General features: G+C 43.3%; 2 protein-coding genes across 3 annotated transcripts; both read right to left on the bottom strand.

Moving 5' to 3' along the window:
• Window positions 1-12861: 12861 nt before the first annotated feature.
• Window positions 12862-19913, bottom strand: LOC101522782 (3 beta-hydroxysteroid dehydrogenase/Delta 5-->4-isomerase-like). The gene is made up of 3 exons (XM_004581860.2): window positions 19741-19913; window positions 16204-16368; window positions 12862-14045 (listed from the first exon to the last, which is right to left on the bottom strand). Exons 1-3 carry the CDS (start codon window positions 19883-19885, stop codon window positions 13234-13236), a joined length of 1122 nt encoding a protein of 373 aa, XP_004581917.2. The 5' UTR covers window positions 19886-19913; the 3' UTR covers window positions 12862-13233.
• A 26370-nt stretch (window positions 19914-46283) lies between these two features.
• Window positions 46284-57655, bottom strand: HAO2 (hydroxyacid oxidase 2). Of its 2 annotated transcripts, XM_004581862.4 has the most exons (7): window positions 57525-57655; window positions 55129-55280; window positions 53286-53569; window positions 51828-52037; window positions 47771-47929; window positions 47390-47459; window positions 46284-46339 (listed from the first exon to the last, which is right to left on the bottom strand). In XM_004581862.4, exons 1-7 carry the CDS (start codon window positions 57653-57655, stop codon window positions 46284-46286), a joined length of 1062 nt encoding a protein of 353 aa, XP_004581919.2. The 2 variants fall into 2 exon arrangements, with proteins under 2 accessions (XP_004581919.2, XP_036350470.2); XM_036494577.2 differs by lacking the exon at window positions 51828-52037.
• Between the last annotated feature and the right edge of the window lie 2084 nt (window positions 57656-59739).

Genomic DNA, 59739 nt, shown 5'->3' with positions numbered 1-59739 from the left:
TGCTTTTTGTCCTTGTTTTACTGTTGATATTTTTACTCTAATGCATCTTCGTGATGAGAATGATTATCTTCCAACATTTTGAAGGCCAGTGTAGTGGTGACAAATTCCCCCACATTTTGTTTGTCAAGGAAATATTTTATTTCTTCTTCTTTTCTGAAGAATAGGTTTGTTGAGTAATACATTCCCAGTCTGTTTTTTTTTTTTTTCTTTTTCTCTTTCTGGACTACAAGCATACCATCCCATTCACTCCTGGTCTGTCATTTTCCATTGAAAAATCTACTGATAGTCTAGCACCTGACTTGACACTTTCCTTTTGCAATTTAGCATTTTCTGTTTGATAGCTTACAGAGAGTGTATTTTCTTGGCTTACTATCTAAGGGGTACTTTGAGCTGTCTCAAACTGGGGTCCATCTTTTCTCAAGAATTGTATTTTTAATTTTTCTTTTTGCATTTTGTTAAACACATATTCCCTGACCTTTCCCTTTTCCTCTCTGTCTGTTACACCAATAATGTGAATCTTTGCTTGCTAGTGCTGTTCTTCCAGGTCTCCAACATGTGTTCAGGTTCCCAAGGAATTGCACCATAATCCTCTGCTGCTTTCCCAGGCCATAAGCAGGGAGCTGGATGGGAAGTGGAGCACATGAAACACAAACCAGTGCCTGTCTGTTGATATGCTGCGTAAATGGTAATAATGGCCAGAACTGGACTAGTGATGCCAGAATCCTAGAACTCCCACCAGGTCTCCTACACAGGTGGCAGGGACTCAAGTGGTTGGAATTATTTTCTACTGCTTTTTCAGACACATTAACCAGGAACTGGATTGGAAATGGAGCAACTGGAACTTGAGCCAGCACTCTGATACACAATGCTGTCATTGAAGATGACGGCCACTGTGCCATGATTCCAGCACACAAGGTGAAGCATCTTCTTGCACTCCCCCATACTTCTCTGCTTGCTGTGTTATAAACATGTGGGACGTGAACATTTACAGGAGTTGTTCAGACTGGACTATGGTGTTTAGGTTTTCAGAGGGGAGCAGGAACGGAGTGTTCCAGTCCTCACCCTTTCCCAGCTGCCAATCACCTGCCTTTGGACTTTTGTGTCTGCAAAGCTACTTACGAGGCTTAGAGTGCTTTTCCCTCTTGCCCTCAGGGTGAGTGCCTCAACGACATCCTTCATTTGTTAAGATTCAATGGTGACACAGGACAACATTCAAATACACTTAAGGATCATAGTTGACGTTTTCGTATGAGTCTAGTATTGGACAACCTATCATTATTTTTAAAAAGCAAAGTATTTTTTTTTTTTTTAACAAAGACAGATTTACAGAGAGACGGAGAGATAGTGGGAAAGATCTTCCATCCTCTGGCTCACTCCCCAAGTGGCCACAATGGCCTGAGCTGAGCTGATCAAAGCCAGGAGCCAGGAGCTTCTTCTGAGTCTCCCATGTGGGTGCAGGATCCCAGAACTTTGGGCTGCCCTAGACTGCTTTCCCAGGCCACAAGTAGGGAACTGAAACAGAAGTGGAGCAGTTGGGACATGAACCAGCACCCATATGGGACCCAGCATATGCAAGGTGAGGATTAACAAAGCAGAATCAGGGCTCAGCAAGGCGGCCTAATGGTTAAAGTCCTCACCTGGAACGCGTCGGGATCCCATATGGGTGCTCGTTCTAATACCGGCAGCCCTGCTTCCCATCCAGCTCCCTGCTTGTGGCCTGGGAAAGCAGTCAAGGACGGCTCAAAGCCTTGAGACCCTGCCTCTGCGTGGGGGACCTGAAGGAAATTTGTGGCTCCTGGCTTCGAATCAGCTCAGCTATGACTGTTGCAGTCACTTGGGGAGTGAATCATGGGACAGAAGAGCTTTCTCTCTGTCTCTCTCTGCTTCTTTCTGTCTATCTGACTTTGCAATAAAAATAAACAAATATTTTTTAAAAATAAAAAGGCAGAATCAGGGGGAATGAAGTGTATTTTTGTTTCCATGTCATTTTATTGAGGAAGTTAAATGCAGAAATTTCTTAATCATACTGAAGCAGTCTGACCTTTGGGCATTCTGCTTTTTTTTTGATTTCCCAGAAAATGAGATAAACACCTTGGTCTTAGGTTGGTAGCTTGGAATCTCAGCTTGGTGGTGCCTTCTTGTTTTGGTCTTCCACTGCTAGAGCAGGTATTCATCCTTATCTGTGAACTGACCCTGAGATTGCTGAGGACAAGCCAGATAACACAGGCCTTGAGGGGAGATGTTGGTTTCACCTTAGTCACTTCACGTTGAATGCCACAGATAACCGCTCTGGTCTCTGGTGGCCACCATATCTTTTGCAATCAATTCTCTGTGAACTACGTCATCGTTTGGCCTATGTTCAGTGACTTTCTCCTGTCATTGAAAGTGAGGCATGTGACAAGGCCCCTGATGAGAAGGCTGATGGGGGAAAGGAATGATGAGGAGCTAGAAGGAGAGGGAGAGGCTCTGTGATGAAACAGATGAGGGGAAGAACAAGGAGAATGAGAGAGAGACTGGCCTTTGGAGGTGTGAGATAGGAGAGCTCTATGCTTTTTGGGTGAGTGGTTAGTCAGTTCTTATGGGAATTTACAACTAGTTCCTCTTTTCTTATGGGAACTTTTATTTGGCTTAGTTATATGATTTGAATGGTTCAAATTCTGGGTTATGAAACAGCAGTTGGGTAATACCAATTTGTCTAAGTGTGCTGTGTGCAGCTTCAAGGACACTGTCACTATAACTGGGGCCTGGGAGTTCGTGCTGTTTTTTCCCCATCCAGGTCCATTTTTTTCTTTTAAAAAAATTTTATTTTAAATATTGTTTACAGAGTTGAGAGGGATGCATGCCCATGTGGGCCTCTGGTTAGCATGGGGAAGGTCAGGTACACAGGAAGGTTGAGAGGGACACATGTTTCAGTTTTCTTTTTCTCTTGTGTCCACAGGGGAGGAGAGGGAGGGTTTACCTCTTGCTGTCAAAACACGTCAATGCCTGGGGATGGGAAATGGTATCTGTATCTGGGGGAAAGAGGGAGATATGGGGAGAAGCCACACCCAGCCTCCCAAATGTCTCTGTTCCCAGGGATGGAATACAACCACCACCACCAGCCCAGGTCCCTGATGTGGCCTGGTCTGAGGGTCCTGCTCAAGAGGTTTTGATAGTTCAGCAGTTCTGAATTACTGCCGATCTTGCCACTCAAAGCACAATGAAATCTCTCCAGAATCCACTGGTTGACATAGTCTACCTTGGAGTCTCCATTTGCCCAGATACTCACTGAAAACACTTGGCTGGGGCAGTTCATTGATTTCTTCTGCCCTCCGTCCTCTGTTATAGTACCAGGTGACCTCTGCGGGCTCCAATGAACTGCCATATTTGCACTGCACAGTCAGACCATGGAATCTTCAATTCTCTCCATGGTTGGGGTTCTGAGTCCAGCAATTCCATTGGGGAGATCCCCAAAGAAACTTCATCTGAGGTGATTCCAGACCTGATTCTTGTGTGTGCTTGCCAATACAGGGTCCAGCACAGTCCGTCACCCTGGTCAGTTTATGCATATGCTGGTGGTTTCAATTGCTTGGTCAGTTCTGTCTCCAGCCCTGTTTTCTACACAAACCAATGGGTATTGCAGCCCAGACTATTTCTGTCCACCACACACTTGGCCCTCACACAAACTAGTAGGAGCTGCAACCCAGTCAGAGAGACCTGTAATAACCCCCACCAGGCCCATCTCCTGCCCTGGCTCCTGTGCTTGCCAGTATGTACAGTAGACTGGACCAGTCTGTCCCATATCCATTAAGCTCTCATACATATCAATGGGTATTGAAGCTTAGTTTAACTCAATCAACCCCACTATCCAGCTCATACATGTGCTGGTGGGTGCCATTCTTTGTTTAGCCATACCTGCCCCAGTCCTGGTTCTCATGCTCACCAGTGGGAGTGGCAACCCAAGAGAAAGGTGCCCACTGTTTCCCTACTGGGCCCATTCCCACTCCCGGATCTTGCACTATCTAGGTGGTTTTGCAGTTTAACTTGACAGATTTTTGCCCCCATGCTATTATCTGCCAGTTGAAGCTGTAGCGAAGGCCAACCAACCCACACCTACTCTGGCTTATGCATGCTTCTGTAGGAACAGTCAACCCAGGCTGCCTTTCCCCGATCCAGCTCACATGAGGCCAACAGGTGTTGTAGCCCCGCCCAGCCTGGTCTGCCCCCAATCCCAGCTCTCACATTCACCAGTGAAAGTGGTGGTCTGGCAGGGTAGTCCTCCACAGCCCCACTATTGTGTTCACCCCCTCTGACCCTGGGTGTCGCATGTGTTGGTTGGGTGATGTGGCCCAGTCCGGCATGGCCTACCTCACCTGGGCATTTGTCAGTGGGTGCTGTAGCCTGGTCTGACCCGGCCCACCCCTAATTCCAGTTCATGCCAGTAGGGGCTACAGCTTAACACAGCCAGCCATCCCCTAGTCTTGGCCCTCATGTGAACTGGCTTGTGTTGTGGCCCAACCTGGCCTGATACACACTATTCTGGTGCTTGGATTCACCAGTGGGTGATATGAACTGGTCCAGCGAGGTTTGCCCCCTCACATGCACCAAATGTATGATGGTGGATATCATAACCTGGCTGGTCTGGGTTGCTCCCTATTGTAGTTCTTGCACTCATCTGCAGGGACTATGTTGTGACAGAGGAGCTTCCGAAGCTCCTCCATCAGAACCTCTCCCAATACCCACCCTTCAGTGGGTCCATGTGCCAGCCCTTCTTAATCCACTTCCTGTCCTAGCTGGAACAGTGACTTTCCTGACCGGCCTTCACCCATTCCGGTTTTTACTGTTAGATGTTACAGCCCAGCCAAGGCTGGTCCATGTCCAGACACAGCTCACACATGCCTCAGCAGGGGCAGATACCTAGTGCAATCCATCCTACCCATCTTATCCTGGTTCTCATGAGCACCAGTGGGTGCTAGGGTCTAGCTCAGTCTGTGGCACCCCAGACCCAGTCCACACCTGTGCTGAGGGATGCTGCAGCCATGTTTAGATCAGATAGAAGCCTCCATTCCAACCCTTGCACTCACCAGTGGGAACCATGACCTAGCCAGAGTGTCCCCTTTACTCCCCAACTAGGCCTGTTCCTAGCTACAGATCTCGCATGTGTCAGTGGTTGCTCTGACCCAGCTTGGCATAGTCCTTCCCCTGTCTTGACCTTTGCCTTTGGATGCTATAGCCTGGCTTGACCCGGCCTTCCCCCAGTCCCAACTCTCACCGGCAGGTGCTATAACCTGGCCCTGCTCAGTCTGCTCCCAACCCTGGCTCATGTAAACCAGTATGTGTGATAGCTTGGCATGGCATGACCTGCACTCCAGCCTGGTTTCTGCACTCACCATGGGTTGAGGTGTGCTCGGCCCTGTCCAATATGCCTTCCTCCGAAACCAACCAACAGTTGGAGCTACCTTGCCCAGTCTGCCTGACCCCCAGGCCCAGACCATGTGCTCACCAATGGGAGCTATGACCCAGTACGGGAGTTTCCCAAGTTCTCCCACTTGGCCAACTCCCAGACCCAGATCTCATGCATGCCAGTGGGTGCTAAGTCCTTGCCCGCCTTAGCCTGCCCCTCCATCTTGGCCTTGTATGGGCTGGTGAATGTTGTGGCCCAGCCTACCCACACCATAAAATAGGATACACATGTGGGTGCTGCAGTTTGGACCTGACCAGACTCAGTCCCTGTACCTGTGAGTGTTGACAGGTTCTATGGTCACAGCTAGCTCAGCCGATTACCACCTCAACTCTAGAGCTAGCCAGCAGGACTTGTATTTCCACAAGGTTTGACCCACATATTCACTACATAATCAACCCCTAGGCCTGGTTTTCTCACATGCTGGTTAGTGTCATGGCTCTGCCTAATGTGACCTGTTCCTTGTTCTGACATTCAGTCAGGTACTGGGATCTATTCCTGCTAGACAGGCTTCCAGTCCTAGCTTTTACACGAACTGGTGTGTGGTGGTCAGCCATGTTTCATGCTAACAAACCCAAATCAGGACTCCCATGTGGGCTGGTGCGTCAGTCTGACCCATACAGATTTTTTGGCCTCTCCCCTGCAAACTACCATGTCTCAGTATCCTCAGTTACCTGCAGGTACAGTGGCCCTGGAAGTACAGTGGCATGTCAGTGGTGGATGGGGAGTTAAGATCCCCAGCAGGAAACCTGACCTGGTGTGGATTCCCCCAGCTACAGCCACGTGGCTGGGAGATTCAGACGCCCGAGCCTCTGAGCTGACTTACCTGTACTCCATTTACCAGAGTGGTTTTGATAACCCTGAGATGTGTTGGTTTTGTTGCTCCCTGGTTGAAAAAAATCAGAGGTCTACAGGTTGACAAAGTTCACCTTAGTATATCCACACACCCATACACTTGCTGAACAAAGCTTGGCTGAGAGAATTGTCCAACCTGTTCTGTTTTCCATCCTCTGATGAGGCAGTTGAGTTCCTACTGGCCTAAATGAGCTGGCTGTCATGTCTTCATGTGAATCTGGGGTATGCTGCCCATCCCACAGGTATCAGTAACTGAGGAAGCCCTTTCCCAATACATGCACTCTAAGGTCTGACCATACATCCTATGACTTCCCTGTGGCTGGGGTCTGAGCTCAGAAGTATACTTGAACTGTCCTTCATGAAATCTTGTCTACAGTGACCTCAGACTTGACTCTTATGTGTGCCAGCCAGTGTAGGGTCAGGTTTGGTCTGTCATCTGTACTAGCCAAAGAACATACTGGTGGGTGCAGCTTGGTCAGATCCATATCTCACACAAACCAATGAGTGCCATGACCCAACCCAGCCAGCCTGTTACAAACCTGGTGCTCATGCTTACCAGCAGGTGTTACAGCCTAGTCAAAAAACCTCACCAGGTCCATCCCCAGCCCTGGTTTTTGCATGGACCAACCTCTGTTGTTGTCTAGTCTAGCCCAGCCCATATTCCATCTGGCTCAGTGCACATCCATGGGTGTTGTGGCTCAGCTCAACCTGACCCGCTTTGGTAGCAATACTGAGACTAGACTACATGACCTCTGTGAGTGATGAGTCAAGGAGTATCTAGTGTCTAGCCCAAGGCACTGTCAGTAGGATGGAAGAAAACCCATTCAAGAAGTATTTCCTGGCCTAACGCGATAGCGCAGTGGTTAAAGTCCTCGCCTTGCACACGCCAGGATCCCATAGGGGTGCCAGTTCTAATCCCGGCAGCTTCGCTTCCCATCTAGCTCCCTGCTTGTGCCCTGGGAAAGCAGTAGAGGATGGCCCAAAGCTTTGGGACCCTGCACCCATGTGGGAGACCCGGAAGAAGCTCCTGGCTCCTGACTTCAGATTGGCTCAGCTCCAGCCATTGCGGCTGCTTGGGGAGTGAATTATTGGATGGAAGATCTTCCTCTCCTCTCTTTCCTCCTCTCTGTATATCTGACTCTCCAATAAAAATAAATAAATCTTTAAAAAAAGGAAGTATTTCCAAGATAAACTGGATAGGACTGGATGGTAGTTTGGAGGTGAAGTGGGGATAACATCCAGACTTTTGGCCTCAGCAAGTGGGTGCATGAGCGTGTGATCACATAAGCAAGCACACACTGCTGAAGCCCTGCTTGTCCTTGCGTTTGTCTCAGTTGTCTCTGCATTCCATCTTACTATTACTTCATTGATCAGGCCTTTGTTTGTTGCTTACAGTCTTGAAATAGCCTTTCAATATCTTCAAATCTCTCTAGGTACTGCTGTAAAATTGTCTTCAGTGAAGAACAAAGCAAGAATCTTTACTGGTTTCTCAAGGTATTTTGAATTTTATAGGCTGCTGTAGAGACATACCCTTGTCCTTTATGAATCTAAACTTTAAGATAAGGCACCTTTGTTTTCAAGATTTATTTTATTTTTATTGTGCAAAGCCAGATACACAAAGAGGAATATCTTCCATCGGATGATTCACTCCCCAAGTAGCCGCAACAGTTGGCCTCAGCAACTGAGCCGATCTGAAGCCAGGAGCCAGGAATTTCCTCCAGGCCTCCTACACAGGTGCAGGGCCCCAAGGCTTTGGGCTGTCCTGCTTTCCCAGGAAACAAGCAGGGAGTTGGATGGGAAGCTGGGCTGCTGGGCCTAGAACCGTTGCCCATATGGTTCAAGGCAAGGACTTTAGCCAGTAGGCCACCACACCAGGCCCAAGATAGGGCATCTTTAATGCAAAGTAATTGTAATGTGATCTTTAGAAGGGGCGTGGATTTCTGTCCAAACAGAAGAGTGGCACTTGCCCAACCTTTGCAAATGGCAATGAAGCACTGTTTTAAAATAAAAGTGAAACACACACACACACACACACACACACACACACACACACCACACACACACAAATTTCTACTCTGAGGGAAAACATGTTAAGATTTTCCATCTGCTGGTTCACTGCCCAAATGGCCACACTGGCCAGAGCTGTGCCAGAAGCCAGGAATTTTGTCCAGGTTTTCCACTTGGATGGCATGGTCAAAAGTTGTTGAGGCCATTTTCTGGTACTTTCTAAGGCATTCTACTTCTCTGATTAGGGTGGGGAAGGTTGAGGTATACAGGAAGGTAGGTGGGATAAATTTTTTCATTCTTTTTTATTCTCTTGGTCTGCTGGAGTGATTGGGGGAACTGCTTATTCTTTCGAACTATTTACTACCCAGGAATGGGAGATAGCCATTTGATGATGCCTTAGGGACCCTGATCTGGAGAAGAATGTTCCAAGGTATTATGTGAATAGTTTTGATAGTTCTTATATGTCTTCAGTTTCATTTCATTAGGGTTGAGAAGATCTTTCCAAGGTCTGTTGGCTGACCAAGTGCATCTTAGCACATTCACAGCCCCATACACTTGCTGCAAAGCTTGGCCAGGAAAGGTGTCCAACCTGTTTTGCTTTCTATCCTCTGATGAGGCATTCAACATCCTCTGCTGACCTAAATGAGCTGGCTGTCATATCTCCCATGTGAATCTGGGTATGCTGACCACCCCACAGATGTCAGTAACTGAGGAAGCCCAGTCCCGATACAGACACTCTAAGGTTGAGTCATATATCTTGTATTTTTCCTGTGGCTAGGATTTGAATCCAGCCATCTAGTTGGGGAGTCTCCCAAGAAACCTTGCTTGAGGTGACCTCACATTTGATTCTCATGTGTGCCAACTAGTGCAGGATCAGGTTCAATCTGTCACCTACAGCAGCCAGTGCACGTACTGCTGAATGCAGCTGCCTGGTCAGTTTCACCCCAGTCCTATCTCTCATCTGAACCAATAGATGCTGTGGCCTAGCCCAGCCCAGCCTGCCACAGGCCTGGTCTTCACACACACCAGCAGGTGTTAGTCGGCTTAGCCAGGGAGACGTTCAGTAACCTCCACTAGGCCCACCTCCAAACCCAGCTTTTACATATACCAGCAAGCCCCGCAGCCTAAGCCAGTCAGTCCCATATCCCATCTAGCTCTCATATACACCTATGGGTGTTGTGGTTTTTTTTTAGCTCAGCCTGACTACCCTCCGAGACAGTATGAATGTATTCTAATGAGTGGTATTGCCTTGACCTGATCTGTCCCCAGCCTTGGTGCTCACATTCACCAGTGGAAACTGTCGCCCAGCAGGCAAGTGCTCACAATGACCCTACCAGGCCCATTTCCAGATCTTGTACCTCCAGGGGTTACTGTGGTCCAGCCTAACATGACTTTCATCCAGTCCTGGTACTTACCAGCTGATGCTGCAGCATAGTCCAGCTGGCCCACATCTTTTTTTGCTCTTTCTCTCTCTAATGCCAGTGGTTGTGTCAGCCTAGCCCAGCCTGGCCTGCCCCTGTACCTAGCCCAAATTCCAGATGATGGGTACTGTAGCCCTGCTTGGGCTGGCAAGTCCCCAGTTCAAGCTCTCACACTCACCAGTGTAAGCAACAGCCTGGCAGGAGAGTCTCTGCCCCTACCAGGCCTACTCCCAGACCTGGGTCTTGTACTTACTAGCAGGAGGTGCAGCCTAGTAGAGGAGTTCCTCAAGTTCCCCTACCAGGTCTTCTCCCAGCCCCAGACCTCATGCATGCTGATAGGTCCCTACTTGTCACCATCTGCCCATCGTTCTTATATATGCATGAACCTGTGGGTGCTGCAGGCTGGCCCAGACCAGCCTCTTTTAAGCCATGGTTTCTACAAGTGTCAGGTAAGATCCTATCGGGTAAGTTCTGTGGTTAAGCCTGGCTTGTCCTATCACTACCAGCAGCTCTTGTGCAAACCAGTGAATGCTACAGTCCCACAGAGGCAAGCCCACAGTTTCCCTCTAGAATCTGCTCCCAGATCTAGTTCTGTTGTGTTCTGGTGGGTACTGCAGCCCAGCCTGACAAGGCCTACCCACTAGCCTGACACTTGTGGGTGGGTGCTATGGCCTGGCACAGCCAGGCATGCCCCTCAGCCTCAGCTTTTGAACGTACCAGTGAGTGACAGGCAATGCCATTTATCCCATCCTAAGTCTACCTCCTGGTTGGGTGTCTTGGCCTGATCCAGACATGCCTTCCAGTTTCCCCTGTCTAAATCACTCTATCCCGGCTCCCTTGCCTATCTTCAGGTGCAGTGGCCTGGCCCATGGCAGACCCCAGAAGTCATTCTTCCTCTGTCAAACATGCCCTCAACTGCTCCCACTGAAACACGTCCACAGACTCCTTCCCAGGGGAATCTGCAGCCCTCCTGCCTGGGGACCAGAGTGGCATGTCCTAGCCTGGGGATCCCTGCGTTCCCCACATACCTTTTAAAAAGAAAAAAGGGGAGGCAACTATGCCCAGAATTCCTAACAGCTGTTAGCTGCATTTTCCCAGCAGTGTAACACTTGCCTGGGTACAAGGCAGCCTCGGCAGTTGCCTGCAGCAGGTGATCTCCTGGTTTCCCATAAGAACAGATAACACCTTGCTCTTGGTTTCTAGTATATAATTTAGCATGGGCAGCTCTATTTTACCTTCATCTGTTAGGCCTAAAACAGGAGCTCATGCTAGTCTATGACCTTCTATACATTTTAGTGGACACTGGGTATAAAAGCAGTGGCCGTAAGATAGTGGAGCATTCCCATCATGGTTGTGTTAAGGAATGCAGGACAGGCAAATTCAGGTCTGGAGGAAGGCTATTACTGTCACCACACCCTGATGTTAATCTTCTGCATTGCTTCTGGTGGCCACTATCCATTTCCCTAACAAAACTTCAACCTGCAATCAGTTTTCTAATCTGTATCTGGTCCTCATGAAATCTTCAACCTGTCTCCAGGGGCTTTCTCCTGTCAGGGAGAGTGAAGCATGTGACTAGACCCCTTGTAAACAGGATGATGAGAATGATGAGGCAATAGAAGGACAAAGGGAGAGGACGTGTGATGAAACTGTGGAAGAAGGAGAATGAGAGAGAGACTGGCATTTGGAGGTGTGGGATAGGAGACTTCGTTTTTGAGAGAGTGGCTGGTCAGTTCTTAAGGAAATGTATTGCTGTTTCCTCTTTTTTTTTTTAAAAGATTTTATTCATTTTATTACAGCCAGATATACACAGAGGAGGACAGACAGAGAGGAAGATCTTCCCTCCGATGATTCACTCCCCAAGTGAGCCGCAACGGGCCGATGCGCGCCGATCCGAAGCCAGGAACCAGGAACCTCTTCTGGGTCTCCCACGCGGGCGCAGTGTCCCAATGCATTGGGCCATCCTCAACTGCTTTCCCAGGCCACAAGCAGGGAGCTGGATGGGAAGTGGAGCTGCAGGGATTAGAACCGACGCCCATATGGGATCCCGGGGCTTTCAAGGCGAGGACTTAAGCCGCTAGGCCATGCCGCCGGGCCCTCCTCTTTTTTTAAAAAAATTAATTAGTTAATTAATTTTATTGGGAAGCAACTTTACAGAGAGAAGAAAGAAAGACCTTCCACCTACTGGTTCACTCCCTAAGTGGTCGCGGTGACCAGAGCTGAGCCAATCCAAAGTCAGGAGCCAGGAGTTTCTTCTGGATTTCCCACATGGGTGCAGGGTTCCAAGATTTTGAGTCATTCTCTATTGCTTTCCCAGGTCACAAGCAGAGACCTGGATGGGAAATAGAGCAGCTGGGACATGAACATGTGCCCATATGGCATTCTGGTACCTGCAAAGTGAAGATTTAGCCACTGAGCGATTGCTCTGGCTTTGTTCTCTTTTCTAAGGGGAACCTGTATTTGGCTTAGTTATGTGATTTGAATGATTCAAATTCCGGGTCATGAAACAGCAGTTTTGCAGCACTTGTTTGTCTATGTATGTTGTATGCACCTTCAAGGACAGAGTCACTGCAGCTGGAAACAGATATTTCTGATATCCCTGCCTCGTCCATGTCTATTTATACGGAGTACAAGCCCTCCCAGACACCATGACAAATGCATCTAGGGATTCATGTGGGTCAAAAAACCTTAAGCCCAAGACTGGTCCAATAGGAGGCACACCATTAATTTGGGGATAACGACATATTATCACCCTGGGCCCCCCAACTATGTTGTTTCACTGAAAACCCCAAAATGGCTCAGGGCCCAAGGCGAACATACAGGATTTCAAGGGAGTTCCCTGGTTAACCAGTCCAGTGACAAACTTGCTAACCTTTTCAAGAACAAGGGCTTTGCTGATGACATGGGAAAGGGTTTCCGGCGAGGATGGCATGAGGACATACATGCACATCACTCATGGAAGCCACATGCAAGCCTAGTGAGTGCTAGCTACCCTCTTCTGACCTGTCCACACTCTGCTCACTGCATTCTCTAACCAGTCTTCTGGCCTGGGGAAGACCACATGCACTTGGAGGAAGTGCATATTACAGCAATCACACATGTTCCACCTTAGGCATAAAAGCATTTATTATCCTTTTAATTGAGCTGCAGGTAGGGTGAGGCGTTTCACTTAAAAAGCAGTGCTTTGGCATGGAAGACTGGGACTCAACAGACAGGCAAAGCTCCAGAGTCTAAGAGGACCGCAGTGTCTGAGGACCAGCTTATGAGACGTAGAAAAGAGCTGAAGCAAATCACCTTGCATGCCTTTTGCTGTGTGATGGAACCAGACAGCTCTGACTGGGAATGACTGGGGAGGTTTGTGTTGGTTAGAGGAAGACAGCAGTTGGTCCTGGTGTGAAAGGCAAGCAGGAGTGCCTGACCCGTGTCCCTGCCACTTTCTGAATGTAGCCAACATGGGAGGGCTGTGCAGACATTGCCACACAACAGTGCATGCCCATCCCGGCCATCCTCACATCACTGTGTCTTTGTCTTCAGGGTCTGCCTGTGCTGCTCCACCAGGGAGCCAATCCACTCTGTGGTCTTCTGCTTGGCTTCCTCCCAACCGAAGAGTGGCTCATAGCCTAGATCTCGCCGAGCTTTCTGGTAAGAGAAGGTGAACACGCTATTGCACAGTGTCACCAAGTGGCGATTAAAGGGGGGTTGATACGTGTAAATTGGAGCCAGCAGGAAGCTCACTAACTCCAGCAGGAAGGCAAGCCAGTACTGCAGAGACAGAGGCAGGCTGGGTCTGGAATCGAGGCAGAGGCCCCACTTTCGGCTCAGCGTGTAATTGAGGTTGTCATAGCTCTGGTGAGGTGTGTCGTCTGCAATGTAGTAGAACTTTCCCTGGATGTTTGGAGCCTTTTGGGGGTCCCGCAGGACCCTTGAGGCCAGAATGTGAGCCCAGGCTACATTGCCTACATAGACTGGGTTGACTACAGAGAACTTACCACTACGTACTATGATCCCATTGTTTTTCAAGGAGTTATTTATAATAGAAATAGTGTTTTGGTTTCCTTCCCCATAGATGTACGTGGGCCTCAAAGCACAAGTGTACAAAGTGCCACCATTTTTGAGAGTGTCTCCATTGGCTGCTAGCACTGCCTTCTCAGCCAGCTTCTTGCTGAGTGGGTATGGAGCAGACCATGTGCTTTCGCGATGTTCTTCCTCATGGCCATTCCTGACGATTTCCTTGTATGAGTTGGGTCCAGCCACTTCCACTGAGCTGGTGTAGATGAAGAAGGGCACACTGGATCGAACACAGGCTTGCAGCAGCAGCTGGGTACCTGCCGCAGGGAACAAGTCACCGTTCTCAGGATACAAAGTTGGAGTGCTCTGACTTCCACAGTCACATTTACTCTCTGTCCCGCACCCCAGTGAGGGAAGTGAATATTAAAATTCTAAAAGGTGTCCTTCCCTTTCTCTTGCTGACATATATCCATTCTGCAGTCATAGGAACACCACAAACCTGAGAAACAGAGCTGGGACTCTTAGGCTTTTTATTTTTGTTTACCTGTATTCATGTGTGGAGAAATGTTGCATTGCTAGTTTACATGTTTGTAAATGAAGACATGAAAACCACCATTTGTCCTCTTTTTCTCCTCATGGATGCCACACGTCAAGATTTTGTGCAATCCTGACCCTGAGCCACCAAAGGACTCTACTTGGTTTTCATCACAACTGCACCCACACTATCATGCGCAGGTAACATGCACTCCTCTATATACTTCAACTAATTGTGTTTTCCTTATTGGCCATTAAGCAGTTGGGTCACCAGGATTTTTGGGGGGGAAAGAGGGGCAAGGGAGGTGGTGTCTGAACAAAGGGTTAGTGAATTAAGAGCAAATGAAGGTTCCAGAGTTTGTTTGTCACTGCAAATTCCTTCTGTAAGCCCACTCTTCATTTGGCTGTTACTACGTTTACTATTCTGGGACACTAAAGGTGACAAGTCTTCTTACATCTTAGGATCTAGAGCCCTGCACTAACCTCTCCTCTTGTGGCAGGCGGAGAACTGAATGGAAGCTGTCATCTCCTGCTTGTGATCCCTGTAACACGAGGATGCTGAGGATTTCTTGTGACTGTGCAGACTGAATCTCACAGCTGAGCTGGGGCAGCTGCCCTTGAGAGAAGACATCCCAGTCAACGCATCACTTCTCACATATACACATGTGTGTTCACATGTGTGAATGTCATCTGGCAACTCTTGCACCTACAAAGTGTGCTACAGACAGGTTTTTTTTTTTCCTTACAGACAGCCTGATTTTAAAATCTTTTTTGGTTGGTTGTTTTTACAAAGTAAGTCTAGTGGAAGAGAAAATCGCTGTTTGTTTACTTTCAAGAGGGAGGATGATCATCATTGTAATCTGGTAGTGCTAGTGGGTATAGCAAAAAGATACCTCCATCATTTTCCCTTCCTTTTCACATCCCTAAAATTTGAGAGCAGTGTATATCAGAGGCTAAACACTGACAACAGGTTCTTTTTGTATATTTTTAATGGGATGTGCTAAGTAGGTACAAGCAAGGGCCCGTTTCCTGCATGGTTCTGGAGCCCTAATGCACTTGGTTGTTTGAGAGCATGAGTCAGTGAGTAGAGTCAATTTGGAGGGCAAAGCAGGAAGGTTAGAAGGGCCAGGATTTGGATGATGTGAAACTCAAAAGTTGGTTTCCAGATATCTAAGGGGTGGTGTCACCAGCTAGGACTCTGGGTCTTGTGTCTAGAGTTCAGATGGATTGCAAAGCCATGCTTAGAGAAACTTCAAGCCTTTGAGGGTTGATGGTTTATTGCATATGTCCATGGGCATTTGGATAGAAACTGCTGCTCAGTTCCTAGTGATGAGATGGAGAGCTAGTATTATGGGCTTTTTTGTTGTTGTTGTTAAGAAAATGATTCCTGTGTCATGGCAGAAAATTTTGAAGATTAAAAAAATAATCAAAATGTTAAAAAAAAATGTTATGGGAACTCATATGCTGTATAGTTCTGCCCCGGTGACCCCATTATTTGAGATGCGAATATGGTTCTGGAAGTTATCATGAGTCCCTACTTTAGGACTTAAGTGTATCATTAAAGAAGCACCTGTAAAGTTTGTTCTGGATCAGATGTGACAAGTTGTGGTTTGATGTCGCATACTTTGAATTGGAGTTTAAATGGATGTTTTACTAGATCAACAACAGAAATCTTTCCTGAACCCAGAGTCACACAAGTGTGAGTTTATACTATAGCTCTCCTATTGACCACTTTTGATGCCTTGGACACATTATTTGTTATTTTCAGCTCTAGTTTCCTTGTCTGAATCACAGAGGACAGTAGCCTTGAACTCTTTCTAATGGGAGTAAGAAGTAAAAAGAGCACAGAGGTGCCCAGTGTGGAAGATCATCTGCCCTTTCTTTGCTGTTTCCCTTCTTCACCTTCTCACTGGATCCATCTCTTTTTCAGGTTGCTCTTACCTTTCAGATTGACATCCATGATGACGTCTCTGGGAATGACACCTCTGACATCAATGAGACTGGCAGCATGGATGACAACGGAGATGCCCTGGCAGGCTGTGTCGAGGCATTGCTCATCCAGAATGTCTCCTTCCAGCATGGTCAGCTTGATCTTGTTCTTGAGCTCTGTGTAAACACAAGGTAGGATGTGTGGAAGCTTTCTTGGGTGCCTGGGAAGCTTTCATGGGAAGGAGGCATTTCCTGAGGCCTTCAAGGACAGTTAGAGTGGAGGTATAGTGTGCTGGGGGCACACTCTTGGCAGGTCCAAGACAACAAAGACACTGAGATCTGATTGTGCAGCATTTCTGGGGAGGGAGTAAACATGTAGGGGCTGGCGTTGTGTTGCAGCAGGTTTGGCCATTTTCTGCAAAGCCTGCTTTCCATATGAATACTGGTTTGTGTCCCAGCTGCTTCCCTTCCAACATGGTTCCTGGCTATACACCTGAGAAGGCAGCCAGAAATGTCCCAATTATTTGAGCACTGTTTGTGTGTGTGGGAGATTCAGATGGAATTCCTGCCTCCTATCTTGGACCTCAACCAGTCCTGGCCATTGCAGTGTTTGGAGGGAGTGAATCAATGTATGGATGAGCCATCTCTTTGTCTCTCTGTCTCTCTGTCTCTGTGACTCTGTCTTTCAAATAAATAAGTTTGGTGGGATTTTTTAAAGTTTTTTAAAAAACCTGCAAAGATCTTTTTCCATTTCCGTTCATTCTGAAAAGGAATCTGAGAAACAAGCTTATGTTGCTAGAGCATAAACATTATTAAAGAAAATCATGGGACATTTCTCAAGTTGGGTAAAGAAGTGGGGTGGTTGTGCAAAGTTGGATATAAGAATAAAGAACGTAAATTTGATTTTGTGTGGAGCAGAAACATGTGTAGATTTGGAATAGGAGGAGAACTAGAGAGAGTTGTGTAGGATGCCAGCCTGAGTCTCAGAAGATCAAGCATACTAGTATGGAGTCAAAAGAAAGCAAGTTGATCCTGAGAACATGTAGAATGTCCCTGGCAATATAAGGAGGACTGTGGTATTGAGTTGCAGAGGAAATGAGAGACAGCCAACACTTTAGGCTTTCTTTGGAGAAGTCCTAGTACTCACTGGACTGAGAAGAGAAGATTCCAAGTCAATCCTGATATTTCTTGTTTGGACAGAGGAGAGTAAATCCATATCCAGGAATTTGGAAAGGGCTCAATGGTGCACTTAATGGAAAAAAAATCTACGTTTTATATATATATATATATATACACATATATATATATTTATTTATATAATTATAAATCTACATTATAATATTATAAAATCTACTTATATAATTATAAAATCTACATTATATATAATATATATATATATATAAAGCAGATAGTAATGCTGAAAGTGAGTCAGCTAGAGCCAGATTTAGAGTGACAATTCAGGAGCAATAATTCTTTGCTTAGATGCATACCCAAGCAGTTCCTCTCTTTGAACTTTGGTGAATCCTGTCTATTCCCAGCCCTTCCCACAGTCAAACACCTCCTGCAAGGTCCTGATGACAAGAGGGGAGGAAGAGGCTACTGAGAGGAGCTGGGGAACCACTGCAACTGAGATTTTCTCTGGTTGTCCCTCCCTCTGATCCCCTTTCCTTACTGTGCTGACGTCAGATGAAGGCTCAGAGGGATCACTGTGTCAGAGCAGAAGTGCAGAGTCCAGAGAGAAATGGGGACCTCCCTGCATCAGTTCTGGGACTCCTGCAAGCACAGGAGCCAACACGCTGGCTGTGTTGCTGAAAGAGCCTGAGTGCCTGCCTTCTCCCAGCACTCGGCACTTGGCAAGTGGTCTGTGAAGGCTGAGTCAGCAATTGCCTTGGGTATGAGCTGTGTTAGAGAGAGGCCCAAAGAGACTGTGAGTTCCAAAGCAGCAGGACTGCCTGGCTTGCAATCCATCTTGTGTCTGTGGGAACTTGGATAAGTGAATGGACCCCTCCGGAGCAGACTCTTCATCTATGCCAGGGGAAGGTACTTCTTCTCATGAAGTTCTTACGAGCAGCAAGTGAGTCGACAGATGAGAAGAAAGTAGTCCGGTGGCTGCACAGAATGAATAGCCATGATTTTCTGTTACTGCCTCGATTCTGGGGAGCCTGTTTATCCACTTCACTCCTGATTGCACCTGCTGGAAGCTGTTCCCTTGGCTGGCATGAGATGTGAGATTGCAAATATTGGTGACTCATGAGATGACAATAGTTAATATTGATCCATTGTTAATATTTGTTTATCAGTGATGCAACTGAAGCAGACAGGAGGAATCCCGACATGAGCAGAAGAGAAGAGAGTTAAAGAAATTGGAGTGGATAGTTCCTGAGTGCAATGCAGGGATTCTCATTAAATAGGTGTGCTCATGTGGGGCCCTTTGTCTTTGTGGGGACTTTGAGGGCCTCTTTGTCCAAATGGGTGGTAACCCCTGCTCTTGTCCCCCTCAGTTCTTGGAGGAGGAAGCTGTTGTGCAGGAAACTCTCCAGTCAGATTGTTTTTGTTTGTTTGTCTTGTGTTTGTGCCAGAGAAGCAATTTGGGAAAGAGATGGTGTTCTGTTCCAGCAACATCTGAGGCCCCGTTCTTGTGGGATGAGAAGCAGGGAAATGATCAGGAAGAGATGGACAGGAAATCCAGGGAGGACACTTCTGAGCTGTGCATTTCTCGCTGTGGATCTGACTGCTTTGTGTATTTGTGCCTGTTCTTTCTAGGTTACTTTCTAGGGGCTGGTGTTCTGGTTTAGTGGGTTAAGTCACTGACTGGAATACTGGCATCCTATAAAGATGCTGGTTGGAAACCCAGCTGATACACTACTGAGACAGTTCCCTCTAAAGTACTTGGGAAAGCAGTGGACAATGGTCCAAGTTCTTGTGCACTTGCATCCTCCTGGGAGACCTGAAAGAAGCTCCAGGCTTCTGACTTCTGCCCAACCTAGCCTTGGTCATTATGGCCATTTGGACAGTGAACCAATAAGTGAATGATTCTCTCTCTCTCCCTCTCTCTTGCTTTTCTCTCCATGACTGTTCCTTTCTAATAAATAAAATCAAATCTTTAAAAAAATTTTCCTGTTTCACAGATTTGTACATACACATTCTTATACACACACTCAATTCTACTTTCACTTAATATACTATAGAAGTCACAAAAACATAACACAACGAAGACCCAGCGAAATTTTCTGAGGTAGGAACCCAGTGTCAAGACCAGAAAGCTGTAAGTACTCCAGAGCATGAGAGCTGAGGACATGGCAGGGAAGTGAAGTGTGAATTTCTCCAACAGTGTGGACTAGAGGTGGAAGTGCTAGCCTGCACTCCCTCTCTCAGGCTCTAGATCCCGCCATGGTCCTGTCTCCTACACCCACTCCAGGGTCTTTCATACTATGCCTTCTGTGAGTTCCTTTAAGATGACTATGAACGCGAGATTAGCCTTGGTGTTGTTGCGACTTTCCTAAATTTCCTGACAATGGAGCCCAACATCCAAGCCTTGGGTTCACTTACTTGAAAATTCCTCCTTCACTTTTGGTCTGAAGACCTTGTCCAGGATCCTGAGCTCCTGAAGTCCCTTCTCCTGGACGAGCAAGTGGACGATCCTCTGACCCAGAAACCCTCCTGCTCCTGTCACCAGGCAGCTCCACTCCGTCATGGCCAATTCCAGGTGCAAGAAAACAGGTGCTGGGAATTGGAAATTTCTGGGAAGAAGATCTGATTCAGCAGACCCTGTAGTAGGCTGGAAAGTGTGATTAAATAAAGTCAGAGAAAATGTGCTCACTCATCATCCCCCCCCCCCCCCCCCGGCAATCCATTTGTATAAAAATCCAACATGCTCAACACCACAAATAGTTGAAAGGTAATTAAAATATGCTAACCTTTTCAGTTCTTAAACACCAAACAAAGGAGTTTTGGCGCTGAGCCCTTTGTCCTCCTAGGCAGAACTGGAACTTTATGTATTGTCGCCTCTGGCTCTGCCAATCACCTTGAACTCCGGCTGCATATTCATTGTTGGTTCTTTCTTTAGTGGCCCTCCTCCGGAAAGAGTTATGATCTTTGATTTATTTCTTATTCCAGTGTCAGGGTTCACATTATGATAAAGAGACTTGATTTTCAGCCTCAGCAGGACCCTCAGTAGTTGCTATCAGATCTCTGACATCCACAGCCAGTGAACTTAATTTAGACAGGGATCCCTCTTAGCACACAATGTGAGTTTTGGCTTTGTCTACTCTATGTATCTAGAAGGAAAAACTATTATAGCACACTGTATTCTTCCTCACAATACCCTTTGAACTGCTGCCATGTTGCAATGTTCAGAGATTTGCAATGATGGCAGGGCTAATAGCAGGGTTTAAGAGAAGTACTTTATTGTATCTATTATTTCCCAGTCCTCATCCCTGACCCACACTTCCACCGCTTGAAGACATCCGGGTTTCTGAAGGTAGGGCCTTGTCAAAAGAAAACTGTATAGTGATAATCTGCTAGTTATTTGTTCTTCAGATTGGTAAATGTGTGCTAAAGTGACTTCACATTTTCCTTTTTTTATTTTTTATTATCATTTTGTGATCAGTCCCCTGTATCTAAAGTTTCCTGTATATCCCTTACCCTTATCCCCCTAAATCCCACCACCACCACCAAATTACCCCATATCATTACAACAGTGTAGTTTCTCATAAATAGTCATAAGTCCATTATTGCAGACATTGACTATGTCAGAGTCCAGCATTCCATTGTCATGACACATTCAACAGTTTCACTGGGAATCCATCCTCAGAGATGCACACTGTACATATCCTTACAACTGGACATGTCAGTCTCGACTACACAGTCAATATAAATTCCCCCAAGTGAAGAGTCACAAAACAAAGTCAACAACAGGAAGAAAAACAGAAATTTACAATGCCATGAAGTTAAACAACAGGCCACTAGATATGGTAGTCTCCATCACACAGTTACTATACAACCCCTTAAATGAAAAGCCACAAAACAAAATCAATAACAGGAAGGGGAAAAAAGAAATTTACAATGCTATGAAATTAAATAACATGCTGAATGACTAATGTGTCACTGAAGAAATTAGGACATCTTTAAGTATCATTTGTAGGGCAGGTTTGGAAGAGGCATATTCTTTTAACTTTTCTTTACTGTGAAAGAATTTTATTTCATTTTCAAAGACGAAAGAAAGCTTTGCTGGGTATGTTATTCTGGGCCAATAATGTTTTGCTTTTAGAGTCTGGAATATGTTGTTCCATTCTCCTTTAGCCTGTAGAGTTTCCTGTGAGAGATCACCTGTGAATTTAATTGCCATTCCTCTATATGTCAATTGTTTTTTTTCAAGCATGCATTTAAAGATCTTTTCCTTAGGTGATGAGAGCTTGATTATCATGTGTTTTGGTGAAAATCACTTTTGGTCAAGACTGTTGGGAATTCTGTGCCCCTCCTGGATGTTGTTTCCCAATTCTTTCTCCAGGTTAGGGAAATTTTCTTTTATTATATCATTAAATAAATTTTTTAAAACCCAGCTTCTCTTTCTTGGACTCCCATAACTCTTATATTTAGCCTTTTAATAGTGTTGAAGTTCTTGAATACTTTTTTTTAGCTTGATCCAGCTCTGTTTCCAGCTTTTTGATTGTTTACCCAATGTGACAAGAAATATCTTCCAATTCTGAGATTCTTTCTTCTGCCTCCTTTATTCTATTATTAAGACTTTCCACTTAATTTTTTATTGCTCTATTGCATCCTTCATTTCCAATAATTGAATTTTGTTTCAATGTTGCTATTTCCTGTGTGATATAGTTCTTAAATTCCTGCATGTGCTTCTCATTGTTAATAAACTTTATAACAGGTATTTTGAATTCTCTGTCTCCCATTTTTTTAATATATTCCTCAGTTAACTCTGAGGTTGGCTAAGGCTTTTGCTCCGTTGCAGGGGAGACTTCAGTAATATTCATCGTGTCTCTGTCTCTTCTTTTGCGCTTGGTCATTGTACTTCTGGTTAGCAGATTCTTCTCCTTGGGGTAGGTTTTCAAATTGTGCACGCAAGGTCTGCAGTTCAATTTTATTTTTTTCCAGTTGGTACACAGTCCTTTGCAGTCACTTGTGCCACTCCCTCCAGTGAGTTTCAGATCTAGGCTCTTACGTTAAACTTCCACCACAGACTGTGGAGCCCCAGCTCCTGGCTCACCTCTCTTTACCTCCTGTGATTCTGTGCTGGGGCTGCACCGTTGTCTGTACAATCTTTCTCCCACTTCTGGTTAGAGCAGTTCCAAGTATTAGGGAGATTTCAGGTGTCCAAAATAGCTAGGTTGTTGGCAGTGCTGATCTTGCCAGAATCTGCTGGCCATTAGGTCTGAGGGCTACATGGACTGATTTTGAGTCATATGTTGCCAAAGTCAGTATTATTATTTTTCCTTTTATCTTCTTTTTTTTTGGCGGGGGGAGGGGGAGGTCAACAGGCCCTGGCAAAATCAGTGGTATTATTTTTGATGTGGAACCAGTGCAATGTACTGAGCTCAGTGAGTTCACTCCTAGCTCAGTGCATATGCAGCTCACTGTTGTCCCTGCAGTTTCAAAACCTTTGCCACATTGTACAAAATGGCACCTGAAGTTCTTGATCTGCTGGCCATTAGGTCTGGGGGCTACTGGAGTTATTTTATGTGGAACCTTTAGGATGTAACATTGTTGCAATTCACTGAGCCAGAAATGAATTTACTCCAAGCTTAGTGCATGCACAGTCTTCTCCATCGTCTTTTCCTCTCTCCACAAAATGACACCTGATGCGGCTCTATTGGGGTTCTTGACTGTGAAATCCACCCTGTTCCCACACTGCCTGTTTGAGATCTGACGCTCTGTCTCTCGTCTTGGCCAAAAAAAAACAAACCAGCAGGATAGGCAGTTTTTTTGTCTGGGTTCAACTCCAAGTTCCTGGTGAACTCTTCCCATGTGATTACTGGTGGAGTTCTAGCCACTGGTGGAATTCAGGTCACTGCTTGCTGAATGCTGCTGGGGCATCTGATGCACTGCTTTCCCATGCCCATCAGTATCCAGGTACCCTTCTACTGTCAGTCTGTCCTTTCCTATCTCCTGCTCTCTCTGCTTTACTCTGGGTGATGTTTCTCTCTTTTTATTTTAATATTTATTTGTTACATTTTATTATTATTGCTATCATTTTATGATACAGCTCCATATTCCTTTATCCCCTCCCCAATTCCCTCCCCCCCCCAAGTTCTTCTATATCATTACTAACATATCATTCTTCATACTCAGTCATATGTCCATCATTGTGGGCATGGACAGTGGCAGAGAGTCCAGAATCCTATTGTCAAGATATAGTAAACAGTTTTATTGTAAGTCCATCTTTGTCTGGAAGCAGAAATGCATACCACACTGCATCCTTACATCTGGATGTTAGTCTCCATTTCACAGCTACTGTACATCCCATTAAATGAAAAGTCATAATACAAAATCAACAATAGGAATAAAAATAGAAATTTACAATGCCTGAAGTTAAATGACATGTTACTAGATATACAGTCTCCATTACACAGCTACTATACATCCCCTTAAATGAAGAACACACAAAACAAAATCAACAACAGGGAGAAAAAAGAAATTAACAACACCAAGAAGTTAATAACATGCTATTAAATGACTAATGTGTAGCTGAAGAAATGAAAATCAAGAACCTTCTTGAAGAAAATGATGCTACTGTATGATATACGAGTCATTGAATGATTTAATCAGAAGAGAGTGTTTTGAAGAGATGAAACCAACAGAAAACAACAAAACACATGTGATATAGTTTCCACTGATCTTTGTTGAAGTGTGTCTCCTCCAGACAATAAACAGATGGGTTTTGTTTTTGAATCCAGTCTACTAATCTATGATGTTTGATTGAGCTTAAGCCATTTACATTCAGAGTTTAATATACATGGATGTTACTTTGGTCCTGTCATTTTAGGAATGGGTTGTTCATTGTTGTATGGTTGGCAGTCTTTTGTGTTTTGATACCTGCTCTAGTTCTAAATATTGGCTGCGTGGTTAATATTGTAGTATTGTAGCATATGCCACACTAAGGAAAGAGTGTTGGAGCCTTGCAAAGGACAGGTGTGTGGCAGGTGTGTGTACGCATGTGCATGTATGTGTGTGTGTGTGCGTGTATATGACTCTGGGTTTCAGAGGTCTGTGAGGAACTGATGCGACAGCTCCCTTGGTTTTGGTAGGTGCTATTCCTCTTCTCTGCCAAGAGAACATCTTGAAGTATCATTTGTAGTGCAGGTTTGGAAGAGGCAAATTCTTTTAGCCTTTTTTTTTTTTTTACTATGGAAGAATTTTATTTCATTTTCAAAGACAAAGGAAAGCTTTGCTGGATATGTTATCCTGGGCCAAAATTTTTTTTTTCTTATAGAATCTGGAATATATCACTCCATTCTCTTCTTGCCTGTAGAATTTCCTGTGAGAGATCTCCTGTGAGTTTAATTGGCATTCCTTTATATGTCAATTGATTTTTTTCACGTGCACATTTAAGGATCTTTTCCTTATGTTCAATTGAAGAGAGCTTGATGATCATATGTCGTGGTGAAGATCGCTTTTGATCAAGCCTGTTGAGAGTTCTGTGCCCCTGTGGATATTGTTTCGCAATTCTTTTTCCAGATTAGGGAAATTTTCCTTTAGTATTTCATTAAATATATTTGCAAACTCAACTTCTCTTTCTGCACCTTCTGGGACTCCCATAACTCTTATATTTGGCCTCTTAATAGTGTCTTTCAATTCTTGAATACTGTTTTTGGTCTGATCCAGCTGTGCTTCCGGCTTTTTGTTTGCTTCCCCATGGTGACAGAAAATATCTTCCAATTCTGAGATTCTTTCTTCTGCTTGCTTCATTCTATTTTGGAGACTCTCCACTGTACTTTTAATTTGCTCTACTGTGTTCTTTTTTTTTTTTTCTACTGTGTTCTTAATTTCTGATATACCAGCCTTGATTTGCTTTATTGCTTCCTTAAATTCTTTGAACTTTTGCATGAGCTTCTCATTGTTGATCAGAATCTTTAAAATGAGTCTTATGGATTCTGTGTGCCCCATTTTCTCGATGTCTTCCTCAGTTAACTCTGAGGTTGGCATACGGTTTTGCTCCTTTGCAAGGGAGTTTTCGGTAATATTCATTGTGCCTTTGTCTCTTCTTTTGCTCTTGATCATTGTACTTCTGGTTAACATAGTCTTCTCCTTGTGGCAAGTTTCTAAGCTGTATCACCCACAGGTCTACAATGTGATTTTACTTATTGTGGTTGGTACACAACTTTTCTTGCAGCCACTTGTGCCACAACCTCCCGCGAGATCCAGGTTTGGATACTTATATCAGATTTCCACCATGGTCTCCACAGCCCCAGCTCCTGGCTCACCACTCTCCACCTCCTGTGATACCGTGCTGAGGCTGCACCGTTGTCTCTGCAACCTTTCTCCCACTTCCGGTTGGAGCAGGTCCCAGGATTAGAGAGACACCAGGTGTCCTATATAATTATGCTGTTGTGGTGCTGATCTTTTCGGAACCTGTTGGACGTTAGGTATGGGTGCCACATGGACCTATTTTGGCCAGTATGATGCCACAGTCGGTATTATTTTCCTGTGGGACCAGTGCAATCCATGGAACTCAGCAAGTTCTCATGAGCTCAGCACATGCGCAGTTCACTGTTGTCCCCTGCAGTCACAAAGCTATTGCCACAGTGCGCAAAATGGTGCCTGATGTACCACCACTACAGTTCTTGATCTGCTGGCCGTCAGATCCGAGGTCTATCCAGACCTGTCTTGGGTGGAACTTGTAGAATGCCACGTCATTGCAATTCATTGAGTCAGAAATTAGCTCACTCCCAGCTCAGCGCATGCTCCGTGCTTTCCCTTGCCCTTGCCTCCTTACGCAAAATGGCGCCCAATTCAGCTCTGGGGGCTGACCGGGCTGTGAAGTCCGCCCTGTTCTCGCACTGCCCATCTGTGATCTGCTACTCTGTCTCTGCTCCTGGTCAAACCAAATGGACCAGCAGAATGGACAGTTCTTTGTCTGGGTTCACCTCCCAAGCTCCCAGTGAAAGTCCCTTCCCACCTGGTTGCTGCTGGAGTTCCGGCTGCTGGTAGAGTTCAGATCGCTGTGCTGGAGTTTCAGTCACAACAACACCACACTGCTGTGCCCACTGCTTTCTTGTGTCTGTCAGTCTCCAGGTACCCTTCTGCTGTTGTTCTGTCCTTTCCTATTTCCTGAAATATGTCCTCTCTGCTTCATACTGATTAAATGTTTTTCCATCCGTTTAAACGTGTCCTTACCCTATTCTGCCATCTTGATTCTCTCCTGTTTCTCTGTCTCAATGTGTCATTACCCTATTCCATCATTTTGATTCTCATGACTTAACATTTTCACTGGAAAATCACATTCATCAAATTCTGGAACCAAAGATGTTATGCATGCTTCTGATGCTTATGCCCAAATGTGTCTGCCACAGCTCTTCAAGACACTGTCTTTTCTCAAGTTGTAAAAGTTGAGATGTCAGGTAGGCATTTGACCTAGCAGTTAAGACATAGGTTGGGACACTCATATTCCATATCAGAGTTCCTGGGTTGGATCTGCGCATCCTGTTAATGCACACCTTAAGAGATAGCCGATGATGGCTCAAGTAGTTGGATGTTGCCACCATGTAAGAGACTTGAATTGAGATCCGCACTCCTACTTTGGCCTGGCCCAGCCCATTTGAATTCGTTCTTTTGAAAGATGTCTGTTCATTTCCTTCACCTATTGCTTCACAGGGTGGTTTGTTTTGCTTTTGTTGAATTTCTGAAGCTCTTTGTGAATCCTGGATGTTAGCCCACTATTGGTTGTGTAGTGTGCAAAGATTTTCTCCCATTCTGTTGGTTACTTCTTCACTTTGTTGATTGTTTCCCTCTCTATACAGAAACTTCTTAGTTTGATGTACTCCCATTTGTTTTGGCTTTGCCTGTGCTTTTGGTGACTTTTCTAAGAAGTCTTTCCCAATTCCTTTATCTTGGAGAGTGCCTCCTATGTTTTTGTCTAATGATTTGATGTTATCTGGGTGCATATCTGGGTGCAGATCTATGTGCAGAGCTGATTTTTGTATCAGGTGACAGGTGGGGAGTCTTGCTTCTAACCTCTGCAGGATGCTATCCAATGGTCCCAACAGCATTTGTTGAAGAGACCAGGCTTTTCCCCTGGATTATTTTCAGCTTTCTTATTGAAGATTAATGTATCTTAAAGATTTATTTCATCTTATTTCAAAAACAGAATGAGAAAGAATGATGGGGAGAGATAAAGATCTTTTATCTACTGTATTACTACTGAAATGGTCATGATGTCCAGGGCTTGAGCAAACTAACTCTAAGCCCCTGGTACTCCATTTGGGCTTCCCATGTGGATGCCAGGGACCCAAGTACTTGGACCACTTACTTGCTGATTTCTTAGGCACGTTAACAGGCATCTGGATTTTAAATAGAGCTGCCAGGCCTTTAGCCAGTTCTCTAATATGGGATGCCAAGTGGAAGCTCAACCTGAGGCACCAGTACACCAATCCTCCCAACTCCATTTACTATTCAACTGAATGGGTACCAACCATACTTAAATATCTCCATCAGTTGATGGACATTTGGAGAGTTTCTACATTTTGAAATTTTGTGGATGAAATTGCTATGAATATCCATATACAAGTGGATATAATTTTATTTCTCACAGAGAAACTTCTAGGAGGGAAATTTCTGGGTCATATGATACACTTGTTTTTAACTTTTAGAAAATTGTCAAGCGTTCTTCAAAGTGACTGCATTTCCTACCAGCAATATACAAGTATCTCTGTTTGTCCATTTCATTGCTTCTTAACAGCCTCCAATAGTTACTGTACATCTTTCTCTAACTGATCTAAAATTGCACACATTTTTGGGGTGCTATGTGATATTTCAGCATGTGTACCCATTACATAATGTTCAGAACAGGGTGAGTGTATCTCTCTCTCCTTGTATATCATTTCTTTGTGGCAAATACATTCAAAATCCTTTCATCAAGCTTAAAACAAGTCTATACTGTTCTAACAATATTCAGAGTTACCATAGCATGCAGAGGAACTCCAGGACTTATTTCTCCTAACTGTGGCTTCGTATCCATCGACCAGCCTTTTTCCTTGCCTCCACATTCTCTCCCTAGCCTCTGGCAATCACTAGGCTTCTCTGAATTTTCATCTCAACCTTTTTAGCTTCCAGGTACAAGTGAGACCATGTGCTATTTATCTTCTTCTGGAAATTGTTTCTCTTTACATATCATCTTCTAGTTCTATTCCTATTGCAAATGGCAACATTTCATCCTTTTTTTAAATTGGTGAGCAACATTTGGTGTGTTTACATGCCAAATTTTCTTTCTTTTCATCATTTAATGGATACTTATATTGGGTTCATCTCATGGTTATCATGAATAAGGTTGCATGGGAGTTCAGATGTCTCACACAGATTTCATTTCCTATATGGATCATGTAGGTCTAGTTTTAATTTTTTTAAGAAATTTCCACATTGTCTAATGGCTGTCCCTTCCAACAGTGTGTGAGAGTCCTTTTTCTTTCACATCCTTGTCAGCATTTATCTTTTTTATTTTTTAGTATATTTATTTATATATTTGAAAGACAGAGAGCTTGACTCTGCTCATTCTCTTCAAATGTCAATAACAGCTGAGACTTGGCTACAGCAAAGTGAGAAGCCAGGAACTCCATCTCCAACATGGGTAGGTCTCCAAGGTGAGTGGCAAAAACCCATATCCTTAAGCCACTCCTGCTGACTCCCACGGTGTGCATCAGCAGGAAGCTGGAAGTGGAGCTGGGACTCAAACACAGGCACTGTGATATGGGATGTGGAAATCCCAAGTAGCATTTTAATTGCTATGCCAAACACCTGCCCTCCTGTTCTGTTGATAACTGCCTTTTTAAAAACAGGTTTATTTTATTTTTTTATTGGAAAGTCAGATATACAGAGAGCAGGAGAGATAGAGAGGAAGAATTTCTCTTTCCTGATTCACCCCTCCCCCAAGTGGTTGCAATGGCTGGAGCTGCACCAATCCAAAGCCAGGAGCCTGGAGCTTCTCCCTAGTCTCCCATGCAAGTGCAGGGTCCCAAGGCCTTGGTCCATCCTTGACTGCTTTCCCAGGCCAGAAGCAAGGAGCTGGATGGGAAGCAGGGCCTCCAGGATTAGAACTGGTGTCCATTTGGGATCCCAGTGCGTGCAAGATGAGGACCTTAGCTGCTAGGCTACCGCATTGGGCCTGATAACTGCCTTTTAACTAGAGTGAGATGATATTTCATTGTGGTTTTGATTTGCATTTTCTAATGAATAATGCCACTGAACAAACATCTTTTCATGTGCTTAATGGTCTTTCCTACATAGTTCGTGTGTTTGTGTGTGCTTGTGTGTGTGATTCAAATTATTTCAAATTATTTCAAAGAAACTAAAATTGTGTTTTGCTGTTTTAAATGGGGTTATGTATCTTCATGATTATGATTTATGTTTTATATTCTAGATACATGTTTTCTATCTGATCCATTATGTGGAACTATTTTTCCCTGATCTGTTTTATCTTTTTATTAATATCTTCTGAAGCACTGACGAAGTCCTGTTTTTTTTTATCTCCACCCTTTACCACTCATGCTTTTACTTAACACAGAGCTGTGGAGATTTTAATCTGTATTTTCTTTCAGAAGGCACTTAGTTGTAGCTCTTAGGTTGAGATCTATGGTCCACTTTTATAGAAGTTTTGCATATCTGTGAGCTAATGGCATAAATTCAAATGGCTAATTGATTTTCCCAATGTTAAATTAATAGGAGAAAAGGATAACTTTAAAAAACAGTGCTGTGGAATTTTCCATAAATCCATGGAATGTCAGAGAAGATAGCCAGGTGCCTCTCTGTGTCACCAGTAATTTGGAAAGATTTCCTCAATGTAACATAGTACAGAATAATAGTTTATTGTAATAGGAAACCTCACAAGGGCCATGGATCAGCAAAGGAAAGAAGGTATTATTTGGTCATTCCCCTACAGGGATGTAGGAGTAGCTAGGAAAATAATCAGCCCACACTGTGGGTCTGTGTCCTAGTGTGAGTTTACTAGCCCTCTCTATTGTATTTTGTGTCACATAAACACAAGACAGTGGCTTTAACAATGAAGGAACTCATGGAAGTTGGTGCCAGAGAGTCTGGGTTTGTTGTGCCACCTATTCATAAGAGTCACATGTATCTGGGATTCTTGGGCTCACGAGCAATTCTTCCCTCTCCTTGAGGTAGAAAACCACTCAAGGGTCTATGTCTCTTTAAATCAACCTCAGAATATGTGACACCTGATGTGAGCTTTATAAACATTTGTTGAATATATAAACAAATGGAAGGATGGGTGAATATGGGAGGACTCTGGTATGTCAGTGCTTTTGGAAATCTTGTGGACTAATACATAAAAGGAAATAGAAGAGGATGGTTGTGTTAGGCACCTCTTGGTCACTGCAACAAAATACCTAGGAGAATCTACTTGTGAAGTTAAGAGGCTTACTTTTGCTTATGAATTTTTAGAGTCACAGTCCAAGATTTTGCAGGCCCTATTAGTCCTGTTGTCTAGTAAGACCTAAGGATGACAATGATTTATGTTTGTGAAGAATGGATCATGTGGAAACAGAAAGACAATTAGTTACAGCATGGCTCTTATAACCAACCTTCTTTGAGGGCTGCCGCCTGGCAGCCTAATAGCCTCTTAACAGGTCCACCTTGTAAATGCCATAATGACTTAAATTTCCATGCTCTTGTAATCAATCACTTACAACTTTGGGTTTTACACATCTGCATGATACTGGGAACAAAACTATGTTCAAATCATAACAATGATGGCCATGAAAATAAAAGTACTTGAGGGTCCAGTACAGTGGCTTAACTGCCTAATCTCCCTTTGAGCACTGGGATCCCATATGGACACTGGTTTGTGTTCTGGCTGCTTCATTTCCCATCCAGCTCCCTGCTTGTGGGCTTGGAAATCAGTCAAGGACGGTCTAAAATTTTGGGACTCTGCACCCACATGGGAGACCTGGAAGAAGATTCTGACCCCTACCTTCCGATAGGATCAGCTCTAGCCATGGCAGCCATTTGCGAAGTGAACCAGTGGATGGAAGATCTTTTCTCTGTCTCTCCTTCTCTCTGTAAATCTGCCCTTTCAATAACAATAAATAAACTCTTTTTAAAAAACTTTAAAAAAAAAAAAAAGAAAATGAAGGTACTTGAAATTTCTGATACTAATGTGAGGCTGGAAGTGTAGCCCAGGCCAAGACAGCTTTCTAATGAGAGGCAATTCTTTTCCCATGTAAACAGTCCGTATGAATGAGTTCCCAGGTGTTTGAAGTTGAAAAGCCAGCTGTCCTAACTAAAGAAAAATGAGAAATACTCTCTACCAGACAGAAAGGACTAGGGCAACAGCTGCTTCTGGGAGCACATGACTGTCTTTTCCAGAAAGCCCTTAGGAAAAGGAAGGTGATGGTCATCACATGAAGGATCTCTCTCCCAATCAAGGACTGCTTATGATTGCGAACCCAAATTATCTAAAGAAAAGATCTAATTTTTTGTTAAAATATTAGAGGCTTGTGAAGAGTGAAACTAGAACCTTCCAGTTATCAACATCTTTTCCTTGTGAGTGTGGGGTCCCCACTCTGCCCATGATTGCTTGCCTTTGCCAATGTGTTGTCCTAGTGTGTCCACACGGACTGCTGATGCTGCAACCTTTCAAAGCCTTTCCTGAAATTGTGCCAAGAAAATATCTCACATTCTGGGAAGTCAGACTCTTTTGGATCCTGGTGGTGATGTTTGTGAGGGATCCTGGACTGTCAATGCACACACTGTGTACATAGCTCAAATTCGGTCATCTTCCAGGCCACTGTCACATGGCTGAAGCTTCAGCCCACCCACTCTTCATCATGCAGCTGAGCCTTGCTTTCTGTCATTATCCAAATGCCAGGACACCCTCCTGGAGACCACACATATGTTTCAGTCATACCCCAAACTACCATTCAGCCCCTACCCCAAGACCATCTGGTAAGAGGATGACCTCAACCTAGATTGCACGATTTTCTTTCTTGAGATTGCCCAACCTCACATCTGATTGTTTTTTGTTTTGTTGTTTTTGTTTTTTGCCTTTCAGTCAGTTCCGCTCTTTGTTTCACCTCTTACCTACATCACTAACTGCATCTCAGGGGGAGAGGTCTCTCAGCCCAGCTAGGGCTCTTAATACTCACAATATAGTTTAGGGATCCCCTAGACCCACAACAGTGAGACTGTGCATCTGGGACATGCTTTTCATTTCTTACATCTTGCTTATTTAAGCAGCCAGGCATCATGAAGCTGGTGGTATTTCCCATGTCTCCCTTTCAACCATCTGGTAATGATCTGTTGGTCTACAGTGTTGTGCAGAAATGACTCACATGACGTCACACCATATTAAGTCAGGTCTGCATGAGTCAAGCAAAATAGGGACCTGAATGAGACCGTGGATTACAATTCTTTGGCCTCTAACCCTGTGCACTGTGATGAATGGCTCACTCATCTTATAGATGTGTGTTCACTGGAGGAAGAATCATTGAACTCCATATTTTTGTTCTTGTTGTCTAGCAAAGTGCCTGACAGACAGGTGTCCTTCATCGATGTTTGTTAAATGATCAAGTTTGAGCAGAAAAAAATGTAAATAGTGCTTAAATTCAATAAAATCATAATGCCCTTTTGTCAGTCTGGTAACTGAGCAGAAGCAGAGTTTATCATTACAAAAAAAAAAAATCACTGTGGCTCAAACCATGTGTTGTTCATGGTGGATCTTTGCACTAAAATCCTGAAGGGCAGTAAGTTAGAAGAGGTTTAGGTTCAAGTCTAATTATATTGCTAGCTGGGAATGTGGTTTGGGTGTGTCACTGAACCCCCTTGAGTCTCAGAACTTGTGCTGAGAATATGAAGGAATTGGCTTAGAACTCTGGAAAGTTCAGAGAACCACATACAAAAATAAACTTGAACTAGCTCATCAGGGGTCTTCTTGGGGGACTGTCTTGTTGATATAATTCATTGTTGATATAAACAATGAATTTCAGCTACTGACTTGCTTTGCAATTTACTATGTCTTTCAAAATCCATAGCTTTGTTTGACAAATATATAAGGATTCTTCTAAAAGTTCATTTTGATACCCCAAAAGTTTGAAGTTAGTTCTTTCATAATATACATTTTAATGAACTTTCTGAAGATCTCTTATATAAAATCCAATTCTTAAAAAAAATTTATTAATTCTTTAAAAAATTATATATGGTCCAAACCATAGCTATGGGTAAGAACTAAATTTGCTGGAGGGAAGATATAAAACAGATATGGCATCACCTCCTCTCTTAGTAAAACCTTGGCTTTTTGCTGTATTATTGTGTCTAACATGGGATGTGGGCAAGAGATCGTAAGAGTTTATTGAAGTTCAACAGGTTTTAATTAGGGTGGGATTAAGAGGTCAATCAGAGGTCAGCAAGTGGACGGCAGAGAGCTCTTATGCAAGTGGTACTATGGACTGATTTTTATACCAATCATGCCTTTGTGGCAGAAATCCTGGATGCACATTCCTCTGGAGTAACAAAGCATTCTCTTTACCCTGAAGCATTGGCCAGGCTGGACTGGTTGGGCATTAGAAAGTTTTCAGCTTAACTCTTAAGAAAGCTTGTTTTCTGATGCTGGTGTTTTGTACAGAGGTTCAGATGCCTGGAATGTTCACATTCCATGTTAGAGTGTCAGGATCTGAACCCTTGCTCTGTTTTCAATTCCAGCTTTCTATGCTTACGCAACCTGGGAGGGGACAGTTGACGCCTCAAGGAATTGGGTCCTGGTATCTACCTGGGAGTTCCTAGCTTCAACCTTGCCCAAGGCCCAGCATTTGAGGAATGAGCCAGTTTAGGGGGGAGATCTCTCTCTTTCTCTCTCTTTCTATCTCTATCTCTCTTTCCTTTTCCATCCTCATCTCTGTCCCTCCATCTCTCAAATAAAATAAGTAATTTAGGGGAAAAAAGGTTCATTGGTGATCTAATGAGTCCAAGACTTTGGTTTTGTGTAAGCCTGTCCTTCAGTAATCTGAATGTCATTCCACTTTCATTTCTGGACTGCATTTTCTCATAATAATGATTGCTTAACCCTCAAGATCATCATTTTTGTTTACTTCTTGTGGGAGAATATTGTCTTTTTGTTGTTGTTTTCTTTATCTATTCAGTCATCAAAAAAGTGTTTGTTAGGCTGTGATGAGAAAGGAGGCAACAGGAAGAAGGGGTCAGGACTAGGCCTCCACAGGATTGCATTTCATTGAATCCATCTCTATTATCTTTTATTGTTATACCTATATCAGTAGTAGATACTGGGATCCCAACCTAGCCCCAAGTGAACCCTAACAAAGGAATCAATGACTATAAGGTGTATTTTTTAATGACCCTGGGGCTTTTGAGTTGAAAAAAAATCTGTGGGTCTATGATTGATCTCTGGAGATGAAGGGTGAGATCACCATCTCAGGATTGTGTATGACCCAGGTGCTCTCGGGTCATGACAAGACACAGAGGAAGATCACTGCGTGATGGTAGAGGCAGAGATGGGAACAATGTGTTCCACTGGCCTAGGAGCACAAAGGGTGGCTGGCCATCCCAACCTTCAAAGAGGCAAAGAAACACTCTTCCCCAGAGGCTTTTATGAGCCCGTGGCCTTGCCAGCATCTTGACTTAGGACTTCCACCCTCCGGAACAACGAGGAACTTGCTGACATTTTAATCCAACTCTAACCAACTGACTGAGCCAGAGTGAGCTGGTTTGGGGGCACCTTGAGACTCAGTCCCGGCCTGGAAGAGCTAATGTCCTAGAACAGAAAACAGATGAGAAGAGATAACTTCCAAGAGGCACCCAAGGCCATCTACTATTGATTATGTATCAGTATTGGGTTCATAAGTGGTTGGTTAAGTAACATTCTTTCCTCTTCCTCCATTTACAAAACAGCTTAAAAAGTCATTCTACATTAGTTTTATATTACTTTTTTCTTTTAGTAACTTTATTGACATATTATTTGTGTAATATATAATACACAGTTTAAAAGCATGTGATGCTGGCATCCCACATGGGCACTAATTATAGTCTCAGCTGCTCCACTTCCATTTCAGCTCTCTACTGATGTACCTGGACAAAGAGTGAAAGATGGTCCAAGTGTTTGAACTGCAAGATGGTTCTGGCTTCTGGCATTGACCTGGCCTTGTTCTGGCCTTTGTGACCACTTGGGGAGTGAAGAAAACAAATGAGAGGCATTCCTCTCTGTTTCTCCCTCCTTCTCTTGTGCAACTCAGCCTTAAACAAATAAATAGATAATTCTTGGAACATCACATGCATGAGGTGGGCATTTGGTCTGATGGTCATGAAGGAGAGTAGGATATCTGTCATTGGGGTGCTTGGTTTTAATTGCTAACTCCTGCTCCTGATTTTAGTTTTCTGCTAACGTAGACACCAGGGGACAGAAATTATGGCTTGAAGCTGGCACCATGGCTCAACATCCTAATACTCCCCCCTACAAGCACTGACAACCCATATTGGAGCTGGTTCGTGTCCTGGCTGCCCATTTTTGATCCAGCTCCCTGCTTATGGACTGAAAAAGCAGCAGAGTGTGGCCCAAGTCCTTGGGTTCCTACACCCACGTGGAAGACCCAGAAGAAGCTCCTGACAGCCACTTGGGAAGAGAACAAGCTGGAGGAAGATATTTTTCTCTCCTTCTCTCTATAAATCTACTTTTCCTATAAAAATAAATAGATGTTTTACGAAGAAAAGAAGTTATGGCTTAAGTAGATGGGCTTCTGCCACCCCGGTTGGAGACCTGGGTGGAGTTCTTGGCTTCTGTCTTCAGCCTGGTCTAATCCTGCTTGTTACAAGCCTTTGTGGAATGAATTAGGAGGCAGAGTTCTTTTTGTGCTTCTGTCTTCATTATTTCTCTCTCAAATAAAAGAGAGCACAATTATCAGAGGGATGGTAGATGTGTAAAGGGAGAATTTACACTATAGTCTCTTGTCAAATAAACTAACTTCAAAGTCCCCAGCTAATGACTTCAGGGTTGAAGAGGTGACACAACCATCACCTAGAGTTGTTACTTTTAAAAAAATAATGATTTTGAAAATTTTTTTGTTGATCTGAAACTCACAGAGAGAGAGAGAGAGAGAGAGAGAGAGAGAGAGATTTTCCCTCTGCTGGCTCATTTTGCAAATGTCTGACACAGCTGAGGCTGGGCTAGGCTGAAACTGGGAGCTGGGAACTCAACTCAGTTCTTCCACAACAGGTGACAGGGACTACATCAACTTGAATCATCACCAGCTGTCTCCTAGGGTGTTCATTAGCAGGAAGATGAAATTGGGAATGCAGTAAGTCCTGATTCCAGGCACTGTGATATTGGGTGAGGGCATCCTAAGCGGTGTTTTTATTGCTGTGTCCAAGCGCAGGGGTTCTAGGCCATAGACCACCACTCAGGTAACATGGTGTGGTGATGGCACTCTCAACATAGAAGTATTGGAGACAGTTGGGGGAGAATCAAGATGATGGAATAGGATGAGGACACGTTTAAACAGGTGGAGAAATATTAGCCAGTGTGAAGCACAGAGGGCACATTCCAGGAAATAGAAGAGGACAGAACAGCAGAGAGGCACCTAGAAACTGACAGTCACAGGAAAGCAGCAAAAACAACAGTGTGGTGCTGCAGTGACTAATACCCCAGCAGCATTCAGCTAATGGCGATCTGAACTCGATTAGCAACCAGAATTCCACCAGCAACCAGGTCAGAAGGGACATTTATCAGGAGTTCAGGAGGTGAACCCAGACAAAGAACTGCTTGTCCTGCTGGTTTGTTTGATTTGACCAGCAGAAGAAACACAGTTGCAAGTCCCATATAGGTGATGCAGGAACAGGGTGGATTTCACAACACAGTCTGCTTCCTAGAGCTGAATCAGGCACCATTTTTTAAAGGAGACAAGGGCTATAGGGCAGGACTGCACATGCACTGAGCTGGCAGTGAACTCATTTCTGGTTCAGTGAACTGCAAAAACGTGGCATCCTATAGGTTCCACCCAAGACAGATCTGGGTAGCCCTCAGACCTAATGGTGAGCAGATTAAGAACTCTAGCAGTGCTGCATCAGGCGCCATTTACAGTGTGGCAAGGGCTTTGAGACTGTGGGGACAGCCAAGGGCCTGGCTGCAGAGACTATGGTGGAAATCTAACATAAGAACCCATAGGAACTCGCTGGAGGGAGTGGCACAAGTGACTGCAAACAAACAGCCATGTACCAACTGCAGTAAGTAAAATTGAACTGTAGACCTGTGGGTGACACAGCTTAGAAACTTGCCCCAAGGAGAAGAATCTGCTAACAAGTACAATGACCCAGAGCAAAAGAAGATATAGAGGCCTGAGGAATATTACTGCAGACTCCCCTGCAAAGGAGCAAAATCCTTTGTCAACCTTGGAGTTCACTAGGGAAAACATTGAGAAAATGGGGAATACAGAATTCAAAACACTTGTTATAAAACTTATCAACTATGAGAAGCACATAGTACAGGTGTTTAAGGAATTTAAAGAATATGTCACACTGGAATTGAATCAAATGAAAGCTAATATATCAGAAATGAAAAAGACTGTGGAGAATCAAGATGGCGGAATAGGGTAAGGACACGTTTATACAGATGGAAAAACATTTAACCAGGATGAAGCAGAGAGGACATATTTCAGAAAATAGGAAAGGACAGAACTACGGCAGAAGGGTACCTGGAGACTGACAGACACAGGAAAGCAGCAGACACAACGGTGTGGTGTTGCAGAGACTGATATTCCAGCACGGCGATCTGAATTCCACAGCAGCCGGAACTCTACCAGCAACCAGGTGGGAAGGGACTTTCACTGGGAGCTCAGGAGGTGAACCCAGACAAAGAACTGTCCGTTCTGCTGGTCCGTTTGATTTGACCAGGAGCAGAGACAGAGTAGCAGATCTCAGATGGGCAGTGCAAAAACAGTGGATTTCACAGTCCAGTCAGCCCCCTAGAGCTGAATTGGGTGCCATTTTGCGTAAGGAGGAAAGGGCGAGGGAGAGGACTGAGCATGCGCTGAGTTGGGAGTGAGCTAATTTCTATCTGGGTGAACTGCAACGATGTGGCATTCTACTTGTTCCACTCAGGGCAGGTCTGGATAGCCCTCGGATCTGACGGCCAGCAGATCAAGAACCTTAGTGATTGTTCGGCAGGCGCCATTTTGGGCACTGTGGCAATAGCTTTAGGACAGCAGGGGACAACGGTGAACTGCACATGTGCTGATCTCGCGAGAACTTGCTGAGGTCCGTGGATTGCACTGGTCCCACAGGAAAATAATACTGACTGTGGCATCGTACGGGTCAAAATAGGTCCGTGTGGCACCCATACCTAATGTCCAACAGGTTCCGAAAAGATCAGCGCCACCAACAGCCTAATTATATAGGACACCTGGAGTCTCTCTAATCCTGGGACCTGCTCCAACCGGAAGTGGGAGAAAGGTTACAGAGACAACGGTGCAGCCTCAGCACGGTATCACAGGAGGTGGGGCTGTGGAGACCACAGTGGAAATCTGACATAAGAACCCAGAGCTGGAACTCACTGGAGGTTGTGGCACAAGTGGCTGCAAGAAAAGTTGTGTACCAACCACAATAAGTAAAATCACATTGTAGCCCTGTGGGTGACACAGCTTAGAAACCTACCACAAGGAGAAGACTCTGCTAACCAGAAGTACAATGATCAAGAGCAAAAGAAGAGACAAAGGCACAATGAATATTACCGAAAACTCTCCTGCAAGGGAGCAAAACCCTATGCCAACCTCAGAGTTAACTGAGGAAGACATCGAGAAAATGGGGCACACAGAATCCATAAGACTCATTTTAAAGATTCTGATCAACAATGAGAAGCTCATGCAAAAGTTCAAAGAATTTAAGGAAGCAATAAAGCAAATCAAGGCTGGTATATCAGAAATTAAGAACACACTAGAGCAAATTAAGAGTACAATGGAGAGTCTCCAAAATAGAATGAAGCAAGCAGAAGAAAGAATCTCAGAATTGGAAGGTATTTCCTGTCACCAGGGGGAAGCAAACAAAAAGCCAGAAACAGATCTGGGTCAAGGTAAAAAGAAAAATATTCGATAACTGAAAGACACTATTAAGAGGCCAAATATAAGAGTTATGGGAGTCCCAGAAGGTGCAGAAAGAGAAGTTGAGTTTGCAAATATATTTAATGAAATAATAAAGGAAAATTTCCCTAATCTAGAGGACGAATTGGGAAACAAGTTCCAGGAGGGGCACAGAACTCCCAACTGGCTTGACCAAAAGCGATCTTCACCAAGACACATGATCATCAAGCTCTCTTCAATTGAACATAAGAAAAAGATCCTTAAATGTGCACGTGAAAAAAAATTAACTGACATATAAAGGAATGCCAATTAAACTCACAGGAGATCTCTCACAGGAAATTCTACAGGCAAGAAGAGAATGGAGTGACATATTCCAGATTCTAAAAGAAAAAAGTTTTCGGCCGAGGATAACATACCCAGCAAAGCTATTTTTTGTCTTTGAAAATGAAATCAAATTCTTCCACAGTAAAGAAAAGCTAAAAGAATTTGCCTCTTCCAAACCTGCCCTACAAATGATACTTCAAGATGTTCTCTTGGCAGAGAAGAGGAATAGCACCTACCAAAACCAAAGGCAAACGGGAAGAACATCCCAGTAAAATGACAACAGAAGACTAAACCAATGAACAACCCATTCCTAAAATGACAGGACCAATGTAACACCCATGTATATTAAACTCTAAATGTAAATGGCTTAAGCTTAATCAAACATCATAGAGTAGTACACTTGATTAAAAAACAAAACTCATCTGCTTATTGTCTGGAGGAGACACACTTCAACAAAGATTAGCGGAAACTATATCACATGGGTTTTGTAATTCTCTGTTAGTTTCATCTCTTCAAAACACTTCCTTCTGATTAAATCGTTCAATGACTCGTATATCATACAGTAGCATCATTTTCTTCAAGAAGGTTCTTGATTTTCATTTCCTCAGCTACACATTAATCATTTAATAGCATGTTATTTAACTTCTTGGTGTTGTTAATTTCTTTTTTCTCCCAAATGTTGATTTTGTTTTGTGGCTCTTCATTTAAGGGGATGTATAGCAGCTGTGTAATGGAGACTGTCATATCTAGTAACATGTCATTTAACTTCATGGCATTGTAAATTTCCTCTTTTCTTTCTATTGTTGATTTTGAAACATGACTTTTCATTTAATGGGATGTACAGTAGCTGTGAAATGGAGACTAACATCCAGATGTGAGGATGCAGTGTGGTATGCATTTCTGCTTCCAGACAAAGATGGACTTACAATGAAACTGTTTACTATATCTTGACAATAGGATTCTGGACTCTCTGCCATTGTCCATGCCCACAATGATGGACATATGACTGAGTATGAAGAATGATATGTTAGTAATGATATAGAAGAACTTGGGGGGGGCAGGGAATTGGGAATGGGATAAGGGAATATGAAATTGTACTATAAAATAATAAGAATAATAATAAAATATATAAAGAAAAAGACTGTGGAGAAAATTAAAAGTACAGTGTAGAGTCTCCAAAATAGAATGAAGCAAGCAGAAGAAAGAATCTCAGAATTGGAAAGTATTTCCTGTCACCAGGGGGAAAGAAGCAAAAAGCTGGAAACAGATCTGGGTCAAGGTAAAAAGAAAAATATTCGATAACTGAAAGACACTATTAAAGGGCCAAATTTAAGAATTATGGGAGTCCCAGAAGGTGCAGAAAGAGAAGCTGGGATTAAAAATGTATTTAATGAAATAACAAAGGAAAATTTCCCTAATCTGGAAAAAGAATTGCGAAACAACATCCACAGGGGCACAGAACTCCCAAGAGGCTTGACCAAAAATGATCTTTACCATAACACATGATAATCAAGCTCTCTTCAATCAAACACAAGGAAAAGACCCTTAAATGTGTATGTGAAAAAAAATCAACTGACATATAAAGGAATGCCAATTAAACTCACAGGAGACCTCTCACAGGAAACTCTATAGGCCAGGAGAGAATGGAGTGACAGATTTCAGATTCTAAAAGCAAACTTCATCATCCCAGGATAATGTATCCAGCAAAGCTTTCCTTTGTGTTTGAAAATGAAATAAAATTCTTCTACAGTAAAGAAAAGCTAAAAGAATACACCTTTTCTCTTCCAAACCTGCCCTACAAATGATACTTCAAGATGTTCTCTTGGCAGAGAAAAGGAATAGCACCTACCAAAATCAAAGGCAAATGTGAAGAACATCCCAGTAAAATAACAAAAGAAGACTAAATCAATGAACAACCCATTCCTAAAATGACAGGACCCAATTGCCACCCATTCATATTAACCCTGAATATAAATGGTTTAAACTCATCAATCAAACGTCATAGATTAGTAGACTGGATTTAAAAACAAAACCCATCTATTTGTTGCCTACAGGAGACACATTTCACCAACAAAGATCAGTGGAAACTTATCTCATGGATTTTGATGTTTTTGTTGTTGTTAGTTTCATCTCTTCAAAACACTTTTTTTCTGATTAAATTCTTCAGTGACTCATAGATCATACAGTAGCATAATTTTCTTCAAGAAGGTTCTTGATTTTCTTTTTCATTTCTTCATCAATACATTAGTCATTCAGTAACATGTTACTTAACTTCATGGTGCTATTAATTTCTTTTTTTCTTCCGTTGTTGATTTTGTTTTGTGACTTTTCACTTAAGGGAATGTTTAGTAACTGTGTAATGGAGACTATCATATCTAGATGTGAGGATAGAATGTAGCATGTACCTCTACTTCCAGACCAAAGGTGGACTCCCACTGAAACTGTTTACTATATCTTGACAACAGGATGCTGGACTCTCTGCCATTGTCCATGCCCGCAATGATGGACATATGACTGTGTATTAAGAATTATACTATAGTAATGATATAGGGTAACTCAGTGAGGGTGAGGGAGCTAGAGAGGGGATAAGGGAAATCCCAGGGCCCATGGAACTGTATCATATAATGATGATAATAAAAAGAAGTAAAATTTAAAAAAAAAGTATCAGAGACAGTTATGGTGAACTTGTCCATTTATTAGCAACCAAGCACAAGCATATAGAAGGCAGCACCAGGGGAAAAAAGCTTCAGGATAGTAACAATATTTCTATAGGATGTAAGAATCTATTACATATCATAAGCCTAGCCAATCAGTACAACTGTTGCATACTTATCTAACTCATCTGCTTCCTGGAGTTGTTATTACAAGACTATCACAAGATTACCACAAGATGGGTATGAAGAGGCGACCAAGTTACTAGAAAGTACCCAAATGACCAGAAAAGGTTGAGGAGGAGGGAAATACCCAGAGAGCCCCGTCCTCCTGCCAACTGCTTGAGTCCTCAGGGGTCTCAAGGTGCCCTCGAGACATACACTGAAACCAAGGGGGTCTCGAGTCTCTAGACATGCACCAAAGCCATGCTCCCACTGTCCCTCACATAGGCTAAGTGGCCAAGAATCATTGGTACTTGTTCGTCCACACCCAAAGCCTGCTTTGAAGTTACCATCATATCAGATAGAAGTGAGGAAGAAAGCATGAAAAAAATTTTGTCTATGAGGTTGTGACAGGTTGCCTGCAGCAATAAATGCTATCACGCTTGTTTTCTTGCCTTCCAGTGTTACCCTCAAGGTTGTTTTAAAATTCTTTTTTTTTTTTTATCCAAAAGGACAATATAGTGCTGAGATGCTTTTGTTTTATTTCTGGTAGGAGGGAATAAAGGGAATAAGGTAGAGAAGTCCACAGAAATAAAAAGAGGCTGAGAGAAATGGTGTGTGAGACATCGCTCTATGATTAGAAGTACAATACTCAAGAGTAAAGTTTTCCAGACTATACTAAGCTCCATCCTGTCGATGCTTATCTCTTTTAAAAAAGTTATTTGTATTTTATTTGGATGCACACACAGAGAAAAAGATAGAGAGCGATCTTTCATCTGCTACTTTGCTCCCCAAATGGCCTCAATGGCCAGAACTGAGCCAATCTGAAGCCAGGAGCCAGGAGCCAAGGGTCTCCTCCAGGTCTCATATGGACACATGGGACTAAAGACTTGAGCCATCTTCTGCTGCTTTTCCAGGCCATTAGCAGGGAGCTGGCTCAGAAGTCGAACAGCCGGGATATGAACCTGCATCCATATGGGATGGCTGGCACCATAGGTAGAAGCTTACTGTGCTATGTCATTTGATATGGATGCTAATTTCTATTGGATGACTGGGATTTGGGGTCCACTGGATGGATCAGAGAAGAGCAGATTATGTCTTTGTATGACTATAAGCTATAAGAGTGCCTAGATAGTACATGCTCGCATGAGTCTGCCCACTACCCTAGTCTATGTTTCTTAGGGGCCCCTGGAAAACCGTTGATTTCTCAGACTTTGATCTCTGCCATTAATTTCGCTTTTAGTATTCATTAAAAAATCCTATGTCTAGCTGGTAAAAATCTGCATTATGACCAAAGCAAAGGATTATGTTTTTCTAATTTACTGGTGAAGGACAAATCAGTCCATTTCGATTTGTTTCTCAAGTTCCCCCTTGGGGGAGGGGTGGCCCCTTTTGATGGAGGTCAGGAAATTGTACAAAAGAGTTATCCATCAGTGGATCCCGATATTCTAGTCATGCTAGGTCATGACCACAGATGATTTAGACTTTCATTTGCTCTTTTGTTCTTTCACATCTTTTATCTTGGCCCCGTGACTCAAAGTACATGAATTTCCCAAGGTTCCTGGAGGAAGGGAATGAATCAGTTCCGGTGAAGGCCACCCTGTCCTCTATTCTTTGTTAATTATGTGAGGCCATGCGGTCTGAATGTGTCCCCCAAAATTTGTACGTTGAAGCGGAACTGACATTGTGATAATACTAAGAAGTGGAGTCCTAGGAGATGATTAAGTTGTTAGAGTCTGTGGAACTAGCCAGTGCTTTCCAGTCTCTGTCCCATGTGAGGACAGTATCCGTCCACTCCAAAATCACAATGCTATAGTACCCTCTTGGAAGCAGGAACCTAGCCCTCACTAAATATTAAATCTGCCAGCACACACTGATCATGGATTTTCTGGCCTCTGAATGTGTAAGAAATAAATCTGTCATCTATCAATTGCCGAAGGAAATTTCATCTGTTCTTAGGCACATGTGTCCATTTCAATCAATGATCTGAAGATCATCTTGAAGACCACAGTCATTTAGGACTCCAGTCCCATAGTGTAATTTGTAATTGTAATTGATGTGTCAGCCAGGCAGGTGCCCCATGACATGCCTTTTCCTAGTATGTCTTGACCTTTCAGCCACAGCACACCATCCATGCTGCCAAATTAAAGGCTTCTTCTAGATCTTACACTATTGTGTGAGTTCACAAATGCAAAAAGCAACTTGAAATCATGGTCAGTTTGCCATTTCCTTTAATCAACTTATTAACAGTGGCATCGAAATTAGCCTCTTGAGTTCTATTTTCAAAGATCATGATTCTACAAAGTGCATATACCAGCCTTCTCGTATACAACTACCACTATGTTACTACCCTTTGCTTTCCTTCATTGGGTTGGTCTGTTTCAGGATGCTAGATAGAAGATAATTTTGGCTGAGGAGTAGCTCATATGCGTATTTTGGGGGGCCAAAGTTCTGTAGCTCTTTCATAGTGATACATAGGATATACAAAAATTGTAATCCACTGGATGTTTCAATCATTACTGGCTTTCTTTTATAAGATTTTTTTCTGAAAATAATCAAAGGGATTAATAATTTGGACATTTCAAAGTTCTCTTTTCCCATGTTCTGAGGGCATCCCTATCTTAGTCAAGTAGGACTGTCTAATGGGGCTACAAATCATTGTCTTTTTTTAGATATTTGGGTTGATTTATGTCCCATATAAATATTTGGGCAAGTTATGATTGGGCTAGTTGTGGTCAGAGAGGCTACTGTGGGACTACATTTCAGTGTTTTCTGTGCTAATGTACCCATGCCCAGTCATTGGACATACAGGATATCTGGGCAGAAGTGTAACTGTATTATGGCATGGGTCCATTAGAAAAGTGTTCAGCCTAGTTTCATGTCTTTTGGCTTAGCTAATGAACTATTCCACTTGGTTCATTGCTCTTCTTCTGAGACTGCTTTAAGAGAAACACCTGCAGATGTACCAACATAACTGAATTCATCTTTGTTTTGCTATATTAATTCATCTAAGAAATCTTCACTGAAGCCCTCTCCAAGGATTCTTGAGAATGTAATGCTGAGCAAGTCTGACGAAGCCTGGTAACTGACTAACGCTAGTGAAAATAAACAGAGGATAAGTTCCTTGCAGATTGTGGTAAAAACTAGGAGGAGAGAAAACAGGGTGATGTGATGAATAAAGTACAGCCTATTCCGGAGAGAATGATTCAGGAAATCTTGCCGCCTCATCGAAGAAGTGATAGTTGAGCTGAGATATAAATACCAAGAAAGAGTCAACCATGAGAAGAACATTTTGTGCAGAGTGAGCAAAGAAAGAGGCAAGCAAGAAGTTTGTTTGAGTAATAGAAAAACCAATAAGGTAGTAACATAGTGAATAAAAAGAGTTATTAGGACATAAGATGGAAGAACTGGTATGTTGGAAGGGTAGTGACTTGTGCAGGTTTACATTAAATGGAATGGGAAGCCACAAATTTTAAAATGGAGAGACATAGAATTTAATTTTACTTCTAAAAAAATCTATCTACTTCCTGAAGAACAGAATGCAAGAAGCAGTGAGAGAAAACATGGGGAAACCAATTCTGAGTTTGGCAGTGCAGCGTATGAGCTGTTGGAAAGGATGGGATCTGGGCAGGACAACGCTGCACACCAGGCCATGAATTTGACTTTCTGCTGAACAGCCTCATTATTAGTATTTCCCCGCTTACAGTCTGGGGAACTGGATCAGGTCCTTTTTGATCTCAGCAACTGACCTGCAACCTAGAAGAACAAGGAAGGAACAAAGCTCATTACTCTAGAACACCAGTGATCCAACATAATGTGGGTGGGGGATTATTCCACCTGGTATGACTTTCGTCTTTCCCACTAGAATGTTACATGGACAGAATGAGTAATGTGATTCTAATTATATCCAGAGGTATTTAAAGAGACTACGTCTGTGATGTCCTTTAACACAATTGTGTCAAAATGTCAGCATAACCTTATTTTATATTTTTATCAACTCCTGTGTGCAATAACTACCCTTGACTTTCATCTCAGCTATGATAAGGCTCAGGGATGTAGGATGCAACCACGGGGTAGGGGAGGTGAGTAAGATTTGGAAATCACGCAAGAGACGAGTGAGTATTTCATGTGACTTTTAAGGGAAAGTCTGTCACAGAAAGACTTTTCCAACAGATTTTAACTCTTATACAAAATAAAGACTATAGATGAGAATAGGCATGGAGAGTGAAGGGAGCAATTCTAGAAAAGAAGTGAAAAGATAAAGGGGAGGCAGTATGATTGTTTGGGGCTGGTAGTGAAATGTTGCTGGTATTGGAAAGACCGAAAGACAGTAAGCTTGAAGCTCTTCCTTCGTCTATGGTGTAAGCCCCTTCACTTCCACAAACATCACTTCAACAAAATGTACTACAAAAATATAAGCAAGAAGGGGGTCTTTTCCTACAAATAGAAATGCAAGAATGGGCTGGGTTTCATGCCTAGGCTGATTGGAGTGGATGGGAGCTTGTAGGTATGGGCACATGAACAGTCTGTGAATTGAACTAATTTTGAACAGAAGCAAGAATTCAGAAGCAATTGTCTTCCTGGAATGGATAATGACCTTGAGGAAAACTCTGGGTGCCCTCTGGACAGGTAATAATGCCTGTTATCTGTCTAGCACCTGTCTTCCCCAGTTCCTCCACTGTCAGCTACCAAACCAGGAAACGGTTAGAGAGAGGAAAGGCTGGCTGCTTTGTTCTCTAAAGAACAAAGAAAGTCTAAATTTTCTTCCCCAAGGTCAGGAAATTAGGGGAAAAGTCAAACACTTACCTGTTAGGGCCATAGAAGTGTGGAACTCACGTTTTAAAATATTCAAAACTTCCTCAACCCCGTGTTCACCCTGCTCCCACGACGGAGGGGAAAGAAGAGATTAAAAATGTTATCAGGAACACCCTGGCCATCCACGGAGTACAAATTCCATCGGCAGTCAGAGATGTGACCAGGATGGGGTTAGCTATGAAACCAGTCATGCTGACAACAAAACTAGCAAGGAGAAAAGACAGTGCTGAGAGCTATTGGAAGTGTGCCTTCTGCCTCAGAAGAAGCACGGGGCTGCTGTGTGCAGTGATTCTTCAAGAATCTGGCACCTGCAGGAAAGCATGGAATATGAGTGGGAAGCTCTGATCTCTGTCCTGGTGGTGCCACTCTTACCTTGTAGGCCAGACCCCACAGGATGGGTCTTCCGAGGAAAACACACCTAGCCCCGAGGGCCAGAGCCTTCAGCACATCGTTGCCAGTTCGGACCCCACCATCCATGTACACCTCAATTTTCCCTTTCACAGCAGCCACCACTTCTGTCAAAGCATCGATCTGCAAAGGAGAGATAACCTGTGGACCCTGGGAATTACATTTTGATCCTGAAGAGGTGATGGGACAGGTGCTGTCTGAATGTGGGCTGGGACTGGAAAGGACAATCTCCTTCCTTTCCCATGCTCCAGCTGCTGGTGCCTATCAGCCTTGGCTGCAAAGATGGCCACATTCCAGAGGCCCAGGGTCCTTCTGCAGGTTCTTCCTCCAGCCTTTATGTTATGCACATTGGCATTCCTCTTTGCAAAGAACTTTGTGACATCTGATTTTCTGCAACTCTGTTTCTAGGACGGCACATCTAGACATCAGGTCTCCAATGCTACTTTTCAACCGAACAAGTATGCATGACCATGGCCTGAGTCTCCACATTATCTGCCTTGGGAAACTCCGAACTAGACGCTCCTTCTTACCCTTTTGAACAGTTCAGTTCATCCTTGTCTCCCTTATAGCTTATGTGAGACATGGGGTAAGCTTGTAGCACCAACACTGTGACAATATTTAAGCTGTGAGAAGGCAAAACAAAAAATGTTTCTTTTTTCCTTATCTAGCTTTCTCAAGGTGGTTAAATGGCCTTGACTGCCCCAGCTGGCCCAGGCCAAGTACTGCTCTGGGATGCTTCCTAGCCTGTTAGGGAGGAGAATAGCAGGGCAGAGGATCCTTGGGCAGGGAGTTCTGGAATGATCAGTGCTTCTCTGAGGGAGGCTGAGGAAGAGGGTTGAAATGGGGACCAGGAACCCTTCTGCTACTGCTGGAATCCATCTGGCTTCTACCTGATTGAGAATCTTAGATAAAGCAAAGTGATAGACCAGGAAGGACTTTTGAACTGTCATTCATAAGTGGAGGGAAAATTCAATGTTTTGGGCTTGAGTGTCATTACTGGAAAGAGCTCTGGTTAAAATGGGATTTTTATGGTTCCAGCCTGGTACTACTTAGAATTGTTCTATGATATTATGAAAAGGTATACATCCTTGTACAGATTCTTCTGGACATGAAATGGATGCTAGGTTCCAAACCAGAATAGGATGTGGATGTCAGCCTAGGGTGTAGTTTGGCTTTGGAGTTAATTTTTTTTTTAAATTATTTATTCATTTGAAAGGCAGAGTTTACAGAGAGAGGAAAACAGAAAGAGGGAGAAAGAGAGGGAATGAAAGAGAGAAATCTTTTATCTCATGGTTGATTTCCCAAATTGCTACAGTGACCCCCGCTGGGCCAATTTAAAGCTAGGAGCCAGGAGTTTCTTCCTGGTTCCCAGTGTGGGTGCAGGGACTAAGCACTTCAGCCGTCCTCCACTGTTTTCCTGGGCACATTAGTGGGGAGCTAGATCAGAAGTGGAGCAGCCAGACCAGCCATTACTTCCACTTGGGGAGTGAACAAGCAGATGGAGGATCTTTCTCTGTCTCTTTCTCTGCATATCTACCTTTCCAATAAAAACAAATAAATCTTTTTTATTTTTCTAAGTGGAGCAGCCATGACTTGAGCCAATGCCAATATAGCATTCTGACATTGCAGGTGGCAGCCTTACCTGCTATGCTACACTGTCAGCCTTGGAGTTTAATTTTAATGGGTCAGAACAGGACAGCCATTAGAGTCCTTGGGGAACAACAGCTGAGTCATCCTTTACTAGGCTCATCTACTTAATATTTGAATGCAACATTTCAAAGAATCAAAAAGCAAATTTTGATCTTTGGCCCAGAGGCTTGTATTAATAAATTAGGTTTTGTTTGTTTGTTTTTGTTTTAATTTAGGCTCAAAATTGAAGTGAGGTGAGTATGACAGGGTTATTTGAGTTCAGACTTGGATCCTGCCTTCATTTAAAATGTTGGTAACATGAAATTTGGGGTATTAATTTTGAATTTTTAAATAGAAAAATACAGTTTCTTATCTTGCTAGTTTTTGGATGTTCTTATTTATTTATCTAGTTATCTGATACAGTTTTTTTTTTTGCTTCTATCTTCCACATCTCCCCCCCAATTGTTTTTCCCTGTATAACTATAATTGTACAGTCCTTCAACAACAGTCACAAGTCCATCATTCTTCTGTGTAAGTGTATCATGACATTGTAGGTATAAGCAATGGTAGAAATATCGTATGTTCTCTGGTAGCAGGCAATCTTCATGTAAAATGCAAAACCAATAGATACCACGGAGGCAGGAAAACCGTAAAGCAAAGATATATTGAAGTAAACATGTCTACGTCTGAATAAAGGTGGACTCTCATCTTGACAACAGAATGCTGGACTTTCTACCATTGCTAGGTTTTTTGATACTTTCTTAAATTTTGAGTTCCAGATGGATACCTCTCTAGCCTCACACTAATCTAAGCAGTCTCCAGATAACCTTGGGTTTGGTAGTTTAGTTGATAACTTCCTTAGAAAAATAACTGAAAAGACATTACAGATTTAATTTTAAGTCTGGTCACTGGTGCATTGCTTAAAAACATGAAAGAACTGAAACAATATAGATACACGACCATAGGAGCTTGGTTATGTGAGTTGTTCAACCACACTGCCCAGTGTTAAAAATAAGAGGGATCTTGTGTCAAAACCAAAAGATGATCCGAATACATCACTAAGTGAACAGAAGAATGAGAAAATGTTATTTTGTTTCTTAAACACTAAGAGTTATATTTCCATTAGGAATACAGTAATGGGGCCTGGCGTGATGGCTCAATGGCTAAATCCTTACCTTGCAAGTGTAGGACCCAAAATGGGCACTGGTTCATGTCCCAGCTGCTCCCATTTGGCCCCCTGTTTATGACCCAGGAAACTAGTGGAGGATGGCCTAAAGCCTTGGGCTCCTAAATCCACATGGGAGACCTGGAAGAAGCTCCTGGCTCTTGGCTTTGGATCAGCTCAGCTCTGACCATTGTGGCCATTTGGGGAGTAAACCAGCAGATGGAAAATCTTTCTGTCTCTCCTTCTTTCTGTAAATTTGATATGCCTTTCCACAAAAAAAAAAAAAAAAAAAATCTTAAAAAAAAAAAGAATGCAGCAATTGATGACAACAGTTACCAAAATGTTGACATAAGTGCTAGTTGACATTACTAAAATATTGATTGGCATTATCAATTATTGTCATTAACACTGTTAATGACAGATACAAAAATATTCACATTAATGTTGGTGATAGAATTATGGAATTTTATCTTTTGTGTTATAACTTATCTTTAGGGAACATGTCTAATTTATATAATGAATAAAATTTATAAAGAGAATGTTTCATTTCCCTTTAATTAAAGCAAGTCAAGCAGCAATTAAAGAACTTTTAAAAAATACGTAATATACGAATCTCCATGAATATAAACTAGTGGCTAATCCCATTTGAAAAATAATTCCCTGCCTACCTCCTCATTTTCATTCAAACTTTATCAATAATGAACATGCACTAATGAATCATAGGAACATTTATGATTATAGATTTTAGTAAAGCATTTATTGGGGGAATTTTGCAGATTTCTTTACTGTGAAACATGGTTATTTGTTAGTTTAAGTGATGCAATAGTCCTTCATGGGATATGTTGGGAAAATATGAATGTACAATTCACACAGATATGAAAGCGTCTAGCCAGATGCTTCTTACGAAAGACAGATGACCTCAGTACCGATGGAGCAGATCTCTTAGCAAATCCCATCTTGACCACTTATTATGGGGGTGGATTTGGATAAGTTGCTTACTACCTCTAAACTTTATCATCTCCACCGGTAATACAGGGAGTACTGTTAAGCAAGTTACAGATAATACAAGTTTAGAAAAATAGCATGACAACAACTAGGCTGTTGTTGAAACTCAAAATCCTCAAAATGCGATGCATGTGGTATCGAAAAGGGGAAGTACACCAGACTGCTCAATCTGGGTGTGGACATGGACCTGCACAGCACTCACAAACACACATTCCTACTCACTGATGCAGGAACTTCGTCAAGTTGTCTCCCACCATGGTTGGAAACAATGATGCCATGAACATTGTGCTTCACAGCTAACTCTGCATCCTCCTTTGTTAAGATCCCTTTAAGGATGATGGGCAATCGAGTTATACTCTGAAGCCATGCAAGATCATTCCAACAGAGAGATGTACTAATGGGAGACATTTGGAGATGAGGTACTGAATTTTTCTGCGGAGATTAAAAAAGAGAATTTAGTCAACTCTTGTAAGGCTGCATTACCCATTCCAAAGATGAGACGCATTTAGAGACCTGTCATTTTTAGGTTTGAAATGAGGAGTTCCAAATTTAGCAATCTTCTCTCTTTCCTTGCAAAATTTGCACAAAACATTTTTGGCTTCCATTACTTATTTAGTAACTATTAGTTATGTGTCTGCTTCATTGTCATGCTAGGATATTGGAACACGAAGACAGGCAAGACTCAGTCTTGATTTTTTTAAAAAAAATTCAGAGTTTAGTTATATGACATGGATAAGCAAAGGCATCCATAGGTCCCTTTGATATGTTATGGTTGATACATGCAGAGGACAATAAAAGCTAAGCAATACTTGAATCATAATCAGATATTGCACAATACTTCACATTGACTCATTGTGTTCATCCAGTATCCATAAATCCCAATGTGCCTCTGGAATCTGAGCACATTGCACACACCACCTCTGGGCCGATGTGTGGAGAGTAAGTAAGCACTCAGGTACTTGACTGTCACAGCTACATATTGGCTGCAAAATCTGCAACCACCATCTCCACGGCCAAGGAATTTTGGCTGTGCCATGGATTTACCTCTTTTGGACATTCTATCCCAATTAGTTGAGGGATTTTAATGTGAGAAATGCCCTCTGTGGTCTCCCGGTTTAGACAGTCCACAGACATGTGCTGCCAGAGCCTGGGGATCCCCAGGTGGGGTTCCATGGATGAGTTCTGGGTGTGCAGAGATCCCAATTCATCTTTTCAAGGCAGCACAATGTGAGGGTCAGAGCTGGCTAGACAGCTGGCCAGATGCCTTTCCCATGAACAATCTTTTCCAAGAATCAGTTGATTTGTAAATCCAAATTTATAATTATGTAGGTATGTCACAGCATAGAAAATGGTAAATGAATAGCTTTAGGTTGCTTTTCTCTTACATGCCAGCATGATTTTCATAACTTTCCCTGCACTCAGCTTCCAACCCTGGCCAGAACACTGCTGGTTGGCAGGTTGGGCAGCTCCCATGGTGAGAACATCTGATCTCATGTTTGCTTATCAGGAAGCTTTGGGGAGCAGGAAGCAGATTTATCTTTTGAGCTGTTGCATTCCTGTGTGTGGCACAAGCAGGTATCCAATAAACATTGTGAACATAAAATTGGGAGGAAAGGGAGAAAGAAGGAAAGAAATGTGCCTTTTGTGGTGCTTGCCCATTGAATCTCCTGTCCTTCCTACCTCTTTGGTTGATTGAAGATGGGTTTGCGTTAGATGCATCACCAGATCCAATTGGTTTCTAACATCCTGCCTCCTGTTGCCAAGCACAGGTACATCCACAGTGATTACCAGAGCCTTGAATCCCAGTGATTCAACCCTTTGGATCAGTTGTTTGTTGAGCTGCCTGTCTGGATGGACATAGAGTTGGAACCATCGGAGTCCTCTGGGGGCAGTGTTGACAATGTCTTCAAGGCTGCAGCTGGCATATGTACTGGTGATGTAGCAGATGCCAGCTGCTTGGGCAGCTGCAAAGCAAATGACATGACTCCAGTCATTGAGGGCGGAGGTGTTCTAGAATGAGTTAAGAAGCCCTAGAGGTAGGTGTGTGTGTGTGTGTGTGTGTGTGTGTGTGTGTGTGTGTGTGACCTCCAGCCAGCTTGTCCCATGAATGAAGATGAAACTTGACTTCATTCCACTTGGATGGGATGGCAGGTGATTCAGTTGCCTGACAGCCTTAGGGTGTTCCAGCCATCATCTGTGTATTTTATTTTGCAAGCCCTGGATCTCCTAATAAAATATTTCCAACTGGGGATGTCATTTCATCCCTAAAATGATACTGACTGCTTTCTAGCCTTTGAACAGGTGAGCGGACTGCTTACAAATTCCTTAATGCAGAAGAATGGGATTAGAGAGAACAGAAGAGGAGAGACGGCAACCCCAGTGCAAAGCCTGAACTTTGCTATGTGGTTTTCAGTCTCATTTTTCTAAATCTATAAACTGGAGGAATTAATAATACCTTCCCTTTTAGCTGTTATGAAATCAGATAAAATACCTGGTAAGGAAATATCCTTAACTTGCAAAGTGATATGCTGTGAGAATGGTAATAGTGAGGCTGAGGATCATGAAGACAATGTTGACATCACTATTACTGCTGAATTTCCTATTTCCAATTTCCCACAAATCATTTCAGTGGGTTTCTCTAACAGGTTCATCCCATCAACATGCCATAAGTCTATGTGTAGAAAATCAGGCCTAATCAAAAATTGATATTTTCACCTCTTCATGTCAGCAAGAAATGCCCCTACTGTTTTGCCCCAATTCCAAGCAGCAATTTGATAGTGAAATTTCATACATTAGATATTTCCTGTATCAACCTTGACAGATCTTGCTCCTAACCCCATCAAGACAGACGTGGCTTTTAACTCCAAATCCTTGGATTCATTTTAACCGCATTACAGAGTCAAAGGAAAAGACCCCAGAGAAGCAAAGAGAGATGCACAAAATCAGATTTAACCTACAATGAGGATTACAAAGGAGTCACAAGAGAGTTCCTTCAGCCCATGTCTTCTTTTATAATGATGGCAGAGGATGTCACAGAGAATAAAGGCCACTAGGACACTTACAGGAGACCTTGTATTCACCAAGAGGACCAAGTCGACTGAGGCGAAGGCAAGTGGCCAATCTACAGAACAGCAACTGTCAGAGCCTCGGAGCAGGACCTAACTGCATGATTCTCTTCTCATATCAAGTCAGAGATTCATGCCCCAGCCCTGACCCATAGGGGCTCCATAAAGCCCTACTCTTGGGGCCACATTCACAACCCAGTGCCTCTCTTCTGGGGATAACTTAGTGGGAACTGCAGCCCCCAGCTATTCAACAGTAGCCTTTCTCCCACTCAAGCACTGCTTTCACTATCTTGCACACACAGCTGTAAGCATTTCCTTTCCCATCATCCTTAATTTGATCAGGCTACTGTCCTTGAGGGTCTTCTATGAGCAGCCCTGACATTCCCTGCCACTGCTCTGAGGGAGGTCTCTGGCACACCTATAGCTGTGGCAGGAGCCTCAAAGTGTGTGGTTCATACCCCGGGCTGTGCTCATCTCCCCATCGGGCCAGACAAAGCAGTGGAAGGCTGTGGGTGCAACGCAGATGGGAACGCTGATCTCCTCTCCCTGGATGGTGGTCCTGAGGTCCACTTCTGACACATCTCTCAGGTACTGGGGGCGCAGGCGGATCCTGTGCCAGACAGAAAAGACACTTCCTGTTGGTGGCATTACCCTCCAGTCCAGCGGCTCTGTTGGAATCTGAGACCTCCGAGTATAAACCAGACCACGTTCTGTGAAACCTTGGTGCATTCACGTGGCTGGAGGCCCAGCTGGAGTCTGCTCTTCAGGATGCTGTCCAGTACCCCATTCCACGTGGATCCAGCCTTCTCTGAACTACTAGTGCATGCACGCTGCACACCATTCTAGGCCATGTTTGGTCTGTGTCTCTGAATTGTGTGTCTCTGAATTGTGTGTCCCTGATCAGAATTTCTGCTTTTGGAGAATTTGATGGAGTTATCATAAGAAAGAGTAAAGACAGGAAAGAATCCCAGGCTTTTTCCCTCTCAACTTAAAAGCAGTTTTTCTGGAACTGAGAATTCCAGGAGTCATAAGGTTATGGTTTGACCTAAATATTACTTTAGGAAAGGATAGCAGAGGGCCTGAAGTGTTAGCTTGGTGTCTAAATCCTCATCTTGAATGCACCGGGATTCCATATGGATGCTGGTTTGTGTCGTGGTTGCTCTGCTTCCCGTCCAGCTCCCTGCTTGTGGTCTGGGAAAGCAGTTGAAGACTGCCCAAAGCTTTGGGCTCCTGCACTTGCCAGTAAGAAACTCTTGGCTCTTGGCTTCGGATCAGTTCAGCTCCAGCCAGTGTGGTCACTATAGCAGTGAACCAGTGGATGGCAGATCTTTCTCTTTGTCTTTTTTCCTTCTCTCTGTAAATCTGCCTTTCCAATTAAAATAAATTATTGAAAAAAAAAAAAAAGAAAAAATAGGGTCCAGTGCAAAATCCTTGCCTTGCATGCACTGGGATCCCATATGGGTGCCAGTTCATATCCTGGCTGCTCCATTTCCATCCAGCTCCCTGTTTGTGACCTGGGAGAGCAATAGAGGATGGCCCAAAGCCTTGGGAACCTGCCAGCCATGTGAGTGACCCATAAAAAAATTCCTTGTTCCTGGTTTCAGATTGGTTTAGCTCTGGCAATTGTGGCCTCTTGGGAAGTAAACCAGTGGATGGAAGAGCCTTCTCTCTGTATATCTGCCTTTCCAATAAAAAATAAATAAATCTTTAAAAGAAAAAGGGAAAGGATGGAAGAGTTTACAGATATTAAAGAAGTAAACCATAATTACATGACACGTGAATGTTTAGCCTCAGGATCTCATACTTTTTCCTGTTTTTTTTTTTTCTACAAAATATTACTTCTGTACTCAAACTTAGAGATACATTTTGGAGATAACAATTCGGGAAATGTGGATGAAGTCATACTGATCACTTCCTGTCTGAAATCTGTGTAGTAATCCAAAATTTTCTACTGGTTTTATGGAAGACAAAAAGATACATAATTGAAAAGTGCCTAGTTGGTGCTGACTGAGTATAATATTACAGGAAATAGTTTCCATTTTGGATCTTATTTTTCAGTTTTGTCCATCACAGGAGTAGCCAACTTTCTAAATAAGATCAGATAGAAAACACTTTACGCCTTGCAGGACACGCTGGCACTGTTAAAATCATTCAAATCTGCTGCTACAACATTAAACCAGCCGTCAACAAGCAATGGCTCAGCATGGCTGCTGAGTGTCCATAAAACTTAACCTCTGGACACTGACGTCTGAATGTCATGCAATAATTCTGTGTCACAAAAAGTTATGTTTCCTTTGTTTTTCCTCTCCCATGGTTAAAATAATAGCAATAAACATCTTTTGCTTGTGAACTATATAAGGACAAGTGGGGAGCCAAACTTGGCCTGTGGGTTGTGCTGGCTGATCCACATGCTTCCTATTCTTGAAGTTCACTCATCTCCCATGTGTCCATCTTCCATCAACCCCATGATTCTTTGAATCTTCGTACTTCCCCAAAACTTCAGTCTTCTCTCATGTCTCACATTTTGCCTTCAGCCCAGGAGCTGGCAAACTTTAAACATCTAGTAGATTTCTCCCCACTACCTAGGTGACCCATATTCTATCCTGTCCTGTCTTGTCCATTGCAATGCCCATGGAATGCAGAAAGAGGATGTGTAACTGTTGAATTTCTTTGCATCTGCCCTCTCTCCAGCCCCTGACCTTCTCCCCAAAGAACAAATCAAAACAGCCAAGAAAATATATTATTATTACAAGCATTCTTGTGCTCTTTGGCAGCAGAAGCCAAGACCGCTATCACCCATGCTTTCCGTCAGTGCACCTCAGTTCAACAACAGAAAGGATACAGAAGAACAAACCTTTTAAATGCAGCTGTGTTGTCATTCCGTGTGATGTCTTCATCAGCTCCGCCTTCAATAAAATCCCAAGTTAACTTAGATAGCCGCTTGTGTGCATGTGCCTCGAAGTCTGTCAAACACACCAAAGGCATTTCTGCAGCTTTATAGGGATAAAGAAAACCAAACAAAACTCGTGAAGAACTCTTCAGTGTGGGGGAGATGATAAAGATGGAGCTACAGCATGAATTGGTATGTCAGTGGAGAGCTCACTCCTGCTTTTTTCTAATGCCCAAGTCCTGATCATTTAGTCTTCCAAATAACTCATGTCTGGACACGCCACTCTGCATATTACTCAAAAATGAGTTGCATCCCTAGCATCATTCAATCAGTTCTCACAAAAAGCTCCCTTTTCTTGCATCAAGGTTCATCCTCCATGCCCCCACACAGTCTCCACTGCCTAATGTGCCTACAGCACAAGCCTCGCCTTGTCTGTTGTCTTCCAGAGTGTCCATACCAGGGCATCCAACTCCTCTGTGCCTCACTCGCTTTGCTTCTTGGTGGTTTTTCCATGCAGTCAATGTTGGAGCCACTATCTGGGAAAACTGAATTGAATCAGTACTACTGTCACTGAGTTCTGGTTATTATGGAGGAAGCAGTTGAAGGTGTTTTTGGTAAAGGTTTGTTTATTTTACTTGAAAGTCAGAGTTACAGAGACAGGGAGAAACAGAGAGCTCCCATCTGCTGGTTCACTTCCCGGGTGGCTGCAATGGTCAGAGTTGAGCTGGACCAAAGATTTTGAGTCAGAAGAATCTTCCGGGTCTTCCCCATGGATGCAGAGACCTGAGGCTTTGGGCCATCTGCTATTGTTTTACCAAGCTGTAAGTAGGGAGCTGGATTGCAAGTGGAGCAGCCAGGACTCAAACCAGTGCCCCTACGGAATGCCAGTGCCTAAGCAGAGGATTAGTTTGCTAAGCCACAGCACCAACCCAAGGCCGTTGCCTTTTTGAAAACCCTTTGCTGGGCCTTTGAACACAGTGCTTAATGTTATCAATAGGCCAAAACATCACCACCTACTTTTGCATCTTTTTTTTTGGGGGGGGGGACTAATCTTTAAGAAAACGTGTTGCTTCCACTTATTCCTGTCCACATGTGAACCCCATTCATATGGGGCTTGGTACTCCCACCCTAGGAAGAGGAGAAAGGGTAGAGGATGTTTTATTTTTAAAAGGAATTTATTAATAAATTAGATTCTTGGAATCACAGCAAATATATGATAATCACTACAACACAGCTCTCATCAACTTTCATGTTCATGTGATATTAATATAAATGAAACAGAGTCGATTCAGTGTTTCATGGAAACAAGGTTAAGAACGTAATGATGCTTTCCCTCATCCCTTCATCTCCTTCCCTCTCTTCCTCCCCTTCCTTTCCTTTACTTCTTTTTTCCTTCCCTCCTTTGCTCCCTTCCTCCTTCCTTCTTCTCTCTCTTTTAGCTTTTGAGATATTTTTTATTCATGATGTAGTCAAAGGCCTAATGCATCCCTAAACAGCTCAATAAGCAAAAAGTAGAAAGATACTAGTTCAGCAGAAATATAGGACTATAAATAATCAAATGAAAAGATGATAATTTTACTGATAGATAATAAATTTTAAAATAATCAGAGATCATTAAAACTATAGTGTTGCATTATTCTTAAACATAGGTTTGACAAAGACAATGAGACGTAGTTTGACAAAACTGTATTTGCAGCAATACTGATACACACAAGCACTTCTTTTTGCTGTTTGCTCTGTTTTCTTTTAAAATTTTAGTCCTATGTATAAGAGAGAAAAGATTTGGGGTTGGAGGAGGTGTCTCCAATAAATTTCTCAAGTGGGATCCAGAGCAATAGTTACAGACATGCTGAAGGCCCTGGCAGAGATGATCAGAACAGATAAAGCTCTGGCATGAGACTACTTAGAAGAAAAGGCAGGGGAACTTCAAGGTCAAAGCTCTTCTCAGTGGTTGGCAGCTGTGTGAAAATCAGCCAAAGGCTGTGAATAGAAACTTGAGTTGCTTTTAAGGCTGTGACTAGGGCAAAGGGTCAAGTCCCAGGAAGTAGAATTTCAACTAGGAACTGGGTATCTCCTCTCGTTCACTAGGGACCAAAGAGGCCAGCTGAAATAAAGAGTGCTTTGAACATGTATGGGTGAGGAAGAAGCCAGAATCTGGCCAAGTCACACACAGAGTCCA

The sequence above is a fragment of the Ochotona princeps genome, chromosome 2 (assembly GCF_030435755.1).
Source record: "Ochotona princeps isolate mOchPri1 chromosome 2, mOchPri1.hap1, whole genome shotgun sequence".
NCBI classification, from domain to species: Eukaryota; Metazoa; Chordata; class Mammalia; order Lagomorpha; family Ochotonidae; genus Ochotona; species Ochotona princeps.
Note: the sequence above shows the minus strand (reverse complement) of the source record. Positions and strands in the feature narration are given on the sequence as shown.

Bases quoted from the DNA above. Each gene is read 5' to 3' on its own strand.
- LOC101522782 (XM_004581860.2), bottom strand. From the start codon at position 19,885: ATGACGGAGTGGAGCTGCCTGGTGACAGGAGCAGGAGGGTTTCTGGGT. The intron at 16,369-19,740 runs GTAAGTGAACCC...GTGTTTACACAG, and splicing joins AGTGAAGGAGGAATTTTCAA to AGCTCAAGAACAAGATCAAG. The intron at 14,046-16,203 runs GTAAGAGCAACC...TCCCTGCGGCAG, and splicing joins CATGGATGTCAATCTGAAAG to GTACCCAGCTGCTGCTGCAA.
- HAO2 (XM_004581862.4), bottom strand. From the start codon at position 57,655: ATGCCTTTGGTGTGTTTGACAGACTTCGAGGCACATGCACACAAGCGG. The intron at 55,281-57,524 runs GTTTGTTCTTCT...TGTCTGGCACAG, and splicing joins AACACAGCTGCATTTAAAAG to GATCCGCCTGCGCCCCCAGT. The intron at 47,460-47,770 runs GTAAGAGTGGCA...TCGTGGGAGCAG, and splicing joins TGTGGGGTCTGGCCTACAAG to GGTGAACACGGGGTTGAGGA.